Here is a 72,089-nt window from a genome sequence, read left to right as displayed (position 1 = left end):
AACTAAGATGGACTGAAATGGGTGAATTTAAATCAGATGACCATTATATCTACTACTGTGGGCAGGAATTCCTTAGAAGAAATGGAGTAGACATCATAGTCAACTAGAGTCTAAAATGCAGTACTTGGATGCAATCTCAAAAATGACAGTCTAATCTCTGTTTCCAAGGTGAACCATTCAATACCACGGTAATCCAAATCTAGGCCCTGAACAGTAAGGCTGAAGAAGCTGATGTTGAACAGTTCTATGAAGACCTACAAGACCTTCTAGAACTAACACCCAAAAAAGGTATCATTCTCATAGTAGGGGACTGGAATGCAAAAGTAAGAGTCAAGAAACACCAGGAGTAACACACAGAGTACAGAATGAAGCAGGGCAAAGGCATTCTGCCAAGAGAATGCACTGGTCATTGCAAACACCTTCTTCCAACAACACAAGAGAAAACTCTACACATGGACATCACCAGATGGTTGACACCAAAATCAGATTGATTATATTCTTTGCAGCCAAAGGTGAAGAAGCTCTATACAGTCAGCAAAAACAAGACTGGGAGCTGATGGTGGCTCAGATCATGAACTGCTTATGGGCAAATTCAGACTGAAATTGAAGAAAGTGGAGAAAAGCAGTAGACCATTCAGGTATGACCTAAATCAAATCCCTTAGGACTGTACAGTGGAAGTGAGAAATAGATTTAAAGGGCTAGATCTAATAGACAGAGTGCCTGATGAACGATGGATGGAGGTTCATGACATTGTAGAGGAGACAGGAATCAAGACCATCCCCAAGGAAATGAAATGCAAAAAAGCAAACTGGCTGTCTGAGGAGGCTTCACAGACAGTTGTGAAAACAAGGGAAGCAAAAAGCAAAAGAGAAAAGCAAAGATATATCCATTTGAATGCAGAGTTCTGAAGAATAGCAAGGAGAGATAAGAAAGTCTTCCTCAGTGATCAATGCAAAAAATAGAGGAAAACAATAGAATGGGAAAGACTAGCGATCACTTCAAGAAAAGTAGAGATACCAAGGGAATATGTCATGCAAAGATGAGCTCAATAAAGGACAGAAATTGTATGGACCTAACAAAAGCAGAAGATATTAAGATGAGGTGGCAAGAATACACAGAGGAACTGTACAAAAAGATCTCCACGACCCAGATAATCATGATGGTGTGATCACTCACCTAGAGCTAGACATCCTAGAATGTGAAGTCAATGGGCCTTAGGAACCATCACTAGGAACAAAGCTAGTGGAGGTGATGGAATTCCAGTTGAGCTTTTTCAAATCCTGAAAGATGATGCTGTGAAAATGCTGCACTCAATATGCCAGCAATTTGGAAAACTCAGTAGTGGCCACAGGACTGGACAAGGTCAGTTTTCATTGGAATCCTAAAGAAAGGCAGTGCCAAAGATTACTCTAACTGCCACACAATTGCAATCATCTCACACGCTAGTAAAGTAATGCTCAAAATTCTCCAAGCCAGGCTTCAGTAATACGTGAATCATGAACTTCCAGTTGATCAAGCTGGTTTTTATAAAAGGCAGAGGAACCAGAGATCACATTGCCACCATCTAATGGATTATCAAAAAAGCAAGAAATTCCAGGAAAACACCTACTTCTGCTCTACTGACTATGCCAAAGCTTTTGACTTTTTGGATCACAATAAAATCTGGAAAATTCTTAAAGAAATGGGAATACCAGACCACCTGAATGGCCTCTTGAGAAACCTGTATGCCGATCAGGAAGCAGAAGTTAGAACTGGACATGGAACAACAGACTGGTTCCACACAGGAAAGGACTACATCAAGGCTGTATATTGTTATGCTGCTTATTTAGCTTATATGCAGAGTACATCGTGAAAAGGCTGGGCTGGAGGAAGCACAGGCTGAAATTAAGATTGCCGGGAGAAATATCAATAGCCTCCGATATTCAGATGACACCACCCTATTGCATAAGGTGAAGAAGAATAAAGTACCTCTTGATGAAGGTGAAAGAGGAGAGTTAAAATTTGGCTTAAAGCTCAACATTTAGAAAAGTAAGATCATGGCATGTGGTCCCATCACTTCTTGGCCAACAGATGGGGAAACAGTGGAGACAGTGGTTGACTTGATTTTTCTGGGCTCCAAAATCACTGCAGATGTTGGTTGCAGCATATAATTAATTCATGTTTACACCTTGGAAGCAAAGTTGAGACTAATCTAGACAGCATATTGAAAAGCAGAGACGTTACTATGTCAACAAAGGTCCGTGTAGTCAAGGCTATGGTTTTTCCAGTAGTCATGTATGGATGTGAGATTTGGACTATAAAGAAAGCTGAGCCCTGAAGAATTGATGCTTTTGAACTGTGGTGTTGGGGAAGACTCTTGAGTGTCCCTTGGACTGCAAGGAGATGCAACCTGTCCATCCTAAATGAAATCAGTCCTGAATGTTCACTGGAAGGACTGATGCTGAAGCTGAAACACCAATACTTGGCCACCTGATGCAAAAAGCTTACTCATTTGAAAAGATTCTGATGTTGGTAAAGATTGAAGGCAGGAGGAGAAGGGGATGACAGAGAATGAGACGGTTGAATGGCATCACCAACTCAAGGGACATGAATATGTGTGGACTCTGGGAGTTGGTTGTGGACAAAGAGGCCTTGTGTGCTGCTGTTCATGGACTCATAAGAGTTGAACATGACTGAGGAACTGAATTGAATTGAAGTTGTTGCATATAGTGTCAGAATTCTTTCCTTTTTTTCTTTTCTTTTCTTTTTTTTTTTTTTTGGTTTTGTTTTGATGGGCATGATTTTTGTTTTTCCTTAGAAGATATTCCACTCTGAATGTAGAGTCATAAGTCTGAATTTTAAAGTCACTTAAGTAATGTATTGTTATACGTAGCTAGTCAACAACTTGATGCAATTAGATTTGTTAGTCTTTGTTCTCAATTTGTTCAGTTCAGTTCAGTCCTTCAGTTGTGTCTGTCTCTTTGCAACGCCATAGACTGCAACATGCCAGGTGTCCCTATGCATCACTCCCAGCGCTTTATCAAGCTCATGTCCATCGACTTGGTGATGCTATCCAACCATCTCATCCTCTGTCTTCCGCTTCTCCTCTTGCATTCAATCTTTCCTAATATCAGGGTCTTTTCCAATGATTCAGCATGTTTAGTATGCAGTCAGTCTCTTTTAACATCAACCAACATGTATTCAATTACTCTCTGTCCCCACTGCACTCCCAACTCTAGGCAGGAAACAAAAACTGCAGAGACTGAAGGCTGATTCCAGCACATCGCTGTGGAGATATTGTTCCCACTTATTTTCTGGAAAATAAAATTAGATGCTAACATTAAAATCAGTAGCTTGTACATAAATATCCAAACTTCTGATTCTCTTGAAACCATGGTCAACTGGCCTGCTTTCCAGCACAAGTGAAGTGGAGGAAAGGCTGCTCCCATAGGTAAGGCCTGTGCTGGCCAGATTCCAAAATGGCCACTTAGTCCTAGTATCATATCTCCTGCCTCCTGGGGCCATGAGTTTGTGAGAACTAGACTGCAAGCTCTCTTAAGATAAAGACTCCTTTTGTCTTGATCAACTTTGAATTTGAAGCCTTTAACCCAGAACCTAACACACAGTTTTTCCTTGTACAGTTGTTGGATGATATAAAACATCTTGTGGATGCATATGACATTACTTCCAATACTGAAACCATGTAGTGGAAATACTGGTCTACCCTAAATCTTTGATGCAGCCTGGCATCATAGGTGCCCCTATGTCTGCCATTAGACCCACTACCTAAAGCCAGTTGTATGTCCTTGGGCTGTCGCTGAAGTCTTCACTTTGCCTTTTGACAACTTATCATCATAGCAATCTCCTCTCCCAAGAAGACAGCAATGCATATCTTATGAAGTGGCTAGGAAGATGACATGAAACCACACATGTCGAGCATGGCCTCTATTATCCATTTTCATGATGTTCTTAGCAGTTTTTTCTCCAAGTAGGTAAGGTTCTCCATCTTCTTAGATGTCCATGCAGATCAGTTTGATTTTCCAGCTAAGATTCAAGGAAGAGATTACAGTTCAATTCTCTGTATTCTGAAAAGCTTCAAAGTCCTTTCATCAAGGACATGGATGAAGGTAGTTTTTATCAAGACCTTTGTAGTTTTTTCAGATCTTTTAGTGGCCTGAAGGGGAACACTAAGGTAGGTCAGAGCATATATAACTGGGGCTCCCGGTCACCACTACATGCTAAGAACTCAAACTTCCCTGAGTACTTGGAGGCAGGAGAGAAGCATGAAGTGGCTTGTGCTCTTTGGGCTGGTGGCCTTCTCAGAGTGCATAGTCAAGTAAGTATCGGGACTGTATGTCACATCATATTCCTTTATCAGATTTTTATTTTCATCTGATTATTCTTTCACCCATCAGGTTTAGAAGGGAATGGAATATTTCCCTAAGTGTCTTAAAGTTCAACTCTTACTTATTGATAAGTAACTTGCTATAGGAACTGTGGATCCCAAGGTCTTGGTGTAAATTTGGGTTGCACAACATTTGGGGTCCAGTCATGTCATGACTTGTTGAAAATGCAACTCCTTGCAACTGTTCACTGCACAGTTTATGCAGATGTTGATATGGTCCTGTGGAATAGCACTTTTCTAAATTTTGTTTAACATGTCCTCTTTTTCCCCTGTCAATTTCAGTGTGTATATGCCTATGTCTGCATCTCTGTATCACTGTCATTTGTCTCTCCATCACTTTGGAAGTCACTGGGAGTCTATTTCTCTTTGTTTTGTTTTCTTTTTAATTTTTCATTTGACTCTTACTTCCTTCTCAAGCCTCTGAATTTCCCTTCCTTGTTCCCTATATCTTGGATTCTTTCAAATATCTCTTCTTTTTCAACTTGGAGAAAGATACACTATCTTATATCTGACAAGCAGTGTGACCACAGCCAACTCAGAAACCTCTTGCATTTCAAATTGCTCCGTTGTAAAAGACAATAAGAGTCCCCTTCTATCTCCTTCCTTGAGATTCTTTCAGGAGGAATGAGTGGGATGACAACAGCAATGTTAATGGCTGTCATTGTTGAGACTTCCTTTTTACCAGGTACCTTATATCCATCACTTCACTTATCCCCAAGATATTCTATTTGGAGGGTTTGTATTGTTACATTCCACCATTTTGCTGAAGGGGACACTGAGACACCACATGGTCATATGTCTTACCCAAGATTGCAGAAAAGAACCTGTATTCAAATCTATGTCTTTGCCATGGTATATGCATAAAACTCTGATAATAATCTGCTGCATAAAAATGATTAGAAAACACACAGGGCCATTAAAATGACAGTTATACATTAACACTAACAGTTAATTGTAGCATCTTGTTTGTTTTCTTTGTCAAATGCTCAGTGAAAGAGTACCTCTAAGGAGAGTGAAGACCATGAGAAAAACCCTCAGTGGAAAAAACATGCTGAACGATGTCTTGAAGGAGTATCCTTACAGACTGCCCCAGATTTCTTTTCATGGTTCAAATGTAACTATTCACCCATTGAGAAACATGAGAGATGTGAGTATTTCGGGAGAATATTGCTCCACAGTGCCCGCTGGTTCTCTAGCTTAGCATGGGGCTCATCTGGAGTTGCTAGGAGGGATGTTGGGTTTGGGGTTCCTGCAGGAGGCAGAGACACTGGAAAACAGGGACCCCAGCCAGAGGAGAAGGCACTCTCATCCTCAACTGTTGGTCTTTGTGACTGGGCCTGTCAATTACCAGGTGGCAGGTAAATATCCATTTCTGTGTCAAAAATGTGTCATTAGTTTGAGGGCAATTGTTCCTTCTGAACGAACTGAGCCAGTCAGTTATTGATGAGAGTGAGCCATCACTGATCAAAAGGTAGAACCAACTGCAAAGCAATTGTTAATCCCCAGAGAGTAATTCAGTTTCCACAGATGCAAGAATGACAGCAGGAAAAAGTTACTGAACCTGTATTTTGTGTATGGTCATAAGGGTCTAACACAATGCTTATTGTTTTTAGATTAGAAAAGGGCTTATTTTGTCTTCAAGAATGCCCGTAACAGCCTGAGAGATAGGCAAAGAAAAAATACATGTCAATTGAAAGGGTCACCAGCGTGGTGTTGATTGGATGTGGTCTGAGTTTAGAAGGAGTGGTTGGAGTTGATCAAGAAGGACCTCCTGGAGAAGGGGATGTGAAACTTGGTTTGAAGAGACTACAGAGCTCCTCAAATGAAGGCACCAGGACTTCCCTGAGTGTCCAGCAGTCCTGGAGGCCCAGTGGTTATGCCTCTGGGCTTCCCATGAAGGAGGTACCACTTCAACATCTGGTCATAGAGTTCATATCTTGCATACAATGTAGCACAGGAAAAATATATCAAATACAAATACCTCTGTGACCAAAGTCTGTGAGCTACATGGTGGTTAGAAAGTATTCTCAAGATATATGATACCCAGAGGGAGACATCAGTTTGGGAATAGAGGATAGCCAGTTCTGCACTAACCCACTCCCTCCTTCTCCCTGTAGATATTCTACGTGGGTAACATCACCATTGGAACACCTCCTCAGGAATTCCAGGTTATCTTTGACACAGCTTCCTCTGACTTGTGGGTGCCCTCCATCTATTGCAACAGCTCAACCTGTTGTGAGTACAGACATCTCCTCCCCGGACCATCTTTCACTTACCCTGCGGCCCTGTTTCCACCCTTGGCACCTGATGACACCCATCTCTTGTGTCTGCAGCTACACGTGTTAGGTTCAGACATCGCCAGTCTTCCACCTTCCGGCGTGCCAATAAGACGTTCGGGATCGTGTATGGATCTGGGAAAGTGAAAGGAGTTGTTGTTCATGACACAGTTCGGGTAACAGTGTAACAAATGCTGAGTCAGGACTGGATATGAGGTGACCACTACTTACAAAACAGATTCAGGACCATCTGGCAAGACCCTTCCTAGTCTAACTCACATAAAATTTGGCCATCTTATCCACAGGGTCATGTCTCTGGAGTAGCAGTGCCCATGGTGACACACGAACAAACAAAATTAGCTAACCCAGAGAGTGGCTTGAGCTGTGGACTTGCAGCTCCTGTGCCATGAGCAGTTCAAGGTTCATTTGGCTCAGAGCAAGGAGGGATAAAAGCACCTACTTTTATATTAACAGACTGTTCCAGCAACTTTCAGGTGATAACTGGTTTAATTCTGCAACAACCTCACAAAGCAGTTACTCTGATTAGGTCATGAGACATATGAGGTAACTGAGGACCAGACAGCAAGGGCATTGCTGAGAGCACACAGCTGATAAAAGGTGGAGTTAGGCTGGCTTTTCAGGCCTGAAGTTGCTGTGGGGTGTTTGGGGACAGGATGAAACAGATCTGGGGACCCTGGAGGCAGTCAAGGACTTCATGTATAAGGAGTGGGAAACTGGAGGCCTGAGAAATCAAGGGGCTTTATAAATGAGTTCTCACTCTAGAGGACCCTTCAGAGTCTAATAAATCTATGGCTTGCTTCCCCCAAAATACTTGAGTAGTTCCCCCCATCTCTTTCTCTTTCATACACACTCACAGAAATATACACATATCCGCAAAAGTGAATTCCCCAGGCAGTAATTTCATAGAACCCTGCAAGCAAGATTGTGTTTTCGGCTACTGTCTTCCTGGACAGATGCAGAATGCACAGTACCTTACAGAAAATTCAGTCCATTCCTGTCATTAGGTCACAGTAATGCCAAAGAGAAGGCTATCTAGCTCGGAAATGTTTAGTCCATAAGGTGGCACCAATGGGACCTGTCCTGAATCTTGGTTGCCCCACCTGTACAGAAGCCATGAGGCCCATTTAACTCACTCAGGTAGTGTTTTTCAGAGGGGCAGATAATTTAGAATTCATACCCTCTCTCAAATGGAACCCAAATTCCCCTTCTATGTTTCTCTACCCCGTTTGTGGGCAACCAAAGACAGAGCCCAGCCTCAATTCTTCTCTGAGGATCTAATGGAAATACAGTCCAGCCCAGTCCTAGCCTCACTTCACGTATCTGTAAGTAGGAACACTCTTCTCTCCCACAGATTGGGGACCTTGTAAGTACTGACCAGCCATTCGGTCTAAGCGTGTTGGAATCTGGTTTTGAGCACAGAAAATTTGATGGTGTCTTGGGCTTGAACTACCCCAACCTATCCTTCTGCAAAACCATCCCCATCTTTGACAAGCTGAAGAATGAAGGTGCCATTTCTGAGCCTGTTTTTGCCTTCTACTTGAGCAAGTAAGTCTGAGATGGACAATTCCTTTCTCCAAATTAGCTGTAAGATGCTTTCAGTTGCATAAAAATTATTGAACACTTGATAAAGAAGTATCCTGAGAGAAAAATATCCAAGGATAACTATGGCCCCAGGGCCCTACCTGGCTTCATCACTTGCTTTTATAAATAAAAGTTTATTGGAACACGAACCTACTCCTGGGCTCAAGACCAGTAACTTGGTCTAGGGGGGTGAGATAGGAAGGAGGCAAAAGGAAGGCAACAGGAAACAATTTGGAGGAAAAAGCATTATGATTTGATTATGAATTTGTTAAGGAAGGAAGGAAAAGGATGGTGGATATCTTTCCTTCCTCATTAGCATTTAAAAGGGAGCCCAGGATCAGCTATCCAATTTGTGAAGCCAGTGAGAAATGAAAGTGTGGGACACAAAACTGTGGAACCCCTTTGTTCAAGAAATATTAGGCATTTATAAACAGGGAGTTCAGAGGTGGGGTCCCTTCTGAATGTGGAGTCCTTTGGACAGTGGAGGTCACAGGCCAGTGGAGCCAACTCTGGGTGACCTGAACCCACACCCTTAGAACCCCCAGGCCTTGATTGTCCTGAAAAATGACAAGGTGGACAAGGGGAAAGCCAAAACACTTCAGCACCCTCTCCTCTGAGAAGGTCTGAGCACTCAGGTCACTGAAGGTCCAAGGCGTCTTCAGAAGACATAGTGGGTGGAGCTCAGACAAGTGATTCAGCTTCTAACATCCTCTGTGCCGCTCATGAGACAGCAACAGACCTCAGTCTGGATCTCTATCTCTCCTAGATGTTATTTCTGCATCTGCACATGGGGACCTTATTAGGGCCTTAATGGGTGGACCATCACAGCTCTCACACAGTGCTGTTGTTACTGTCCTCCAAGGATACTCCCCTCACTTCTTTCTACAGAGATGAGCAGGAGGGCAGTGTGGTGATGTTTGGTGGTGTGGACCACAGCTACTACAAGGGAGAGCTCAACTGGATACCATTGATCCAAGCAGGCGACTGGAGTGTACACATGGACCGGTAAACCTCTCCCTCTGAGGGTCAGCCCGAGTGATGCTCCCACTACTGTACATGGACACAGGCAGACACACACAAATGCATTCTTAGACACACAGTCACACAGACATATACACCACCCATAACGACACAGATAGCCACACAGACACTTGGAAACATACAAGCAGACACATATAAACCAACACAGAGACACATAAAGACATGCATCGCTAGTCAGAGACACACAAGCACACACAGGGACACATACAAACACACATACAAACAAACACACAAGTACATAAATACACAAACAACCCGTGGGTTCATAATACCCAGGCCTTCTGAGCAAGGCTCTAACCAGGGTCCTAAAATGGTCCAGAGAAGTCTGTGCAGCTGGGAGAGGGCTGCACCCACTGCCCTTCCGGGGGCGGGGGGGAACATTTTTAGAGGACTCTACAGTACGGAAAACAGAGGATCAGGGAGAATTTGACTAGCCTGAACAGAGTTATGATAAGATGACCAACTGTCTAGGGCTACTTAGGACATAGGAAGTTCTCAGTACAGATAAATGTCATTTTAAAAACAGGGACAGTCCTGAGAAAATGGGGAAAACTGGTTTGCTTAGGGAGCAGCTACCCAGCAGTGGAAAGAGGTTGGCTTCAGTCTTAAGACGTGAAAGCAACTAATACAAAATGCACCACCATGTTCATGGGCACACAGTGAGGCAGGGGCTATAACAGAGAATCAGGAATGTGGGATCCAGGAGTGACCTGAGGACAAGAGGCATAATTGACAGGATTCTGTTTGATACCCTCAGACAAAAGCTGACCTCTACTTTGGAGTTTTTGTGGGCTAGTCATGTATTTCCTGGCCAGAGTCTCAGGGTCTGAGCTGGTTGTAGGAGCAGTGCTGGGAGACATTCTCTCCCAGAGGAGCCCCTTTCTCCCTCTACTATGAGAATCTGCTGCCCCTGTTAATCTCCATCTTCACTCTGTGTGTGACCCATTATTTGTTCCCCACCAGATAGAGCTCTCTGGAGATTTCTTATTGTTTTCTCAGTCTTCATTCAATCATTGAAAAGAAAAGTACTGGACATCTACTGTGTGCCAGGCACCTTAGGGAGGCAAGGAGAATAAAACTCGCCCTCACATTTAAGAAGGCAGATGTACATGAAGTGACTTGCCCACATAGTGAATTGTGATTTTGGTTCATGCTAGACTTGAGGAGGAGAAGGCAATGGCAACTCACTAAAGTACTTTGCCTGGAAAATCCCAGGGATGGCAGAGCCTGGTGGGCTGCTCTCTATAAGGTCACAAAGAGTCGGACGTGACTGAAGTGATTTAGCAGCAGCACCAGCAGCAACAGTCATGAGGAAGGGTCTACAGAGAGTGACCAAGACAGGAGACTGATAAATACTAGGGGAAAGACTTCCCAAAAACAATACAATTAAGGTGGAATCAGGAAGATGAGAAGAAATTTGCTAGTGAAAGGGAAATGGAGTCTTCTAGGAAGGAAGACTAGCTTGTGTCAAGGTACAAAAGATCTTGGTGTATTCAAGTACTACATTTGAGGATATCAGGAAAGGAGCTGTGTTGAGAGCAAAGTAAAAGAGAGCAAGAGACAAAGTGCTGTTTAGGAGACAGTCAGGAAGGGGACAATTCTGGTGAGACTCAGAGTGACCTTGATGCCTGCTTTCTTCCATTGTTTCTCAGCATCACCATGAAAAGAGAGGTTATTGCTTGTTTGGATGGCTGCATGGCCATTGTGGACACCGGGTCATCATATATCCAAGGCCCAGGAAGACTGGTCGATAACATACAGAAGCTGATAGGCACCATGCCACAGGGATCCATGGTGAAGGGTCACGCCCCTGGGTCACTCCCTGTTTCCACACAAAACAAAGATCTCCAGGGCCAACCTCTCACCATCTCTCTCTAACAGCACTACGTTTCATGTTCTGCAGTCAATACTCTGCCCTCTATTATCTTCACCATCAATGGCATCAACTACCCAGTGCCAGGTCGAGCCTACATACTCAAGGTGAGGGGACAATACTGAGGGTTGGTTCTCAAACTGGAGCTTGCAGGAACCCTTGGGCTGCTGCTGGGAGGAGGGCACCCTCTGGAGGCCATGTCACACCATTTCAGATGCTGCTGATCCCTGTGGCTGGGTCAGTGCCTCCCACAGTACCAATCACTTGTGAGTAAAGGGCTGTTTGGGACACTGTTTTTCCTGAAATAAATGTGGAGATACCACACCATATGGCATGGTGGGAGTCAGGGATAGGGGAACATTAAGGTCCTTAGTCCTAAAAGAGCTTGAATTCAATCTTAACCCTTAGGTGCATGAATGTGAAATTCAGCTCTAGTAGTCCCTGAAATAGGCCATGTTACAAGGAGAATGGCGGGGGACAGTCCAAGTGTGAAGTCCCAACATAAGTTAACAGTCTGCCTTACATCTCAAGATATTTCTGGTTTGAATGATAAATTACATGGTCAGCCTAGTCCTCGGCTGCATCTTCCCATTGCTCTGAACAGGTGCCTCCTTTGTCAGTTGGGGTACCCGAACATGACCCCTCAGTGGGGAGGTTGGATACTAAGGTGAATAAAGGGTGCACAGTGACTGCTCAGCCCCGGCACAGGGTGGAGGTTTCATGTCAGCTCCCTGAGAGAGTTCGTAGCAGGCTGATGGACTCAAAGAAGGCTTTGAAGAAGAGAGGGAATATCAGGAATTCTAAAATGACAAACTCTTTGAGCCATTTTGAGGGTTGCTTTGTTCTAGGCAAAAGTGCACTGGATTCTATGCAAATGACATCTCAAGGTACTCTGCACTAAGGCACTGGGGACTTACTAGGGGTGATGATGTCTACAGACTGACCAGTGGGGATGGGGAACCAGAGTACGTTACCCACCAAACCCTGGAGTGGTCAAACAGGGTGAGTGTGGGCCAAAGGAGGCTTCTCAGAGTTCCTGAGTTAAGGGTTTAAGACAGTGTTGTGGGCACTGCTCTATTTAAGATGGATAAGCAACTTCGAGTTATTTTGCAGCACAGGGAACTCCACTCAGTTATACGACAGCCTGAATGGGAGAGGTGTCTTTGGGACAAGGATACCCAGACACATACGGTTGAGTCCCTTTACTGTCCACCTGAAACTCAGAATATTGTTAATCAGCTATACTCCAATACAAAATAAAGTTGTTTTTTTTTTTTTTTTTAAAATAAAGTACAGATTGTGGGGATGTAGGAGGAGAACCAGCATTCTCTGCAAAGAAAATAAGGAGCAGGAGTCAGAAGGAAAGAATCAGGGAATGAGGAGAGCTATGGACACACTTGTTCTTTTTGAAATAAATTATATTGAAGTGTGTCTAATCTTCAGTGTTGCATTAAGATTTGCTGCACAAAAATGTGACTCAGTTATACTCATAAAAATATATTTTTTCTTATTAATTTTCATGTGGTATATCACTAAATATTGAATATAGTTCCTGACGCTCTACAATAGGACTTTGTTGTTTTTCATTCCTCTGTTTCCCCAACTCCCAGTCCTCCATCCACGACACCCTTCCTCATGACAACCTGATGTCTTGGCCCTCTTTGGTTTTGGATGAACTTTCATATCTCCTGCTGCTGAGAAAACCCCTTGATACTTACCAAAAGAGGGAAATAAAAAAAAGAATTTTGCTGGGTTTGGATATTGGGGGGAGTCACCGGTAAGGGCTCATGCTGACTGGTGTGTGTCTCTGACTTCCCCAGGATTCTAGAGGCTACTGCTATACCAACTTTAAAGAGAAAACTCTGAGGAGATCTACAGAGACCTGGGTCCTGGGTGAACCCTTCCTGAGGCTGTATTTCTCAGTTTTTGATCGAGGAAATGACAGGATTGGCCTGGCACAGGCAGTGTAAATGCTTGGAGAGGTTCAGGAATCAGTAAAGCCGTTCCTAACACACACACACTCACACTTTGAGCACTCCTGCCCAGGATGCTGGTGAACTGTATTTGGTGTTTTGTACACACTATTCTCAGTAAAGAAAAAAGGGTTTCACTCTTAATGGTGCTGAAAGAAATGTTGCTTCTGTTTGTGTCTGGGAGTGAAGGATCTAGAACTAAGTCTGAATCAAAATTGAGAGGATCCCTACTCCAACTGGCTTCAAGGAAAGGGTAGACTCATTGAAATGATTCTGGGAATCTAGGATACAAGACTCAGAGCAAATACAAAGATCTCAGTGACTGGAGTCAAAAATCAGAAGTCATCAAATCTCTCTCACCCTCGCTATTTCCCTTCAGTCTACTTTGATGGTCTTAGCCTGGCAACTTTTTTTAAGGCTTCTACACCTAGTGAGGGAGTTCAAGCTACCTGCCCTAGGGTTTTAAATCCTGAAGGCATCACCTAGTAAGGAAAAAAGATTGAGACATCAGAGTTAAAGGGTGTTCTCTGAATCACCCACCTCATTTCACACATACAGCCCTAGATCAGCCATCCTGGCAGGGACATAGGGTCTTATGACTGGCTTCACATGGTCTTTGGCCCTGACTCAGCAGCACACATGATTGTTCATTTCCTTCAGAATTACATTACTGAAGCTGGGGAGAGGCAGGCCCCAAAGATAGTGACTGGCTAATGGCCTAGGCCATGGAAGAGTTTGTGATGAACCACCAACCCCACCACCTCTTCATTCAGAGGAATTGTAAGGGGTAATGAAACAGACTCTCTTCATCCCACCTCAGATGAACTTATCACTGGGCTTCTCCTCCAGGGGATGTTGGGTGAGGTATTTCATGCAGAGCTGATTCCCTCTTTTTCCCACATCCCAGTCACCAGCTCTCTGTCACATATGCCTGCTCTGTCCTTTCCAGTCCTACATGGTAAGTGGTGGCCCCAGTGGATCCCTGAGCCATCCCCCTCCTCTAGGGCCCAGAATACCCCTTCCTTGGCCTCCAGTGCTGTTGGGGAGAATGCAACACATGTATCATGGAACCCAGGGTACACAGAGCCTTCAGACTTTGTGAGCTTCCTCCAGGAGTGGAGCTACAAACTGTTTGCTTGGAGCTGCCATGATTAGGCTCTTTTTCAGTGGAAGAATCCATTCTTTCCACCTGGAGGCCCTCAGTAGATGCCTCAGCTGAGTCAGCAGGGGTCACAGGTTGATTTTCTTTCAGATTTACTGGTTTGATCTCCTTGTTGTATACATCAAATGGCCAAGTATTGCAGTTTCAGCTTCAACATCAGTCCTTTCCAGTGAACATTCAGGACTGATTTCCTTTAGGATGAGCTGGTTCCATCTCGTTGCAGTGCAAGGGACACATAAGAGTCTTCTTCAACACCACCATTCAGAAGCATCAATTCTTCGGGGCTCAGCTTTCTTTATGGTCCAAATCTCACATCTCACATCTCACATCTCACATCTCCATACATGACCCCTGGAAAAACCTTAGCCTTGACTACACAGACCTTTGTTGAAATAGTAATGTCTCTGCTTTTCAATATGCTGTCTAGATTGGTCTCACCTTTCTTTCCAAGGTGTAAACGTCTTTTAATTTAATGGCTGCAATCACCATCTGCAGTGATTTTGGAGCCCAGAAAAATGAGGTCAACCACTGTGTCCACCGTTTCCCCATCTATTGGCCATGCAATGATGGGACCAGATGCCATGATCTTAGTTTTCTAAATTTGAGCTTTAAGCCAACTTTTAACTCTCCTGTTTCACCTTCATCAAGAGGTACTTTATTGTTCTTCACTTTCTGCAATAGTGTGGTGTCATGTGCGTATCTGAGGCTATTGATATTTCTCCCAGCAATCTTGATTCCAGCCTGTGCTTCCTCCAGCCCACACTTTCATGATGTGCTCTGCATATAATTTAAATAAGCAGGGTGATAATATACAGCCTTGACATACTCCTTTCCTTTTGGAACCAGTTTGTTGTTCCATGTCTAGTTCTAACTGTTGCTTCATGACAGGTTTCTCAAGAGGCAGGTCAGGTGGTCTGGTATTCCCATCTCTTTAAGAATGTTCCACATTTTATTCTGATCCACACAGTCAAAGGCTTTGGCATAGTTAGTAGAGCAGAAGTAGGTGTTTTCCTGCAATATCTTGCTTTTTTCATAATCCATCGGATGTCGGCAATATGATCTCTGGTTCCTCTGCCTTTTCTAAAACCAGCTTGATCATGTGGAAGTTCATGGTTCACGTATTGCTAAAGACTGGCTTGGAGAATTTTAAGCATTGCTTTACTAGCTTGTGAGGTGAGTGCAATTGTGCTGTAGTTTGAGAATTGTTTGGCACTGCCTTTCTTTTTGATTACAATGAAAACTGACCTTGTCCATCCTGTGGCCACTGCTGAGTTTTCCAATTATGCTGGCATTTTGAGTGCAGCACTTTCACAGCATCATCTTTCAGTATTTGAAATAGCTTAACTGGAATTCCATCAAGTCCACTAGCTTTGTTCGCAGTGATGCTTCCTAAGGCACATTTGACTTCACATTCCAGGATGTCTGGCTCTAGGTGAGTGATCACACCATTGAGATTATCTGGGTCATCAAGATCTTTTTTGTACTGTTCTTCTGTGTATTCTTGCCATCTCTTCTTAATATCTTCTGCTTCTGTTAGGCACATACCATTTCTGTCCTTTATTGAGCTCATCTTTCATGAAATATTCCCTTGGTATCTCTACTTTACTTGAAGAGATCTCTAGTCTTTCCCATTCTATTGATTTTCCTATATTTTTTTGCATTGATCGCTGAGGAAGGCTTTCTTATCTCTCTTTGCTATTCTTTCCAACTCTGCATTCAAATAGGTATATCTTTGTTTTTCTCCTTTGCTTTTTGCTTCCCTTCTTTTCACAGCTATCTCAGGCCTCAGACAGTCAGTTTGCTTTTTTGCATTTCTTTTTCTAGGGGAAGGTCTTGATTCCTGTCTCCTGTACAATGTCATGAACCTCTGTCCACCGTTCATCAGGCACTCTGTCTATTAGATCTAGTCCCATAAAACTATTTCTCACTTCCACTGTATAGTCCTAAGGGATTTGATTTAGGTCATACCTGAATGGTCTAGGGCTTTTCTCTACTTTCTTCAATTTCAGTCTGAATTTAGCAATAAGGAGTTCATGATTTGAGCCACCATCATCTCCCAGTCTTGTTTTTGCTGACTGTATAGAGCTTCTCCATCTTTGGCTGCAAAGAATATAATCAGCTTGATTTTGGTGCCAACCATCTGGTGATGTCCATGTGTAGAATCTTCTTTTGTGTTGTTGGAAGAAGGTGTTTGCTATGACCAATGTGTTCTCTTGGCAGAACGCCTTTGCACTGCTTCATTCTGTACTCCAAGGCTAAATTTGTGTGTTCCCCCTGGTGTTTATTGACTCCTACTTTTGCATTCCAGTCCCCTAAAATGAAAATTACGTCTTTTTTGGGTGTTAGTTCTAGAAGGTCTTGTAAGTCTTCACAGAACTGTTGAACTTCAGCTTCTTCAGCCTTACTGATCGGGGCATAGACTTGGATTACCGTTGTATTGAATAGTTTGCCTTGGAAATGAACAGAGATCATACTGCCGTTTTTGAGACTGCATCCAAGTACTGCATTTCAGACTCTTTCGTTGATCATGATGTCTACTCCACTTCTTCTAAGGGATTCCTTCCCACAGTAGTAGATATAATGATCATCTGAGTTAAATTCACCCATTCCAGTCCATCTTAGTTCGCTGATTCTTAGAATGTCTATGTTCACTCTTGTCATCTCCTGTTTGACCACTTCCAGTTTGCTTTGATTCATGGACCTAACAATCCAGGTTCCTATGCAATATTGCTCTCTATAGCATCAAATCTTGCTTCTATCACCAGTCCCACTCACAACTGTGTGTTGTTTTGCTTTGGCTCCATCCTTTCATTCTTTCTGGAGTTATTTCTCCACTGATCTCCAGTAGCATATTGGGCACCTATCGACCTGGGGAGTTCATTTTTCAGTGTCCTATCTTTTTGTTTATCATACTGTTAATGGGGTTCTCAAGGCAAGAATACTGAAATGGTTTGCCATTCCCTTCTCCAGTGGACCACATTCTGTCAGACCTCTCCACCATGACCCATCCATCTAGGGTGGCCCCAAATGGCATGGCTTAGTTTCATTGAGTTAGACAAGGTTGTGGTCCGTGTGACAGATTGGCTAGTTGTCTGTGAATGTGGTTTCAGTCTGTCTGCCCTCTGATCCCCTCTCTCAGCACCTACCACCTTACTTGGGTTTCTCTTACCTTGGACGTGGGTTATCTCTTCACTGCTTCTCCAGCAAAGCACAGCCACTGCTCCTTACCTTGGAAGTAGGGTAGCTCCTCTCGACTGCCACCCCTGATTTTTTCTAGGGTTAATGCCTCTCCACCACGCTTCTGGGCTGCTGTTGGAGCTGCCTTACATCTGCACTGCCATTGCAGCTGAGGGAAGCAATAATTCAACAGCTTATTGTTCTTCATATTGTTTATGTTATTGTGACAGAATAGTATGGATGTTAACAGGTAAAAGCAAGACAAGAATTAAAACTATTGTTTTAAAGTAAGCCTTTCAGTGGCTATAAAAATAGGTTCACACATAGCATATACAAGTTTAAACCCTGCTGTCTTAAATATTGAACTGAAAGCATAAGTTTGTAACAACTAATTATATTCCCTTTTATTTTAACTTTAAGGAAAAAGTGTACTTCCTCCTCTGAACACTGTAAAGCCTAGAAGCAGTGACAACTTGATGACAGTGACTATTCTGAGGTTTAACATGTAGCTTCTAAATACATTTCCTATCAGACAATCTTAAGGAGATGGCTGATTTCAGGACTGGGTAGAGAAATGGATAAAATAGTCTCGGGAATCACGAAGGACCAGAAAACTGAGGGACTTCAAAGACCAGAGGGGACTGGGCAGAATGTTTAGGAATCCAAATGAAAAGGCCAAACATCTACCAGTTTGTTGGGCAGAATGATGTTTCTGCTTCTCAACACACTGTTTATCTTTCTCATAGCTTTCCTGCCAAGAAGCTAATGTCTTCTTATTTCATGGCTGTAGGCACCATCCACAGCGGTTTTAGAGGCTAAGATGAAAAAATATGTCAGTGCTTCCACATTTTATCCTTCTATTTGCCATGAAGGATGGGGCTGGATCCCATGATCTTAGTTTTTCAATATTGAAATTTAAACTGGCCGAATGTGTCCAAATGTTAACAGGAAACATGTAATTTGTCACTGTGATAGACTGCTAGGACACCAACTCACCATTCTGAGCACTGAGAAAGGAAGATAATCATCAATATTTAAGCTATTTTTGTTTCTATTAAACATAGGTTATGTAACTACAAACAGTTCCAGGAAAACAAGCTAGACTTTCCCTTCTGGGAATGATGAGAGAGTGATGGGGAGCAGCTGTAATATAGATGAAGCTTCTCTCACTGGACTGCAGCTCACCTCCATCTGTGGAGGTCTGGTTCCTAACAGACCAAGGCCTGGTACTGGTCCTGACCCACTCTGCTGGTATTGTGGACTTTTACTTTAAAACAAATGGTGGGACATTCTGTAAGACAAACCGCCTTGCTTCCTCCCTGTTTCTGAACAAACAAATGACATCAAAATTGGGAGAGGAAAAGTTATTTTGTCTTAAAGGAGAACAACTAAGTGCAACATATGACTACATTCTTTCAAAAAACTGAAAAGACATCTGCTTTTTGAAAATCAGGGAAATTTGCACATGGACTGGATATAAAATGTTCATTTTATGGGGCACAAAAGAGCATTTTTTTTCATATCCTATCATTCTACCACAAATACTCATTGTGTACATTTGGTGAAATGTTCAACTTGTACCTAAAATACTTCAGGTAAAATGAGTAAACCTTCAAAGAGAGAATGAAATGATAGTCTGTGTTGATGTAAAAACAGATAGGTGCTATGCTATGCATAGCTGCTATGGATTGAATTGTGTCCACCCTTGACTCCCAATGTGATGGTGATAAGAAGTATGGACTTAAAGATGTACCCAGGTTGACATGGGATTTTTATGGTGATCCCTCATGATGGGATTAGCCTCTCCTTCGTTTTCTCTCTTATTCTCCCTTCCCTTCTGCCACCATATGTGAGAACATAGCAAGAAGAGAAAGACTGATGCAAGTCAACAATGTCTTCGCTGGGAACTCAATTGGCCACCACCTTGATGTTGCATAGTCTCCAGTCTATGACAACCTGTGGGACTAAGAAGTTAGTTTTGTAGTTATTGTTGATGAATGATGAAATATATGATTCATGATACTCTTCTTTCTTATATTTGTTATGTTTGAAATTATTTTGCAGTAAGAAGTTTATGGAAAGTCCATTTTGAAGTTTCTCTCTTAGTGATACCCTGAGGAGCCCAAGATAATAGATTCAGGCAGGTCCTAAATGAATGAGTGGTTGGAGGACCACATGATCCTTACTCCAACTCATCTCTTGTCATCTGAAAACTGTCCCCCACACCTAACACCCTTACCACCCTCATCCCCAATCTGCATCTCCGTTCCTCTCCTAAGCTGAGTCATCTAGCTGGCGATGTTGATGACTCAGGACAGGGTCTGGAAGCAGAAGGAATGCGGACATTTTTAGAAAGAATAAACTGGGAAGACCAGTCTCGGTTTTCCCTTCTTTAGTGCCATCTTCAGGTGAGGGATTGGGCCTGGGTAGGGAGGGAACCACAGGTTTGACTGCCTAGTTATCTACAAGAGAAGGGCAAAGGAATTCAGAACCCAGTAACCAGGAGGTGGACAGCTTGCACAGGACCCAGGAGAGAAGGAAAAAAACCATTGGGAAAAAGAATAGTGCCTACGTGAGGGCAAGACTTTCTTGAGACTTCCGTTTAAACTTGGAGGTCACGTCCTTCCTGCTGGAATTCCTGCTCCAGATGTGGAGGGGAGAGAGCTGTACTCACTGCTAATGAGTCACAGGGAGAGCGACAGTGTCCCCCAGAGGCCCTTTGATTCCACTCTAACCGTGGGTATCATCCTAAGCGAGAGAGCAAATGGCAGGTCATCCAAAAGATTACCTACTTTAAATAGTATTTATAATACTACAAAATTTGTCTAAGAGTCCTGGCATATCTAGTTCCCAGAGTTTTTTGGAGAGATGATTCATCAGCCTAATTTGGGTTTCTGCTGAGGAATCTACAAGAATCCCCATTGCTAACTTCTGACTTATAATTACCTGATCTCATCCCACAGAATCCAAATGATGGTAAGTTCCAGTGCACAAGGCCTCTAAGGTACTCGATGGCACAGCAGCTGTGTGCCAAGTGGTCTACCACTCAGTCCTGAGACCAGGACCCATGAACATCACCAGACAGTTACATCTCCCTGCCCACCAGAGGCAACCTCATCATCCTCAGCAACAGCCACCTCTGAGCCACTTGTCCACTGATTGGCATTGAACCTCATTCTGGAACAAATGTTCTGGTGCATGTCAAGTTTCCCTCACCCAAAAATTGGGAAACTGAACCCTGAGCTGTATGACTCATCTTAGCTGCAGGTAATTTAGTGAAGACATGGGACCCAGGAACTCTGGTTCCCAGGCTAGGAGACTTCCAGGAAGGGAAAGATGAGAGAAAACTCCATTGCATTCACTGCTGGGTAGCTCTCAGATGTCTGAAAGCACCAGAGTGGAAGTATCTTTCACGTTGCCCCTCAAATCTGGCTCCGATTTTATCAGCAGACCTGCCTCCATGTAGCAGCAGGAATGGAATATTCAGGGTTGTTTCTTCTGAGTTTCAGGAACAGTGAGAGAACCCAAGCTGTAGTGACCCTAGGAGGTCATCTTGCAGGTGGTGACTGACTCACTCCCAACTCAGATCCCCAGATCTCCCTCTCCTCCTTCACACAGGACAGACCCTTGGCTGACTGGGCAACATTAACCTGCATTCACGCTAGAAGCTTTATCTTCTCAACTTTCTGTCAACTTAGATATGTGTCTTATGTTTCCTCGGGGAACCACTGGCTGAGCGAGGTCAGGGTCTGAGACTAGCCTGGATGCAGGGGATGTGTTCCCACTTTGATGCTCCAAATACACCTTGGAGATTCAAAGGCCTTGAAAGAATTGCAATCACCCTTATATTTTGTAGTTACTTTGCTTTATGAATCTGGTTGGAGAAAAAGGACAGAAACACAGGACAAAGCTGGACATCTCTGGGTCTCAGCTGACTGTGAGTTGAGTTCCAGCCACCAGGCTTCACAGTCAGGTGCTGATGTTATTCACAAGCCATCTTTGAAGAAGCAAAAGAGGAAAGAGTTTTGGGCAGAGAGCAGTGTGGTCAAAGGGCTGTGGGAATCACACAGGGCAAGATGAAACAAAAGTCATTACTTGTTTCTTTGCCGTATCAGTTCCCTGGCATTTCTACTTCTGAGAACAAGTATATGGAGATAGTCAGAGGCATCGGTGGTGCCCCTGGCACCTGACTCTCCTGGTGATAACCACTTTGTGGACAAGTCCAGAGCATGTTCAGCATCGCGATAACCCCAGGTTCTCCCTTCTTGGAAAGGCTGACATGGCTCATTGCTGCTAACTCACAAGTGAAGCATGGGATGAGGTCATGGTGGTTGACCTGTAGGCCAGGTTCCAAGCATGGAAGGAAGATTGGCAGTGGGAGGGTAGCCATTCATTAAATTTGGTTACATTGGTCTTTTGCAGAGGCTACTTCCCACATCTACAATGTTTTTCTCCCAGCTTTTTGCATGGCCAGGTCCTTCTCAACATTTACCATCATCTCAAATGAGTCTCTCTCAGGCTTGCTTTCCCTGGCCACTCCACTCTCACAAGCACAGACCCTGATCCAAAAAGTGCCTATAGACACTTCCCTCCATCAAAACAATAGTTATAGTTGCCAGTGTGGAAAGGTGGGAGAGGGACAAATTAAGAATTTGAGATTAATTTATGTATACTACTTTATTTAATAGATAATCAACAAAGACCTACTGTATTGCACAGGAATTCTGCTCAATAGTCTGTAATATCCTGTATGGGAAAAGAATCTAAGAAACAATTGATTTATGTGTATGTATAAGGAAATTAATTTTCCATACAACTAATATTAATACAGTGCTGTAAATCAACTACACTCTTCTATAAATTAAAAGCCAAATTTAAAAAAAAAAAATGCTTACATGTAGAGACCCATGGAGTTCTTTAGACTTGCAGGATTTCAGATATGATGCTGGAGAATGCAGACTGGGTGCAGAAATCTAGACATTATCTGAGGTTGCATTTTCCTGAGCTTTGGTGCCTTTTGCTTCCAGTGTCACCTTTGATTTGTCTTTGGAGGATCTAATAGAAGGGATGGAGACACCAGCTGGGTGTTAATTGAAGGATGAGAGGAAGGCACTAGTGGGAAAGTGAAATCCCAGCTCCGTAGCCATGAGTTGGGACATGTTTGAGGCACAACTTATATCCCATGTTCACTCTGAAAACAAGCTGTAGCTTTCCTCTCCATGACTTCCATGATATCAAACCCAGACTGATTTAATCCTTTTTCAAGTCCTGCTTCCCCTGAGACCTCATTGATTTCTCTGGGAGAATCTTTTATTTTTTAATTTTTTTTATTTTTTTTAATTTTGCCAACACTAGGCGTTCATTGCGGAGAAGGCAATGACACCCCCTTCCAGTACTCTTGCCTGGAAAATTCCATGAATGGAGGAGCCTGGAAGGCTGCAGTGTATGGGATCACTGAGGATCAGACACAACTGAGCGACTTCACTTTCACTTTTCACTTACATGCATTGGAGAATGAAATAGCTATCCTTTCCACTGTTCTTGCCTGGAGAAACCCAGGGACGGGGGAGCCTGGTAGGCTGCCATCTATGGTGACACACAGAGTTGGACACGACTGAAGTGACTTAGCAGCAGAAACAGGCCTTCATTGCTGCTCAGGACTTCTATATTTTCAGCAAGCAAGGGCTACTCTGTAATTGCAGTTCATTGGCTTTTAAATCCTGTGCTTCTCTTGATGTAGATCACAGGCCCTAAGTCACTCATGCTCAAGAGATATGGATTACCGGCTTAGTTGCCCTGGGGCATTTGCAATCTTCCCAAACACTCAAATGCACATCTTAAGCACTGGATCAAAAGGGAAAGCTCTCTGGAAGGAATTTGAAATAAATCACTTTTACATGAAACTTGGCACCATGGCCCATTTATGAGGAGACTGATAGAGGATTGTCCCTGCTTCAGGCAACCTCCTGAGACTAGGACTGATTTAGGTTCCCATCCCAGGTATCCTTAACAGCATCTTGAAACTGTCCTGCCATGTTGCTTTGTTCTTGTTTGAGTTTCTGAAACCCACACTAGACCATAGCTTCCAGAAGTCAGGGCTGTCACCTAACACACTTGTAAGTATACATCAGTAGATCTTGTCTTGTTATACCAGACTCTAATGTCAAGACAAGGCTAAAACAAAGATCACTTATTCTGTTGAGTGTTAGCTTACAGGTTCAACTACTGTAATCAAACCTTAAATAGCATTGTCTTAAATGCAATACAATTTTAATTCTCTTTCTTATACTATTAGTGCAGGTCTCTCCACAGAAATGAGATCCACTTCTTTCTTGTTACATTTTCCACCTGTGCTACTTACCTCTGGTCTAATATGGATGTTCCAGCCCCTGTCGTTACATGTGCATTCCAGCTAGTGGGACAGAAAATAATACTTCCATTTGGAAGTGACATATCACCTCTACTCAAATTCCACGGGCTGAAGTATGTTCCATGGTCATAGCAAACCTGGGAGTGGTGGGCACACAGAAGGGAAAGGGAATGTGATCCTACTACAGAACATTCATGATGAGTAACAAGGACCAACACCCTTCATTTATGTGCCTGTAATTCATTCTTCTTTGGTTCTCCCCACACAGCTTTCAGCCTGTTTTGGACTGTAGATATGGATGGATGAGGTTATAAGAGAGAAAATGGCCCAAGCTGTACAAATATGAAGAAAACAAGAAAGGAAAGAAGACAAGAAAGCATAAAAATGCACAGTTTATAGGAAAGCAAGTTTATAATCATAATTTTGCAGTTATAAAATTTAGGTATACCTGTGGTTGGTGAATCAATTTATTAAATAAAAATGAGAGAAATGTAAAATATAAATATATTCACTAAACCCAACAAAATAATAAGGCTAGATCACATTAAACACATAGTAGTATCAGGATTAGTTTGGATGCACATTGCAAAATACTAAAACAACCATAACTTAAGCAAGATAAACTTGATTTTTCTCTCCCACTGAAACAAAGCTGGAGGTGGCCCAGTGAGAGCTTGGGTGGTATCCATCTTCATCGTTACATGATTGGCCAATACAACTGCAGGTGTTCCAGCCATCACAACTAAAACCCAGGGAGCAATTAGGAAGAAGGTAGGGAATGGAAGAGACTCATCTCTCAGCTAAATCAGTTCCTCGAAAGCAGTCTTCCAAAAAATCCCTCTTACAGGTCTACTTGCATCTCTGTCACAAGTCTGTACCAAGAGCATTGGTGGGCAGGAAATGCAGTCCTGTAGCTACTGGGCTCATGGCTATATAACAAACTAGTTTCAGTTTTGAAAAAGAAGCAGAGAATAGATCATTTTGTAGGCAACCAGCAGTTTCTGCCTTAAAGAACAAACCTTTTATGAATGTATTAGGCTGAACAGCTGGGCACAGTGCGGGAGCCAGGAGGAAGCAGCAGCAATGAGAGACAGCTGGATGGATCTGAACTGTGTTCCAGGGAAAAAAAAAAAAAAAAGACAGACTGGTTAGTAGAGATCTTCTAAGTACTTAAGTGAGGATTATACATACCACATGACCCAATTTGTTTTGAAAACTGCTTTTCCAACTCAGGTCCCAAATCTCTCTCAATTCTTCAGCTTCTAAATACCTTGTCTTTGTTACCTCACATTGTGACCTTCCTGTCTCACCTTCCTTATTTCTGTTCACATCACTTTACCATCCAGTCACCAGCATTACAAGATGCAGTACTGAGGAGTTAGCAACACTTTCTAGAAGTGTGTAGAAACACAATGACTACTTTAATATTAGTTTCTCATGATCAAGGTCTATTGAAGGACTGATATGCCTAGAATTATGGAAATCTCATGTTTCCTCTAAAATCCCAACCAAGAATGTGACTTCTTGGACTTGGAGGGAATTCACTTACTTTTGGACTTACAAGTCTTAGCAGGACAGTAAGTCCCCTGTGTATGAACAAGTTATATTTCAAAAGGGTGTTCAAAAATCCCAATTTCTTCATAAGTCCAGGGAAGTTACTTAGACATCCAACTAAGACAAATGGCTATGTTACTGCAGTTTAATAGCTTTATGATAGTTTTCACACAAATAATACATAAAAAACAAACACAAACAATAAAAGAAACATTTTTAATCTTGCAGCACCTGGATAGGGCATAGCAAACCACTCCAGTATTCTTGTCTGGAGAATCCCCATGGCAAGAGGAGCCTGGCTGACTACAGTCCATATGTTGCCAAAGTTGAACAAGCTGAGCAACTAAGCACACTTTTAAAAATAGAATAGTAGTACCATCTACATTACTACTGCATTTATGCTTCCTTTCAGACATCGGCTGCAGCCAAGCACTAAACACAGGCGGCTGTGGCTGGCGCACTAAGCGTGGCCGAGAGGAGCTACCCCACGTTCGAGGTCAGGGGCAGCGGCCTAGAGTGCCAAGCTGAGATGGCGCAGTAACAGCCAAGAGGAGCTACCCCGTGTCTGAGGCCAGGGGCGGCAGCCAGGAGGAGCTACCCCACATCCAAGGAGCGGTGGCTGCGTGAGCACAGGAGGGCCTAGAGGAGCCATCCCACCTTGAAGGTCAGGAAGCGCAATGTTGAGGAGATACCCCTCATCTAAGGTAAGGAGCAGCCGTGAAGAGATACCTCACGCCCAAGGTAAGAAAAACCCAAGTAAGATGATAGGTGTTGCAAGAGGGCATCAGAGGGCAGACACACTGAAACCATACTCACAGAAAACTAGTCAATCTAATAATACTAGGACCACAGGCTTTTCTAACTCAATGAAACTAAGCCATTCCTGTGGGGCAACCCAGGATGGGCGGGTCATGGTGGAGAGGTCTGACAGAATGTGGTCCACTGGAGAAGGGAATGGCAAACCACTTAAGTATTCTTGCTTTGAGAACCGCATGAACAGTATGAAAAGGCAAAATGATAGGATACTGAAAGAGGAACTCCCCAGGTCAGTAGGTGCCCAATATGCTACTGGAGGTCAGTGGAGAAATAACTCTAGAAAAAATGAAGGGATGGAGCCAAAGCAAAAACAATACCCAGCTGTGGATGCGACTGGTGATAGAAGCAAGGTCTGATGCTGTAAAGAGCAATATTGCACAGGAATCTGGAATGTCAGGTCCATGAATCAAGGCAAATCTGAAGTGGTTAAACAAGAGATGGCAAGCGTGAACGTCGACATTCTAGGAATCAGCGAACTAAAATGGACTGGAATGGGTGAATTTAATTCAGATGACCATTGCCAGGAGAAATATCAATAACCTCAAATATGCAGATGACACCACCCTTATGGCAGAAAGTGAAGAGGAACTAAAAAGCCCCTTGATGAAAGTGAAAGAGGAGAGTGAAAAAGTTGGTTTAAAGCTCAACATTCAGAAAACGAAGATCATGATATCCGGTCCCATCACTTCATGGGAAATAGATGGGGAAACAGTGGAAACAGTGACAGACTTTATTTTTGGGGGCTCCAAAATCACTGCAGATGGTGATTGCAGCCATGAAATTAAAAGACACTTACTCCTTGGAAGAAAAGTTATGACCAATCTATATAGTATATTCAAAACCAGAGACATTACTTTGCCGACTAAGGTCCGTCTAGTCAAGGCTATGGTTTTTCCTGTGGTCATGTATGGATGTGAGATTTGGACTGTGAAGAAGGCTGAGCCCCGAAGAATTGATGCTTTTGAACTGTGGCGTTGGAAAAGACTCTTGAGAGTCCCTTGGACTGCAAGGACATCCAACCAGTCCATTCTGAAGGAGATCAGCCCTGGGATTTCTTTGGAAGGAATGATGCTAAAGCTGAAGCTCTGGTACTTTGGCCACCTCATGTGAAGAGTTGACTCACTGGAAAAGAGTCTGATGCTGGGAGGGATTGGGGGCAGGAGGAAAAGGGGACGACACAGGATGAGATGGCTGGATGTCATCACTGACTTGATGGACATGAGTCTGAGTGAACTCCGGGAGTTGGTGATGGTCAGGGAGGCCGGGCGTGCTGCGATTCATGGGGTCGCAAAGAGTTGGACACGACTGAGTGACTGAACTATAATGAACTCAGACATCATAGGCTTGAAATAAAAATACTGCAATATTGTACTCCGTCGGGTTCCCTTGTAGCTCATTCGGTAAAGAAACTCCCTGCAATGCAGGAGACCAGTGTTCAATCCTTTGGTTGCAAAGATCCCCTGGAGAAAGAAATGACAATGCACTCCAGTGTCCTTGCTGGAAAAATCTAATAGACAGTGGAGCCTGGTGGGCTGCAGTCCATGGAGTGGCAAAGAGTCAGGCCTGACTGAGCGACTAACGCTTATTATGCTCCATACAGTTCTGTACAGTAAAGTGCACAAAAGCACACCCACTAGTGTGGGATGTGCCCACGATCATGTGTCAGATCTGTGAACTAACTGATGTGATTGCACATTAAAATACACTTTTACATGTTTGAAAGTTTTCAACTTGAAGGTTTGTTTGTAACAGACTTGCTACACAGGTGTTCAGTGATTGTATATAGTGAATGAACAAGAGAGGAGAGCAAGGAGCAGCTGGTTGTTTTCATTTTTGCATGTGTTATGGCCACTCTGATTAGGAATTCCACTGACCGTAATTGAGGCCCGGTGTATGGGAACACCACTGCAAGTGACAGAGGACCAGGATTCCAGGAGGTGGCAAAAGAGCCATGGTTGGTTGAAAAGAGCCAAGAGTGAGAATTAGGAGGAAACAAGTTTTCACTGGTTTATGTGAAAGACTTGGCAAATATCATCTGAATTTGTTCGTAGTGATTGAGCATTGGTTTAGAGGAGTAGTCTCAGTGTGAGCAAAGAGAGGAAAATGAACCATGAAAATCGATCATGTGTCCCAGGTTAAGTATATCTAGTATTGAAGAGATGTAAGTCCTGTCAATTTACCTGCTCCTTACTGGAAAGAATTAGAGTAGTAAAGGAGGGAAGGTCCAGATTATGCTAGCAACTTTTTCTTCTTCTGTCCAGTGAACATTGATTTCTAATGTCATTTCTTTATAAACAGAGGATGTACTTCATATGATTGAAGGCTTCTAATTTACTGTTACATATAAACTTTTGGTGCTTCTCTGTGCCCAGGCACATGGGGCCCTGGAGCCTGGCAGGCTCTGTTTCAGCTACAGGTGCAGTGCATGGGCATCTGCTGTTGTCTGGGGCCTGGGGTATATCTTCAGTCTGGGTTCACACCTGAGGGGTTAACTCTAGTTGGGTTTAATTCGATCATCTTGCTCTTTATCTTTCGTTTGTCCCATGTTCTTTCTTCCCATGTCTCTTTTTATCCCTTCTTTGTGAGTGAGTAGTTTTTATGATTCTCTTTTATAGACTTTGTCACTTAATTAACTGTTACTTTTTTAAAATAGTTTTAAGATCCATGTTATGCATTTTAACTTTCCAGTCTATCATTAATTATGATAATCATTAAGAGTTATTAAATTATATATTTATTTATCATTTATTTGGCTGTGTTGGGTCTTTGTGTGGCATGCAGGATCTTCCTTGTGGTAGGGACTCTCTATTTGAGGAGGGCAAGCTCAGTACTTGCAGCGTGTAAACTCTATTTGAGACATGGAGGCCTGGTTACTCAGTGGCATGTGGGATTTGAGTTCTCTGGCAAAGAAACAAACCAGCATCCCCTGCATTGGAAAGCAGATCCTGAACCACTGGACCACTGGGAAAGTCATTATATTTACCTTTTAATATGTACTACCTGTTGATCATTTGGGCTACTGTTCTTTCCCCCTGTATATTGAGATTTCTGCTTCCTTTTAAATTCTTTCTGTCTTGAGACCTTTTATAAAACATTTATTACATTGGTCTGTTGGTGGTGATGCTGTCTTGTAGTTGTTGTATGTCTGAGAAAGTATTTTATCTTGTTTTTGATATGTATTTTTCGTGGGTATAGAATTCTTAGTCAATTCTATTTCTCTCAGCACTCTAAGATATGGTGCCAGTGTCCTCTGGCTAACATTGTCTCACATGCCTGATCTGCTGTCATTCCCATTTTTTGTTCTGCTGTGTCTGTTTTTCCTTCTGGTTACATTTGTTTGGTTGATTGTTTTAAGCAAGGAATTGTCATGTTCCTTTATGTAGTTGTCATACTTATTGTACATAAGTTAGTTGAGCTTCTGTGTTAATGGGTTTAATGCTTTCATCATGTCTGGAAAAGTTTCAGCCAGTAATTATGAAGTTCTTTTCTCTATTCTCCTTTAACATCCTGTTGGATTCCATCTACATATATTTTAGTATTCTTAAAGTTGTTTCAAAGTTCTGTGATGGACGATTACTTTTTGCCCACATTCTTTCCATTATTATTTTCTGTGTCTCTATTTAACATACTCAATAATCTTCAGCTTCATGAATATAAGGATTATTGTCATAACAAGCATTTTAATGTATTTCCCTTCTAATTATGGCAATGCATATTTTTAACTGTGTTTTTACTAATTGATTTTTCCATCATTATGGATATTTACTTTTCTTTGCACATCTGGATTTTTTTTTAATTTATATATCTTAATTAAAGGATAATTACTTTACAACATTGTTAAGGAACTAGGACAAATAATTTCACAATTTATATGGAAATTTTAAATTGGATGTTGAATGTGGTCATTTTTACCCTTTGGATGCTGGATGTTTTAAAATTATTATAAATTATTCTTGGCACTGTTTGCAAACAATGCTAATTTCTTGGAAACTGTTGTACTTTTTGAAAGCTTGCCATTCAGCTTTTTAAGCTGAGATGAGACCAGCCATTAGACCAGGTTTATTATTCCCCATAGCAAGGCAATATTGTCTTCAAGGCCCTACATATGTCATGGGAATTATAAATAATTTCCATTCTGGTGGGTGAGGACACAGTTAGACTTGGCTCAGTTTGAGACTCAAGGGTTGTTCCCTACAATTCTTACCATTACTATCATCTCTCCACTGAAAACTGGAGGGTATCATCTGTACCTTCCCACATTTCTATCTGTGTAGCTTTCTCCTGTGAACTCTTAACTATCTAGAGTCTCAAATCTCTATCCTTGGGGAGACGGTTTATCTCTGCCTAGATACTCCCTCCATGTATGTGTTGTAAACTATTTCTAGAGTTGAGGCAATTGTAGAGTTCACCTTGCTTGCTACCACCCCCCCCACCCCCAGGAATCCATTCTCTGCTGCCAGATGTTTGATGTAAAAAACTACTCTTTAATTTATCTTGTCTATTTTGGAGTTGTTTGAGAAAGGAGGATAAATGTGTCCTTTGCTCCTCTGTGTCTACCAAAATGGAGGTCTCCTTGCAATCAGAACTCACTGAATGCCTTGTGAATGCTAGGTACTGACTCTGTGCATGGGTGCAGACTTGATTGGGGATAAGTGTTGGACCTTAAGGAGCCCCAGTCTTGCTGGAGAAACATGCCAGTTGCAAATAGTATTTGCTATGGGGTATGCTGAATTCAGTTCGGTCACTCAGTTTTGTCTGACACTTTGCAATGCATGCACTGCAGCACTCCAGGCTTCCCTGCCCTTCAGCAACTCCAGAAGCTTGCTCAAACTCATGTCCATCAAGTCAGTGATGCCATCCAACCGTATCATCCTCTGTCATCCTCTCCTCCTCCTGCCTTCAATCTTTCCCAGCAACTGGGTCTTTCCTAATGAGTCTGTTCTTTACAACAATTGGCCAAAGTATTGGAGCTTCAGGTTCAGATTCAATTCTTCCAATGAATATTCAGAATTAATTTCCTTTAGCATTGACTGTTTGGATCTCCTTGCAGTCCAAGGGACTCTCAAGCGTCTGGTCCAACACCACAGTTCAAGAGCATCAATTCTTCATCGCTCACCACTCATTATGGTGCAGCTGTCACATCCATACATGCCAACTGGGAAAATTATAGCTTTGATTACACTGAACTCTTTTAGCAAAGTAATGTCTCTGCTTTTAAAAATGCTAGGTTTGTTATAGCTTTTCTTCAAACAAGAAAGCATCTTTTAATTTCATAGCTACAGTCATCATCTGCAGTGATTTTGGACCCACTAAAAATAAAGTCTCTCACTGTTTCTATTGTTTCCTATTCTGTTTGTCATGAAGTGATGTGATGAAATGCCATGATATTCTTTTTCTGAATGGGGATTTTAAGCCACATGTTTCACTCTCCTCTTTCACTTTCATCAAGAGGCTCTTTAGTTCCTCTTCACTTTCTGCCATGAGGGTGCTGTCATCTGCATATTTGAGATTATTGTTATTTCTCCCGGAAATCTTGATTCCAGTTTGTGCTTCATCCAGTTGGACATTTCTCATGATGTACTCTGCATATAAGTTAAGTAATCAGGGTGACAATATACAGCCTTGACATACTCCTTTCTTGATTTGGAACCAGTCTTTTGTTCCATGTTCGGTTCTTGCTGTTGCTACTCAACCTACATACACATTTCTCAGAAGGCAGATAAGATGGTCTGGTATTCCAGTCTCTGTAAGTTGTCCACAGTTTGTTGTGATCCACACAGTCAAAGCCTTTTTCACAGTCGATGAAGCAGAGGTAGGTGTTTTTCTGCAATTCTTTTGCTTTTTCTATGAACCAGTGGATGTTGACAGTTTGATCTCTGGTTCCTCTGCCTTTTCTTAATCCAGCTTGAACATAGGGAATTTCACAGTACATTTACTGTTGAAGACTTGCTTGGAGAAATTACTTTGGTAACATGTGAGATGAGTGTAACTGTGGGAGATGAACATTCTTTGAAATAGCCTTTTTTTTTGGATTGGAATGAATACAATCTTTCCTGTCCTGTGGCCACTGCTGAGTTTTCCAAATTTGCTAGCATACTGAGTGAAGAAGTTTAACAGCATCATATTTTAGGATTTGAAATAGATCAACTGCAGTTGCATCATCTCCACTAGCTTTGCTCCTAGTTATACTTCTTAAGGTCCACTTGATGTGCATTTCAGGATGTCTAGCTCAAGGTGAGTGATCAAACCATTGTGATTATCTGGGTCACTAATTTCTTTTTTGTACTGTTCAATATATTCTTTCAACGTCTTCTTAATATCTTCTGATTCTGTTCCGTCCATAACATTTCTGTCCTTTATTGTGCCCACCTTTGCGTATAATGTCCCCTCCCTATCTTAATTTTCTTGATGAGATATCTGATCTTTCCCATTCTGTTGTTTTCCTCTATTTCTTTGCACTGATAACTTTGGAAGGCTTTAAAAAAAAAAAATCTCTCCTTGCTATTCTTTGGAACTCTGCCTTCAGATGGGTATGTCTTTCTTCTCTCCTTTCCCTCCTGCTTCTCTTCTTTCCTAAGTTATTTGTAATGCCTTCTCAGACAAACTTTTTGCACTTTTTCTTAGGGATGGTCTTGATATGATATGTGTACAGATAAAAAAACGAAGATTATGACATCCCATTCCATTACTTCATGGCAAATACATGGAGAAACAATGAAAACAGTTACAGGCTTTATTTTCCTGGGCTCTAAAATCACTGGAGATAGTGACTGCAGCTGTGAAAAAAGAGAGGCTGATCCTTGGAAGATAAAGCTATGAAAAACATAGATAGCATGCTAAAAAGCAGTGGCATTGCTTTACCAGCAAAGGTCTGTATAGCCAAAGCTATGGTTTTGCCAGAAGTTGTGATGGATGTGAGAGTTGGACCATAAAGAAAGCTGAGCACCAAAGAATTGATGCTTTTAAACTCTCGTGTTAGACAAGACTCTTGAGAGCCCCTTGGACTACAAGGAGACCCATCCAGTCCACCCTAAAGGAAATAAGTCCTGAATACTCATTGGAAGGGCTGATGCTGAAGCTCAACCTCCAATACTATAGCCACATGATGGGAAGTACTGACTTATCAGAAAAATCCCCAATGCTGGGAGAGATTAAAACAGGAGGCAAATGGGAAGACAGAAGATGAAATTGTTGGGTGGCATCACCAACTTGATGAACATGAGTTTGAGCAAGCTCCAGAAGTTGGTGATGGACAGGGGAGCCTGGTGTACTGCACGCCATGATATAGCAAGAAGTTAGCATGATATAGCAAGTGCTCTGATCTGATGTACAGAGGACAATCAGGGAGCAGGCAGAAGTCTTTGGGAAAGGAGGAAGGAATAGTTCCTGGATAGCTGACAATGATAAGTTGGTAGACCTTTTCAAGCAAGAGAAGCTATAGGGAATCAATTCAATACCAGGTGGAGAGAATGGTAAGAGAAAGGCAGGGCAGCAGTGCTGGGATTTCCCAGGAGTCAACATCCCTGTTCTATTAAACTTTATCAATGCTCAACACTGTTAGGTGATTGGAAACATGAGGTTTGTTTTGGAAGTGGTAAAGCAATATTTAATGCAAAGACTGATGCTGAAGATGAAGCTCCAACATTTAGGCCAGCTTATATGAAGAGCCAGCTCATTGGAAGAGACGCTGATGCTGGGAAAGATTGTTGGCAGAAGGAGGGTGTCAAAAGGATGAGATGATGAGATGGCATCACCGACTCAATGGACATGGGCTTGAGGAAACTCCGCAAAATAGTGAAAGACAAGGAAGCCTGCTTTGCTGCCGTACATGTAATCACAATGTGTCAGACATGACTTAGCAAGTGAACAATACCAGTGAGGACACAGGGTCCAGTGAAGCCTCTGGTCTTGTGGGAGCAGAGAAAAATTTAGGTGGAAGGGGAAGCTTCCCATCCTCTGGTACAAGTCCCTGAATCCAAGGCAAGTAGCACAAAATTTTGAATGTGTTACCAAACATTGCCTTCTGGGGAAAAAAAAAAAAAAAAAAAGCTGTTTTCTGCAGAAGTGAGAGCTTTGACTGAGTTTGTTCTCTAGATTTTACTGAGGGATGTGGAAGGGATCTGGAGTGGGCTAAGTCTGCAAAAAACAGGTGGCTAGATGTGGGAGGGCCAGGCTCATGGGAAGCATTCTGCACTAGGTGGAAAACGAATGGAGAGGAAAAGTGTCCCATCTAGAGTGTACATGACAATGTATCAGATTGTTGTAGCAGATCACTTGAATATTGTTTTGTATTACGTGAGAAATGCACGATGGGTGATTTGCTTTTGTCAATTCCTGTGGGTAGTTAGATGACTAAATGTCTGGTTTATTCAATGCATCTTTGGAATCATGCTTGGGAGAGCAAACTAGATCTAGTCCAACATATTTCCTCATTAAACAGCAGGCATAGGAAAGTTTCTAAGACCACTGTGGGTGGGGACAGTTTAAGAGGCTGAGACTGGACTGTGCAGGTTGCCATAGTTGTTGCCATGACAAGTACCCATAACAGCTACTTGTTGCTATGCTGGAGATAAGGGAAATCAAAAAGAGACCAAAAGCCTTAGAATTCTCCTTTCAGTGTGATTTCAGTCTAGAAATCATTGGCAAGGGAGGGCTGACTGGTAAGGCTGAGGAAGGGAGTAATCTGAGACAGTAATGATTAGCTCTTCTGGGACCCCAGAAAACAGAAGCATCGACTCAGTCAGAGTTCTGTGTCATGGTTCAGAAATAGATGTCATTTGGCTTGAATCAATATTTAGCCTTAGGGATGGCAGCCATAACCTCTACACAGATTTCTTTCTCCCCAGGTGGCAGAATAATTCATATTTGTTCCAGACTCAGGAAACCAGAAAGCCCTCTCAGGGCCACCTGCTCTTTGCAGGCACATATGCAGTCTAAAAGGTTGAAGTATCATCGTGGTGCCCATTTTCCAGGTGAGAAAACTGAAGTTAAGGGACTTGATCAAGGTCATACAGCTAAGTATGTGAAATGTCAGAACAAACCTAGGGTCAGTTCAATTCAGTCACTCAGTCGTGTCTGACTATATGTGAACCTATGAATCACAACATGCCAGGCCTCCATGTCCCTCACCAACTTCCGGAGTTCATTCAATCTCATGTCCATCAGGTAGGTGATGCCATCCAGCCATTTCATACTCTGCCATCGCCTTCTCCTCCTGCCCCCAATCCCTCCCAGCATCAGAGTCTTTTCCAATGAATCAACTCTTCGCATGAGGTGGCCAAAGTATTGGAGTTTCAGCTTTTGCATCAGTCCTTCCAATGAACATTCAGGACTGATCTCCTTTAGGATGAACTGGTTGGACCTCCTTGAAGTCCAAGGGACTCTCAAGAGTCTTCTCCAACACCACAGTTCAAAAGCATCAATTATTTGGCTCTCAGCTTTCTTCACAGTCCAATTCTCACATCCATGCATGACCACTGGAAAAACCATAGCCTTGACTAGATGGACCTTTGTTGGCAAAGTAATATCTCTGCTTTTCAATATGCTATCTAGGTTGGTCATAACTTTTCTTCCATGGAGTAAGTGTCTTTAAATTTTATGGGTGCAACCACCATCTGCAGTGATATTGGAGCCCACAGAGGTAAAGTCTGACACTGTTTCCACTGTTTCCTCATGTATTTCCCATAAAGTGATTGGACCATATGCCATGATCTTAGTTTTCTGAATGTTGAGCTTTAAGCCAACTTTTTCATTCTCCTCTTTCACTTTCATCAAGAGGCTTTTTAGCTCCTCTTCACTTTCTGCCATAAGAGTGATGTCATCTGCATATCTGAGGTTATTGATATTTCTCCCAGAAAACTTGATTCCAGCTTGTGCTTCTTCCAGCCAGCGTTTCTCATGATGTACTCTGCATATAAGTTAAATAAGCAGGGGGACAATACACAGCCTTGACATACTCCTTTTCCTATTTGGAACTAGTCTGTTAATCCTTGTCCAGTTCTAACTTTTGCTTCCTGACCTGCATACAGGTTTCTCGAGAGGCAGGTCAGGTGGTCTGTTATTCCCATCTCTTTTAGAATTTTCCACATTTTATTGTGATCCACACAGTCAAAGCCTTTGGCATAGTCAATAAAGCAGAAATATATGATTTTCTGGAACTTTGTTGCTTTTCTGATGATCCAGCAGATGTTGGCAATTTGATCTCTGGTTCCTCTGCCTTTTCTAAAACCAGCTTGAGCATCTGGAAGTTCACGGTTCACATACTGCTGAAGCCTGGCTTGGAGAATTTTGAGCATTACTTTACTAGCATGTGAGATGAGTGAAACTGTGCGGTAGTTTGAGCATTCTTTGGCATTACCTTTCTTTGGGATTGGAATGAAAACTGACCTTTTCCAGTCTGTGGACACTTTTGAGTTTTCCAAATTTGCTGGCATATTGAGTTCAGCATTTTCACAGCATCATCTTTCAGGATTTGAAATAGCTCAACTGGAATTCCGTCACCTCCACTAGCTTTGTTCATAGTGATTCTTTCTATGGCACACTTGACTTCACATTCCAGGATGTCTGGCTCTAGGTGAGGGATCCCAGCATCATGTTTGTCTAGATAGTGAAGCTCTTTTTTGTACAATTCTTCTTTGTATTCTTGCCACCTCTTCTTAATATCTTCTGCTTCTGTTAGGTCTATACCATTTCTGTCCTTTATCGAGCCCTTCTTTGCATGACATGTTCCCTTGGTATCTCTAATTTTCTTGAAGTGATCTCTAGTCTTTCCCATTCTGTTGTTCTCCTCTATTATTTGCATCAATTGCTGAGGAAGACTTTCTTATCTCTCAGTGCTATTCTTTGGAACTATGCATTCAGCTGCTTATATCTTTCCTTTTCTCCTTTGCTTTTCGCTTCTCTTCTTTTCACAGGTATATGTAAGGTCTCCTCTGACAGCCATTTTGCTTTTTGCATTTGTTTTCCGTGGGTATAGTTTTGATCCCTATCTCCTGTACAATGTCACAAACTTCCATCCATAGTTCATCAGGCACTCTGTCTATCAGATCTAGTCTCTTAAATCTATTTCTCACTTCCACTGTATAGTCCTCAAATTGTGTTTTTTGCTCCATACCCACTGGGAGTGGTGGGTGGTAATCTGGCACTTTGCTTAGGCAGAAGCAAGCAATATTTATTTAATCTTCAATTGAAGAAAGTAAGGAAAACCACTAGAGCATTAAGCTATAACCTAAATCAAGTCCCTTATGGTTATATAGTGGAGGTGAAAAATAGATTCAAGGGATTAGGTTTGGTAGCCTGAAAAACTATGGATGGAGGTTTGTAACATTGTATGGGAAGTGGTGACCAAAACCATCCCCAGCAAAAACAAATGTGAGAAGGCAAAGTGGTTGCCTGAGGAGGCCTTCAAAAGAGCAGAGAAAATAAGAGAAGTGAACAGCAAACAAGAAAGGGAAAGATATATCCAATGACATGCAGACTTCCGGAGAATAGCATGAAGACATAAGAAAATCTTCATAAGTGAAAAGTAGAAGAATTAGAGGAAAATAATGAATCGTAAAGAGTATAGATCTCTTCAGGAAAATTGGAGATACCATAGGAATACTTCATGAAAAGATGGGCACAATAAAGGACAGAAAATTCAAAGACCTAACAGAAGAAGATGAGATTAAGAAGAGGTGGCAAGAATGCACAGAAGAACTGTGCAAAAATGGTCATATTGACCCAGATAGATATGATGTTGGGGTCAGTTGTGTAAAGCCAGATATACTAGAGCATGAAGTCAAGTGGCCCTTAGGAAGCATCACTACAAGCAAAGCTAGTGGAGATGATGGAATTTCACGTGAGCTGTTTAAAATATCCTAAAGAATGAGGCTGTAAAAGTGCTGCATTCAATATGTCAGCAAATTTCGAAAACTGCGCAGTGGCCACAGTGCTGAAAAAGGTCAGTTTTCATTCCAATTCCAAAGAATGTTCAACCTACCATGCAATTGTGCTCATCTCACTTGCTAGCAAGGTAATGCTCAAAATCCTTCAAGCTAAGCTTCACAGCACATGAACTGAGAATTTCCAGATGTACTAACTGGTTTGAGGAACCTGAGATCAAATTGCCAACATCCACTGGACCATAGAAAAAGCAACGGAATTCCAGATAAACATCTGCATCTGCTTCACTGACTATGTTAAAGCCTTTCACTGTGTGGACTACAACAAACTGTGGAAAATTCTTAAGGAAATGGGAGTACCAGATCACCTTACCTGTCTCCTGAAAGTCTGTATGTAGGTCAAAAAATGGCAGTTAGAATCAGACACGGAACAACTAAAAGATTTAAAATTGGGAAAGGAGCTTGACAAGGTATACATTGTAACTCTGCTTATTGAACTTGTAAGTAGGAAAGATCATTCGATATGCTGGACTGCATAAATCCCAAGATGGAATCAAGATTGCTCGGAGAAATATCAACAACCACAGATATAAAGATGAAATCACCCTAATAGCAGAAAGCAAAGAACTAAACACAAATTGATAGAGAGGAAATGAAAAAAGCTGGCTTAAAACTCAACATTCAAAAAATATTCACAAAAAATACTCAACATTCATGGCATCCAGTACCACCACTTCATGGCATATAGATGAGGGCGAAGTGGAAACAGTGGCATATTTTATTTCCTTGACCTCCAAAATCATTATGGACCTTGACTGCAGCCACAAAATTAAAAGACACTTGCTCCTTGGAAGGAAGAAAGGGTATGAAAAATCTGGGCAGTGTATTAAAAACAAGAGACTCACTTTGCTGCAGAGGTCTGTAGTGCCAAAGCTATGGTTTTTCCAGTAATCGTGTGCAGGTGTGAGATCTGGACCATACGACAGTGTAAATGCCAAAGATGGACAGTGTATTAAAAACCAGAGACTCACTTTGCTGCAGAGTTCTGTAGTGACAAAGCTATGGTTTTTCCAGTAATCATGTACAGATGTGAGATCTGGACCATACGAAAGTGTGAATGCCAAAAAATTAAGCTTTTAAACTGTGGTGCTGGAGAAGATTCTTGAGAGCCCTTTTTAAGACAAGGAGATCAAACCAGTCAATCTGAAAGGAAATCAACTTATGACCCCTTCTGTCTTAGCTGAGGGATCTACTGACGGTCTCCAGGTGGAAAGAACAGATGCTTCCATTGCAAAAGTGCCTAACCATGGCAGCTCCAAGCAAAGTCTGTAGCTCCACCTCTGGAGGAAGCTCAGAAAGGCTGAAGTCTCTGTGTACCCTGGGTCCCCCAATACATGTGTTGCATTCTCCCCAGCAGCATTGGAGGCCAAGGAAAGGGCATTCTGGGCCCTGGAGGTGGAGGATGGCTCAGGGATCCACTGGCGACACCACTTACCAAGTAGGACTGGAAAGGACAGAGCAGGCATATGTGGCAGAGAGCTGGTGACTGGGCTGTGGGAACAAAAGGGAACCAGCTCTGCATGGTGCTCTGCACCACCTCACCCAAAATCCGCTGGAGAAGAAGCCCAGCGATAAGATCATCTGAGATGTGATGAGGAGGGTCTATTTCATTACCCCTTATCATTCCTCTGAATGAGGAGGTGGTGGAGTTGGTGGGTCATCACGAACTCTTCCATGGCCTAGATCATCCCCCCCTTGGTATCCTTGGGGCTGCCTCTCCCCAGCTTCAGTCATGTAGTTCTGGAGGAAATTACCAATCATATGTGCTGCTGGGTCAGGGCCAATGACCAATAAAGCCAATCATAGGACCCATTGCCCTGCCAGGCTGCCTGATCTAGGGCTGTACATGTGAACTGAGGTGCGTCATTCAGAGAACACCCTTGAGCTCTAATGGCTCAGAGCTTCTTTCTTTACTAGGAGATGCCTTCAGGATATAAAACCCTAGGGCAGGTAGCTTGGACTCCCTCACTAGGTGTAGAAGACTTAAGGAAGAAAGTTATCAAGCTGAGACCATCAAAGAAGACAGAAGGGAAATAGCGAGGGTGAGAAAGTGCTAACTGATGACTTCTGATTTCTTGGGTCCAGTCACTGAGATCTTTGTATTTGCTGTGATTCTTGTGTCCTGGACTCCCAGAATCATTTCAATGAGTTTCCCCTTTCCTTGAAGCCAGTTGAAGTTGGGCTCCTCTCATCTGTGACTCAGACTGTGTTCTAGATCCTTCCCAATCATTGTACACCTCCCAGACTCAAACAGAGACACCCGTTTGTTTCACCACCATTACGAGTGAAACCTTTTATTCTTTAATGAGAATAGGGTTTGCAGCCCACCGAATACAGTTCACCAGCATCCTGCACGAGAGTGCCCTATGTGTGAGTGAGTGTTTGCTCAGAGCAGTCTTACTGATTTCTGAGCCACACTAACCATTTACACTGCCTGTGCCAGGCCAATCCTGTCATTTCCTTGATCATAAACCGAGAAGTACTGCCTCAGGAAGACGTTGCCCAGGATCCAGGTCTCTGTAGATATACTCACTGTGTCCTATTTTAAGGTGGTAGAGCAGTGGCCTCTAGAATCCTGGGGAATCAGAAACATACATCAGTCACCCTGAGCTCTTACCTGCGACTCCCGCCAATATTCAGACCCAGCACAATTCTTGGTTTTATTTCCCTCTTTTGGCAACTATCAAGGGGTTTTATGAGCAGCAGGGGATGTAAGAGTTCATCCAAAACCAAAACGGGACAAGACACGTGGTTGCCATGAGGAACGGTGCCAGGTAGGGGAGGACTAGGACTTGGGGATACAACAAAATGATAGAAAACAAAGTCCTACTGTAGAGCGTAAGAAACTATATTCAATATTTAGTGATAAACCACAGGAAAAAGAATACACATTCTTAAACGAATGTATAATTTTCCTGTGTGTAACTGAGTCACATTGCTGTGCAGAAGAACTCAAAGCAACACTGAAGATCAGCCTTACTTCAATAAATTTTTTAGAAAAGAACAAAATTGTCCATAGTTCTTCTCACTCCCTGTTTCTTTCTTTCTGACTCCTGCTCCTTGTTTATTCTGCAGAGAATGCCGGTTCTTCTCCTGCATCCCCACAATCCATACTTTATTTAAAAAAAAAAAAAAAAAAAGGAAAAACTTTATTTTGTATTGGAGTATAGCTGATTAACAATATTCTGAGTTTCAGGTGGACAGTAAAGGGACTTAACCATATGTATCTGTGTATCCTGGTCCCAAAGATACCCCTTCTACCCAGGTTGTCATATAACTAAGCAGAGTTCCCTGTGCTACACAGTAGCTCATTGTTGGTTATCCATCTTAAATAGAGTAGCGCCCACAACAAGTTCTTGAAGAGTTAACTCAGGAACTCTGGGAAGCTTCCTTCGGCCCACACTCAGCCTCTTTGGCCACTCCAGGCTTGGTTGGGTAACTTACTCTTGTTCCCCATCCCCACCAGCCAGTCCGTAGCCCTCATCACCCCTAGTAAGTCCCCAGTGCCCCAGTGCAGAGCACCTTGGGATGCCATTTGCATGGAATCCAGTACAGTTTTGCCCAGAACCAAGCAACCCTCCACATGGCTCCATGAGTTTACAGTTTTAGAATTCCTGAAATTCCCTCCCTTCCTCTAAGCCTTCTTTGAGCCCATCAGCCAGCTCTGAACTCCCACAGGGAGGTGACATGAAGCCTTCACCCTGTGCCGGGGCTTAGCAGTCACTGTGAACCCTTTATTCACATTAGCAACCGGCCTCCCCACAGAGGGGTCGGGTAGCCTGACTCACAAAAGGAGCACCCGGGCTTAGCAAGGGGAAGATGCATCTGAGAACTAGGGTGACCATGTAATTTATCATCCATTCCATGAAAACTGCGAGAAGGGAAGGGAGACTGTTAATCCCTATGGTAGGAGAGCACACTGGAATGTCCCCAGTCATCCTCCTGAGAGTGTAACAGGCAGGAAGTCCAGGGGTCTCCAAACGGAGGAAATAGCCTGCAAGTGTCAGACAATTTTATCTCTCTTAAGTGGCAGAAGGAAACAAACTAGTGATATTTTTTCCTTCTCTATACAAATTTAAAAGTAGGTCTCTTAAAATATTCTGTTGCCATAATGACACCTGATTTCACCTGAAGTTAACTATTCTCAAACCTAGAGATAACAAATACATTTCTTTTATGGAAATGTTTATCTTAAGCTATGCTAAATGTATTATGCATTTACCTTAAACTCTGTCTTCAAGTTGGTTGCACCTCTTGGCTCAGAACCTACTTGACAAACCAGTATGGTATATTCAGATATTGTTCCTCTAATCTATGTAAATTAAACAATTTGTATGGTGATCTACCTTTCTTCAAGATTCAAGTTAATCATTTTATGGCCCAGGATGCACCATTTGGTTCCAAGATTATCCCAAAATGCATCTTATGGGTGAGGGGCCTGGTGCCATTCTGAGTTTTAAGACATTCCTTTCTTTCATTAACAGACTGCTGCTGCTGCTGCTAAGTCGCTTCAGTCATGACTGACTCTGTGCAACCCCATAGACGACCTCCTACCAGGCTCCACTGTCCCTGGGATTCTCCAGGCAAGAATACTGGAGTGGGTTGCCATTTCCTTCTCCAATGCATGAAAGTGAAAAGTGAAAGTGAAGTCATTCAGTCATGTGCAACTCTTAGCGCCCCCATGGACTGCAGCCCACCAGGCTCCTCTGTCCATGGGATTTTCCAGGCAAGAGTACTGGAGTGGGGTGCCATTGCCTTCTCCTTAACAGACTGCAGGTGACCATATAATATTCACCTGAAGACTAGCAAGTGGGTACTCTTTCTCCCCACTTCTGATGCCTATGTCAGAAGCTTTGTCTATCTCCTTTATACTTTAATAAAACTTTATTACACAAAAGCTCTGCACGACCAAGCCTCGTCTCTGGCCCCAGATTGAATTCTTCTGCTCTGGGGGCCAAGAATCCCGGGGTCTTTGTGTGATTCAACAACAACCTTTCACTCCTTTTCACATGGCTTGTTTCAGGGACCGCTAGAGCTGACTTTTGTGTCCATGCATCTGAGGTTTCAGACTGAACTGAAGCTCTTTGAGGACTGAGGACCATAGTGTTCCCCTCTCCTTGTGACTCCCAATATGCCAGCACGTTGTGCCGTCTCCACATTTATTTCAGGATGATCAGTGTCCCAGATGGCGCTTTACTCTCAAGGGGTTGGTTTTGTGGCAGGCTCTGGCCCAGCAACAGGGCTCAGCAGCATCTGCAATAGTGCGAGATGGCCTGCCGAGGGCGCCCTCCTTCCAGCCGCAGCCCAAGGGTTCCTGCAAGTTCCTATTTGAGAACCACCCCTTTGTGTATATGTACCACAGCTTTCTTATCCACACATCTGCTGATGGACATCTAGGTTGTTTCCATGTCCTGGCTATTATAAAGAGTGCTGCAATGAACACTGGGGTACATGTGTCTGTTTCATTTCTGGTTTCCTCGGTGTGTATACCCAGCAGTGGGATTTCTGGGTCATATGGCTGTTCTATTATATATATTACTCAGCCATTAAGAAGAAAATATTTGAATCAGTTCTAAGGAGGTGGATGAAACTGGAGCCAATTATACAGAGTGAAGTAAGCCAGAAAGAAAAACACCAATACAGTATACTAACACATATTTTTGGAATTTAGAAAGATGGTAATGATAACCCTGTATGCGAGACAGCAAAAGAGACACAGATGTATACAATGGAATTTTGGACTCTGAGGGAGAGGGAGAGGGTGGGATGATTTGGGAGAATGGCATTGAAACATGTACACTATCATGTAAGAAACGAATCACCAGTCTATGTTAGATACAGGATACAGGATGCTTGGGGCTGGTGCACGGGGATGATCCAGAGAGATGATATGGGGTGGGAGGTGGGAGGGGGGTTCAGGATTGGGAACTCATGTACACCCGTGGCGAATTCATGTCAATGTATGGCAAAACCAAAATCAATACAGTATTGTAAAGTAAAATAAAGTAAAAATAAAAATTAAAAAAAAAATAAGAACCACCCCTCAGGGTTCTCCCCTCACCTTGAGGATGTAGGCTAGAACTAGCCCTGGGTATTTGATTCCATTGATAGTGAAGATAATAGAGGGTAGGGTATTGACCACAAAATATGAAACGTAGTGCTGTTAGAGAGAGAGGGAGAGAGGTTGGCCCTGGAGATCCTTCTTGTGTGTGGAGACTGGGAGTGACCCTGGGGCATGATCCTTCACCTCGGAACCCCATGGCATGGTGCCAATGAGCTTCTGGATGTTATTGACCAGTCTTCTTGGGCCAAGGATCAGTGATGTCCTAATGTCCACAAGGGCCTTGCAGCCACCAGAACAAGCAATAACCTTTCTTTTCGTGGAGATGCTGAGAGACAGTGTGACAAAGCGGGCATCAAAGCTGCTCTTAGTCTCCCCAGAGCTGCCCCCTTCCCGACTGTCTCCCAAATAGCCCTCCATCTTTTGTGCTGATTCTTTTCCCTTGCTGTCAACACAGCACCTTCCTTGACATCCTTGAATGCAGTACTTGAATACACCAGGATATTCTGTATCTTGAGACAAGCTGGTCTTCCTTCCTAGAAGAGTCCTTTCCCCTTTGACTAGCAAGTTTCTTCTCATCTTCCAGATTCCAGCTTAATTGTTATTGATTCAGGGAAGTCTTTCCCTCGGTGTTTATCAGTCTCCTGTCTTGGCCACTTTCTGTAGACCCTTCTCATGTCTGTCCCTGCTAAGTTGCTTCAGTCGTGTCTGACTCTGTGTGATCCCATAGATGGCAGCCCATCAGGCTCCCCCATCCCTGGGATTCTCCAAGCAAGAACACTGGAGTGGGTTGCCATTTCCTTCTCCATGCATGAAAGTAAAAAGTGAAACTGAAGTCACTCAGTTGTGTCCAACTCTTTGTGACCCCATGGACTGAAGCCTACCAGGCTCCTCCATCCATGGGATTTTTCCAGACAAGAGTTCTGGAGTGGGGTGCCATTGCCTTCTCTGGTTCTCATGTCTAGCATGTTCCAAAGTCATAATTCACTATGTCGCCCTCACATCTAAGAAGGCAGATGCACAAGAAATGACACACACACATAGTGAATTGTGACTTTGGTACATGCTCATGAGACACACACATAGTGAATTGTGACACACTATGTGTGCATGTCATTTCTTCTGCATTTGCCTTCTTAGATGTGAGGGCAAATTTTATTCTCATAGCCTCCCTAAAGTGCCTGGCACACAGTGGATGCCCAATGCTTGTCTGTTTGGTGAGTGAATGAAGACTGTGAAAATAATGAATGAGAAACATCCAGAGAGCTGTGTCTGGTGGGGAACAAATAATGGGTCAACCACAGAGTGAAGATGGAGATTCATGGGGATAGCAGATTCTCATAATGGTGGGAGAGAGGGGCTCGTCTGCAAGAGGATGTCTCCCAGCACTGCTCCTACAAGCAGCTCAGACCCTGAGACCCTGGCCAGGAAATACATGACTAGCCCACAGAAATTCCAAAGGAGAGGTCAGTTTTCATCTGAGGGTATCACACAGAATCCTATCAATTATGCCTCTTGTTCTCAGGTCACTCCTGGATTCCACCTTCCTGATTCTCTGTTATAGCCCCTGCCCCACTCTGTGCCCTAGAACTTGGGGTGACTTTTTATTAGTTGCTTTCAAGTCTTAAGACTGCAGCCAACCTCTCTCCACTGCTGGGTAGCTGCTCCCTAAGGAGACCAGTTTCCCCCATTTTCTCAGGACTTTTCCTGCTTTTAAACTGACATTGATCTTTACTGAGAATTTCCTTGGTCTCAGGTAGCCCTGGACAGTTGGTCATCTTATAACTCTGTTCAGGCTGATGTAATCCTTCTTGATCCTTTGTTCACCACACTGTAGAGTCCTCTAACCATGCTCCACGCCTCACAGGGCAGTGGGTGCAGCCCTCTCCCAGCTGCACAGACCTCTCTGGACTCTTTAATGACCCTGGTCAGAGCCCTGGTTAGAAGGCCTGAGGATTATGAACCCGTGGGTTGTTTGTGCATCTATGTGTTTATGTGTTTGTTTGTATATGTGTTTGTATGTGACTCTAATTGTGCTTTTGTATCTCTGACTAGCTATGTATGTTTATATGTGTCTCTGTTTATATGAGTCTGCTTGTGTGCTTCCATGTGTCTGTGTGTCTGTCTGTGTCATTGTGGGTGGTGTATATATCTGTGTCACTATGTGTCTGATAATCCATGTGTGTGTGTCTGCCTGTGTCCGTGTACAGATGTGGAGCATCACTTGGGCTGACCCTCAGAGGGAGAGGCTTACCGGTCCATGTGTACACGCAACTCTCCCACTTGGATCAATGGTACCCAGTTGAGCACTCCCTGGTAGTAGGCTTTGTCCACCCCACCAAACATCACCACACTGACCTTCCTCTGCATCTGTAGAGAGAAAAGAGGGGGAGATCTTTGGAGGACAGTAACAACAGCACTGTTTGAGAGCTCGTGTTTGTGCTTGTCTACCCATCAAGGCCGTAATAAATTCTCCATTTACCGATGCAAAAATCGAGGCTAGGAGAGATTGAAAAGCAGACTGAGGTCAGTTACTGGCTAATGAGTAGCACAGAGGAGGTTAGAAGCTGAGTCGCATGGCTGGGCTCCACCCACTATGTCTTCTGAAGAGGCCCAAGACCTCCTGCTACCTGTGTGCTCAGAAATCCTCAGATGACAGGGTGCTGAAGAGTTTTTGCTTTCCCCTTGTCTAGCTTGTCATTTTTCAGGAAAATCAAAGCCTGGGAGTGCTAAGTATGTGGGTTCAGGTCACCCAGAGTTGACTCTACTGGCCTGTGACCTCTACTGTCCAAAGCCCCCCACACTCAGAAGAGACCCCACCTCTTCTCTCCCTGTCTTAAAATGACTAATATTTCTTGAACAAGGAGTCCCACATGTTTGTTCTGTGTCCCACACTTCCATTTTTCACTGGCCCCTACAAATTGGGTAGCTGGTCGTGGGCTCCCAGTGGAATTCTTTAGGAAGGAAAGATATCTACCATCCTTCTCCTTCCTTCCTTATCAAATTCATAAGCAAATCATATTGCTTTTGCCTCCAACTTGTTTCCTGTTGTCTTCCATTAGTCTTCCTCCTCACTCACCCCCCTAGACCAAGTTACTGCTCTTGAGCCCAGGAGCAGGAATGTGTTTCAATAAAACATTATTTATAAAAACCAGTGGTGATGCCAGGTAGGGCCCAGGGGCCATAGTTATCCTGGGTTAGATTATCTCTCAGGATACTTTTTTTATCAAGTATTCTATAATTTTCATGCAACTAGAAGCATCTTACAGCTAATTTGGAGAAAGGGATTGTCCATCTCAGACTTACTTGCTCAAGTAGAAGGCAAAAACAGGCTCAGAAATGGCACCTTGATTCTTCAGCTTGTCAAAGATGGGGATGGCTCCAATGAAGGATATGTTGGGGTAGTTCAAGCCCAAGACACCTTCAAAAGGTATACCCTGAGAGCTGTATTCCTCCATGCTTAGACCGAACTGCTGGTCAGTACTTACAAGGTCCCCAATCTGTGGGAGAGAAGAGTGTTCCCATTTACAGATATATGAAGTGGGGCTAGGAGTGGGCTGGGGTGCATTGCTGTTAGATCCTTAAGGAAGAATTGAGGTTGGGCTGTGTTTTTGGTGGACCTCAGATTTTTAGACCAAGCTGGGAGGGGAATTTGGGTTCCATTTGAGAGAAGCTGTGAATTTTAAAACGTCTGCCTCTCTGAAAAACACCACCTCAGTGAGTCAAATTGGCCTTGTGGCTTCTGTCCAGGTGGGGCAACCGAGTCAGGCCAGGACCCATTGGTGCCACCCTGTGGACAAAATGATCAAGAGCAAGATAGCCTTCTCTTTGGCATGACCCAGTGACAGGAATGAACTGCATTCTCTGTAAGGCACTGTGGATTCTGCAACTGTCCAGGAAGACAGAAACTGAAAACACAATCTTGCTTGCAGGGTTCTATGAAATTACTGCCTGGGAAATTCACTTTTGGGGATATGTTTGTATTTCTGTGAGCATGTATGAAAGAGAAAGGGGGGGGGGGGGACTACTCAAGTACTTTTGGGAGGCAGGCCGTAGGTTTTATTAGACTCTCAAAGGTCCCCTAGAGTGAGAACTCATTTATCAGGCCCCCTGACATCTCTGGCTTCCAGTTTTCCACTCTGAATACTTGAAGCCCTTGAATGCCCCCAGGGTCCCCGGATAAGTTTTATCCTGTCCCAAACACCCCACAGCAACTGCAGTCCTGAAAAGTAAGCCCAGCTCCACCACTTACCACATGTGTGACCTCAGCAAGGCCCTTGTTATCTGTACCTCAGTTTCCTCATATGTCTCATGAGCTAATCAGACCACCTGCTTGTGGGGTTGTTGCAGGATTAAACCAGTTATTACCTGAAAGTGCCTGGAACAGTTTGTGAATATATGTGGGTGCTTTTATCCCCTCTTCTCCCTCCCAGCAAAGTGAACCTTGAACTGCTCATGGCAGAGGAGCTGCAAGTCCACACCTCAAGTCACTCTCTGGGTTAGCTAATCTGTTTGCTCGTGTGTCACCATGGGCACTGCCTCCCCAGAGACATGATCCTGTGGGTAAGATGACCAATATCTGTGGGAGGCAGGGTAGGAAGGATCCTGCCAGATGGTCCTGAGTCTGTTTTGCAAGCAGGTATCACTCCATAGCCACTCCTGACTCAGCTTCTCTTACACATTACCCGAATGCTGTCATAAGCAAGAAACCCCTTCATGCTTTCAGATCCATAGGCAATGCTGAAAGTCTTTTGGGTAGGCCGGAAGGTGGAAGACTTGTAATGTCTGAACCTAACTTGTGTAGCTGCAGACACAAGAGATGAGTGTCATCAGGTGCCAAGAGTGGATACAGGGCAGCATGGCAAGTGAACGATGGTCCATGTAGGAGGTGTCTGTATTCACAACAGGCTGGACTGAGGCAAAAGAGGGAGGACACCCACAAGTCATATGAGCCTGTGTCAAAGATAACCTGGAATTTCTGAGGGGGTATTTCAATGGTGATGTTACCCACAGAGAATATCTACAGGGAGAAGGAGAGAGTGGGTTAGTACAGAACTGGCTACCCTCTATTCCCACACTGCTGCCTCCCTCTGGGTGTTACATATCCCTTGAGATCAATTTCTAACCACTGTGCAGCTCACAGCCTTTGATCACAGAGGTACTTGCATTTGACATTTTTTCCTGTGCTACATTTTATGCAGGATATCAGTTCTATGACCAGGCATTGAAGTGGTACCTCCTGCATGAGAAGCCCAGAGGCATAATGACTGGGCCTCCAGCACCACTAGACACTCAGGGAAGTCCTGGTGTCTTCATTTGAAAAGCTCTGTAATCTCTTCAAACCCAGCCTTAGCATCCCCTTCTCCAGGAGGTCCTTCTTGATCAACCCCAGCCACTCCCTCTATACTCAGACCACATCCAATCAACACCACACAGGTGACTCCTTCATTTGACATATATTTATTCTTTCCCTATCTCTCACGCTGGCATGGGCATTCTTGAAGACAAAATAAGCCCTTTTCTAATCTAAAAACTGTAAGCACTGTATTAGATTCTTATGGCCTTACACGGAAGACGGGTTCAGTAACTTTCTATTGCTGTGGTTCTTGCATCTGTGGAAACAGAATTCCTCCGCCTGGGGATTCACAATTGCTTTGCAGTTGGTTCTATCTTTTGATCAGTGATCGTTCACTTTTCACCTGCAACTGAGGTGCTCACTTAGTTCAGGAGGATCTGCTGCTGCTGCTGCTGCTGCTGCTGCTAAGTCGCTTCAGTCATGTCTGATTCTGTGCAAGCCCATAGATAGGAGCCCACCATGCTCCCCCATCCCTGGGATTCTTCATGCAAGAACACTGGAGTGACTTGCCATTTACTTCTCCAATTCAGGAAATTGAAAATGAAAGTGTAGTCGTTCAGTTGTGTCCAAATCATAGCGACCACATGGACTGCAGCCTACCAGGCCTCTCCATCCTTGGGTTTTTCCAGGCAAGAGTACTGAAGTGGGTCGTCATTGCCTTTTCCTCGGAAGGAACAATCTCCTTCAAACTAATGACACATTTTTGACACAGAAATGGATGTTTACCTGCCACTTGGTAATTTCTGGGCCCAGTCACAAAGACAAAGACTTGAGGATGATAGTGCCTTCTCCTGGGTGGGGCCTGTGTTGCCCAGGGATTCTGCCTCCTGAAGGAGCCCCAGCCCCAACATCCCACCTGGCATCTTCAGATGAGCCCCAGTACTAAGCTAGAGCACCAGGAGGCGCTGTGACACACCATCCTTCCAAAACACTCACATCTGTGCTGTTCCTCAGGGCGTTCAGTTCAGTGCAGTTCAGTTCAGTCGCTCAGTTGTGTCCAACTCTTTGCGACCCAATGAATCGCAGAAAGCCAGGCCTCCCTGTCATCACCATCTCCCGGAGTTTACTCAGACACACATCCATCGAGTCAGGGATGCCATCCAGCCATCTCATCCTCGGTCATCCCCTTCTCCTGCCCCCAATCCCTCCCAGCATCAGAGTCTTTTCCAATGAGTCAACCCTTCACATGAGGTGGTCAAAGTATTGGAGCTTCAGCTTTAGCATCATTCCTTCCAAAGAAATCCCAGGGTTGATCTCCTTCAGAATGGACAGGTTGGATCTCCTTGCAGTCCAAGGGACTCTCAAGAGACTTCTCCAACACCACAGTTCAATAGCATCAATTCTTCGGTGCTCAGCCTTCTTCACAGTCCAAATCTCACATCCATACATGAGGACAGGAAAAACCATAGCCTTGACTAGACGGAGCTTAGTCGGCAAAATAATGTCTCTGCTTTTGAATATACTACCTAGGTTGCTCATAACTTTTCTTCCAAGGAGTAAGTGTCTTTTAATTTCATGGCTGCAATCACCATCTGCAGGGATTTTGGAGCCCTAAAAAATAAAGTCTGACACTGTTTTCACTTTTTCCCCATCTATTTCCCATGAAGTAATGGGACCAGATGCCATGTTCTTCGTTTTCTGAATGTTGAGTGTTAAGCCAACATTTTCGCTCTCCTCTTTCACTTTCACCAAGAGGCTTTTTAGCTCCTCTTCACTTTCTGCCTTAAGGGTGGTTTCATCTGCATATCTAAGGTTATTGATATTTCTCCCGGCAATTTTGATTCCAGCTTGTGTTTCTTCCAGTCCAGTGTTTCTCATGATGTACCCTGCATAGAAGTTAAATAAGCAGAGTGACAATACACAGCCTTGACTTACTCCTTTTCCTATTTGGAACCAGTCTGGTGGTCCTTGTCCAGTTCTAACTGTTGCTTCCTGACCTGCATACAGATTTCTCAAGAGGCAGGTCAGGTGGTCTGGTATTCCCATCTCTCTCAGAATTTTGCACAGCTTATTGTGATCCACACAGTCAAAGCCTTTGGCATAGTCAATAAAGCAGAAATAGATGTTTTTCTGAAACTCTCTTGCTTTTTCCATGATCCAGCGGATGTTGGCAACTTGATATCTGGTTCCTCTGCCTTTTCTAAAACCAGCTTGAATATCAGGGAGTTCACGGTTCATGTATTGCTGAAGCCTTGCTTGGAGAATTTTGAGCATTACTTTACTAGCATGTGAGATGAGTGCAATTGTGCGGTAGTTTGAGCATTCTTTGGCATTGCCTTTCTTTGGAATTGGAATGAAAACTGACCTTTCCCAGTCCTGTGGCCACTGCTGAGTTTTCCAAATTTGCTGGCATATTGAGTGCAGCACTTTCACAGCATCATCTTTCAGGATTTGAAAGAGCTCCACTGGAATTCCATCACCTCCACTAGCTTTGTTCATAGTGATGCTTTCTAAGGTCCACTTGACTTCACATTCCAAGATGCCTGGCTCTAGATTAGTGATCACATCATCATGATTATCTGGGTCGTGAAGATCTTTTTTGTACAGTTCTTCCGTGTATTCTTGCCACCTCTTCTAAATATCTTCTGCTTCTGTTAGGTCCATATCATTTATGTCCTTTATCGAGCCCATCTTTGCATGACATATTCCCTTGGTATCTCTAATTTTCTTGAAGAGATCGCTAGTCTTTCCCATTCTCTTCTTTTCCTCTATTTCTTTGCATTGATCACTGAAGAATGCTTTCTTATCTCTTCTTACTATTCTTTGGAACTCTGCATTCAGATGCTTATATCTTCCCTTTTCTCCTTTGCTTTTCACCTCTCTTCTTTTCATAGCTATTTGTAAGGCCTCCCCAGACAGCCATTTTGCTTTTTTTTGCATTTCTTTTCCATGGGGATGGTCTTGATCCCTGTCTCCTGTACAATGTTACAAACCTCATTCCATAGTTCATCAAGCACTCTATCTATCAGATCTAGGCCCTTAAATCTATTTCTCACTTCCACTGTATAATCATAAGGGATTTTATTTAGGTCATACCTGAATGGTCTAGCAGTTTTCCCTACTTTTTTCAATTTGAGTCTGAATTTGGTAATAAGGAGTTCATGATCTGAGCCACAGTCAGCTCCTGGTCTTGTTTTTGTTGACTGTATAGAGCTTCCCCATCTTTGGCTATGCCCCAACCAGTAATACTGAAGAAACTGAAGTTGAACGGTATTATGAAGACCTACAACACCTTTTAGAACTAACACCCCAAACAGATGTCCTTTTCACTATAGGGGACTGAAATGCAAAATTAGAAAGTCAAGAAACACCTGGAGTAACAGGCAAATTTGGCCTTGGCATGCGGAATGAAGCAGGGCAAAGACTAAGAGTTTTGCCAAGAAAATGCACTGGTCATAGCAAACACCCTCTTCCAACAACACAAGAGAAGGCTCTACGCATGAATATCACCAGATGGTCAACACTGAAATCAGATTGATTATATTCTTTGCAGCCAAAGATGGAGAAGCTCTATACAGTCAGCATAAACAAGACCAGGAACTGACTGTGGCTATATTTCTGATATAGTTTCCTCCTAGAGTCTATGCTGTGAAACATTTTGTCTGCCAAACCAAACATACAAAAAATATAATTGTGAAATGTCTTCCCAATTAAAGAAGACAAAACAACTGTGGCAGCCAAGTAAAGACAATCATGTTTAATGACTCATCCAGGACTCCTTGGGCCTATTCCTGCTTGAGATCTATCAATGGCTGTCCATTGAATACAACAGGAGCCCCTCCTAGTCACCAGATGTGTGTAGATGGGACACTGTGTCTTAACACTCATTTTTGAGCATTGTTTACATTCCTTTCTGGTGGTTAAATTCCAAAAGGGGGAATATGATGTCACTGACAAATGATACACATATATTCCCTTTGAACTACGTTGTTGGAGAAGACTCTTGAGAGTCCCTTGGACTGCAAGGAGATCAAACCAGTCCATCCTAAAAAAAAAATCTCTCCTGAATATTCACTGGAAAAACTGATGCTGCAGTTGAGCTCCAATTATTTGCCCACCTGATAGGAACAACTGACTGATTGGAAAAGACCCTGATATTAGGAAAGTTTGAAAGCAGGAAGAGTAGGGGAAGACAGGATGAGATTGTTGGATGGCATCACCAAGTCGATGGACATGAGCTTGAGTAAGCTCCAGGAGCTGGTGATGGATAGGGAAGCCTGGCATGCTGCAGTACATGGCATTGCAAAGACACGGACACGACTGAAAGGACCGAACTGAACTGAATAAATTGAGAACAAAGGCTGATAAATCTAACTGCATCAAGTTGGTGACTAGCTGCCCATAACAACACATTACCGAAGTGGGTTTAAAATTCAGAATTATGACTACATTCAAAGTGGAATATCTTTTAAGGAAAAACAAAAATACTACCCATCCAAAACAAAACCAAAGAAAATCCAAAGAAAAACAGGAAAGAAATCTGAAACTATATTCAACAACTTATTGGTCCTCATATTGCTTCTGTTACAGTGACAGAATCATATATATGTTAACGGGTAAAAGCAACACAATAATTAAAACTCATGTTCTGAAGTAAGCCTTTCAGTGGCTAGAAAAAACGGTTCACTCATAACAGAAATAACTGTAATTAAAACCCTGCTGTCTTAAATCTTGAACTGAAATCATAGGTTTGTACCAACTAATTATATTCCTTTTAATTTTATTTTTTAAGGAAAATGCGTCCTTCATACTCTGACCCATGTAAGCCTACAAGCCAATGACAACTTGATAACAGTGACTATTCTGAGGTCTAACATGTAGCTTCTAAATACATTTCCCATCAGACAATGCATGGATTCTTAAAGAGATGGCTGATTTCAGGACTGGGTAAAGAAATGTATAAAATAATCTTGGGAATCGTGAAGGACCAGAAAGCTAAGGCACTTTGAAGCCCAATGGGGACAGGACAAAAAGTTTAGGAATCCAAATGAAAAGGCCAAACATCTGCCAGTTTGTTGGGCAGAATGATGTTTCTGCTTCTCAACACACTCTTTATATTTCTCATAGCTTACCTGCCAAGAAGCAAACGTCCTCTGATTTCATGCTGCAGTCACCATCCACAGTGGTGTTTCTTCCACATTTTCTCCTTCTATTTGCCATGAAGGATGGGGTTGGATCCCATTTTCTTAGTTTTTTAATATTTAAATTTAAGCTGGCTTAATGTGTCCCAATGTTAACAGACAACATCTTATTTGTCACTGTGATAGGTTGCTAGGGCACCAACTCACAATTCTGAGCACTGAGAAAGGAAAATAATCATCAATATTTAATCTATTTTTGTTTCTATTAAGGATAGGTTACATAACTACAAACAGTTCCAGGAAAACAAGCTAGATTTTCTCTTCTGGGGGTGATGAGAGAGTGTGGGGGAGCCCGTATAATACAGATGAAGCCTCACTCACTGACCTGCAGCTCAGCTACTGCTGTTGAAGTCTGGTTCTAGTAGACCAAGGACTGGTACTGGTCCTGACCCACTGTGCTGGTTTTGTGGACTCTGCTCTAAAACCAATAGTAGGACATTCTGTAAGACAAACCACCCTGCTTCCGCCCAGTTTTCAAACAAATAAATGACATTAAAATTGGGAGAGGAACAGTTATTTTGTCTTAAAGGAGAACAACCAAGTGCAACATATGAATAGATTCTTTTTATAAACTGTGAAAACACATCTACTTTTTGAGAATCAGGGAAATTTGCACATGGGCTGTATATTAAATGTTAGTTTTATTGGGAACAAAGAGCATTTTTTAACATCCCATTATTTTACACCAAATACTCATGTACATTTTGGGAACTGTTCATATAGTCCCTAAAATACTTTAGGAAAAGTGAATAAGAAGTAAAAGAGAGAATGAAATGAGTGTCTGTCTTTATTTAAAAACAGATCTGCATAGCTGGTATGGATTGAATTGTGTCCACCCTTGACTCGCAATGTGATGGTATTAGGAAATAGGGCCTTTGAGAGGTACCCAGGTTGACATGGGATTTTCATGGTGGTCCCTCATGATGGGATTAGCCTCTTCCTATTTTTTCTCTTATTCTCCCTATTCCTCCTTCTCTTCAACCACCGCATGTGAGAAGATAGCAAGAAGAGAAAGACTGATGCAAGTCAACAATGTCTTCACAGGTAACTAAACTGGCCATAAACTTGATGTTGCATAGTCTCCAGTCTGTGACAAATTGTGGGACTAAGAGGTTAGTTTTGTAGTTATTGATGCCAAATGATAAAATATAGGATTTATGACACTCTTCTTTATTATATTTGTTATGTTTGAAATCGTTTTGTACTAAGAAGTTTATAGAAAGTCCATTTTGGAGTTTCTGTCATAGAGATACACTAGAGGCCCAAGACGGCAGATTCAGGCAGGTCCCCAATGAATGAGTGGTTGGAGGACAACATGCTCCTTACTCCAACTCATCTCTTGTCATCTGAAAACCGTCCCCCACACCTGACAACCTTAATGCTCCCCACCCTGCCACCGCACTATCTGCATCTCCATTACCCTGCTAAGCTGAGTCATCTAGCTGGAGATGTTAATGATTCAGGACAGGGTCTGGAAGCAGAAGGAATGTGGACATTTTTAGAAAGAATGAACTGGGGAAACTCGTCCTTGGTTTTCCCTTCTTTAGTGCCATCTGTATGTGAGGGATTGAGTCTCGGTAGAGAAGAAGCCACAAGTGGGACTGCATGGATATTTGCAAGAGAATAGGGGAGGAATTCAGAACCCAGGAACCAGGAGGTGGGCAGCTTGCACAGGACACAGGTGGGAAGGAAGAAGCACTGGGAAAAGAATAGTGCCTACCTGAGGGCCAGACCTACCTGAGTCTTCTGGATAAACTTGGAGATCACGTCCTTCCTGCTGGAATTCCTGCTCCAGAAGTGGAGGGGAGAGAGCTGTACTCACTCCTACTGAGTCACAGGGAGAGGAACAGCCTCCCCCAGAGCCCTTTGATTCCACTCTACCTATGGGTATCCTTCCAAGGCAGAGAGCAAATGGCAGGTCATCCAAAAGATGACCTACTTTAAATAGTATTTAAAATACTACAAAATTTGTCAAAGTGTCCTGGCATATCAAGTTTCTTGAGTTTTTTTTAGCAGAGATGATTCATCAGCCTAATTTGGGTTTCTGCTGAGGAATCTACAAACATCCCCATGGATAACATCTGACTTGTAAGTACCTGATATCATCCCACAGACCCAAATGATGGTAAGTTCCAGTGGGCAAGGCCTCTAAGGTCCTTAGTGTCACAGCAGCTGTGTGCCAAGGTGTCTACCACTCACAGTTCTGATCACAAGACCCATGAATATCACCAGCAAGTTACAGGCCCCTGCCCACCAGAGGCAGCCTCAGCATCCTCAGCAACATGCACCTCTGAGCCCCTTTTCTACTGAATGGCACTGAGCCTCAGTCTGGAACAAGTGTTCTGGAACAGGTCCAGTCTCCATCATCCAAGAGGTGGGAACCTGAACCCTGGGTTATATGATTCACTCTAAAGTTGTAGGGAAGTTAGTGAAGACTTGGGACCCCGGAACTCTGATTCTCAGACCAGGAGACTTCCAGGAATGGAAAGATGAGAGAAAACTCCATTGCATCCACTGCTGGGCAGCTCTCAGATATCTGCAGGCACCAGAGTGGAAATTCCTTTCCCGTTGCCCTTCAAGTCTGGTTCTGATTTTATCAGCAGACCTGCCTTCTTGTGGGAGCAGGAAAGCAGTACTTCAGGCTGTTTCTTCTGCGTTCCAGACACAGTGGGGGAGCCCCAGCTCTAGTGACCCCAGGAGGCAGTCCTGCAGGTGGTGACTGACTCACTCCCAACTCAGAACACCCAGAGCTCCCACTCCTCATTAAGACAACAAAGACCTTTGGGTGACTGGATAACATGAAACTGCATTCACAGTGAGAAGCATTCTCTTCTCAGCCTTCTGGCAACTTAGATAAGGGTCTTATGTTTCCTCAGGGAACCCCTGGCTGAGGGAGGCTGAGGTCTGAGACTAGCCTGGATGCAGGGGAATGTGTTCCCTCTTTGATGCTCCAAATAGTCCTTGGAGATTCAAAAGCCTTGATAGAATTACAATCACCCTTATGATTTTTAGGGACTTTGCTTAATGAATCTGGTGGGAGAAAAAGGACAGAAACTCAGGGCAAGGCTGGATATCTCTGGGTCCCAGCTGACTGTGAGTTGAGTTCCAGCCACCAGGCTTCACAGTCAGGTGCTGATATTATTCAAAAGCCACCTTTGAGGAAGCAAAAGAGGAAAGAGTTTTTAGGCACAAAGTAATGTGGTAAAAGGGCCGTGGGAATCACACAAGGAAAGATGAAACAAGAGTCATTACTTGTTTTTTTGCTCTCTCAGTTCCTTGGCATTTCTACTCCTGAGAACAAGTATATGGAGATAGTCAGAGGCATTGGTGGTGCCCCTGGCACCTGATGCTCCTGGTGATAACCAGTTTATGGATACGTCCCTGAGTCCAGAGCATATTCAGCATCGTGATAGCCCCAGGTTCCCCCTTCTTGGGAAGGCTGACATGCCTCTTGCTGCTAACTCACAAGTGAAACATGGCATGAGGTCATGGTGGTTGACCTGTAGTCCAAGTTCCAAGCAAGGAAGGAAGACTGACAGTGGAAGAGTAGCCATTCATTAAACTTGGTTACCTTGGTCCTTAGCAGGGGCTACTTCCCACATCTACAGTGTTTTTCTCCCAGGTTTTTGCATGGCCAGGTCATTCTCACCATTTAGCATCATCACAAATGAGTCTCTCTCAGGCTTGCTTTCCCTGGCTACTCCACTACCACAAGCACAGACCCTCATCCAAACAGTGCCTAGACCTTTCCCTCCATCAAAACAATAATTATAGTTACCAATGTGGAAAGGTGGGAGAGGGATAAATTGAGAGTTTGAGATTAACATATGTATACTACTTTATTTAATAGAGAATCAACAAAGGCCTACTGTACAGCACAGGAATTCTGCTTTATAGTCTGTAATATCCTGTATGGCAAAATAATCTAGAAAAGAATAGATATATATCTATGTATAAGGGAATTAATTTCTCATACAACTCAGGAAGCAACAGTTAGAACTGGACATGGAACAACACACTGGTTCCAAATAGAAAAGGAGTACGTCAAGGCTGTATATTGTCACCCTGCTTATTTAACTTGTATGCAGAGTACATCATGAGAAATGCTGGGCTGGAAAAAGCACAAGCTGGAATTAAGATTGCAGAGAGAAGTATCAGTAACCTCAGATATGCAGTTGACACCACTCTTATGGCAGAAAGTGAAGAGGAACTAAAAAGCCTCTTGATGAAAGTGAAAGAAGAGAGTGAAACAATTGGCTTAAAGCTCAACATTCAGAAAACAAAGATCTTGGCATCTGGTCCCATCACTTCAGGGGAAATAGATGGGGAAACATTGGAAACAGTGTCAGACTTTATATTTTTGAGCTCCAAAATCACTGCAGATGGTGACTGCAGCCATGAAATTAAAAGACGCTTACTCCTTGGAAGAAAAGTTATGACCAACATAGATAGCATATTCAAAAGCAGAGACATTACTTTGCCAACAAAGTTCTGTCTAGTCAAGGCTATTGTTTTTCCATTGGTAACGTATGGATGTGAGAGTTGGACTGTGAAGAAAGCTGAGCGCCAAAGAATTGATGCTTTTGAACTGTGGTGTTGGAGAAGACTCTTGAGAGTCCCTTGGACTACAAAGAGATCCAACCTGTCGATTCTGAAGGAGATCAGCCCTGGCTTTTCTTTGGAAGGAATGATGCTAAAGCTGAAACTCCAGTACTTTGGCCACCTCATGCGAAGAATTGACTCATTGGAAAAGACTCTGATGCTGGGAAGGGTTGGGGGCTGGAGGAGAAAGGGATGACCGAGGATTAGATGGCTGGATGGCATCCCTGACTCGATGGACATGAGTTTGAGTCAACTCCAGGAGATGGTGATGGACAGGGAGGCCTGGCATGCTGTGATTCATGAGGTCGCAGAGTCGGACACGACTGAGTGACTGAACTGAACTGAACTGAACAACTAATATTAATATTAATACAATGCTGCACATCAACTATACTTCTATATAAATTAAAAGCTGATTTGTTTTTAATGCTTACATGTAGAGACCCTTAGAGTTCTTTAGACTCGTAGGATTTCAGATATGATGCTGGATATGGCAGAACAGGTGCAGAAATCTAGACATTTTCTGAGGTTATATTTTCCTGAGCTTTGGTGTCTTTTGCTTCTAGTGGCACCTTTGTTTTGTCCTTGGAGGATCAAATACAAGGGATTGGAGACACCAGCTGGGTGTTAGTTGAAGGATGAGAGGGAGGCACTAGTAGGAGAGTGAAATCCCAGCTCCCTAGTCTTGGGTTGGGGCACGTTTGAGGCACAATTTACTTCCCAAGTTTCCTGTGAAAACAGGCTGTAGCTTCCCTCTCCATGACTTGCATGAAATCAGACCCAGAATGGTTTCATCATTTTTCATGTCCTGCTTCCTCTGAGACCTCACTAGTTTCTCTGAGAGAACTTAAAAAAATAAAAAAAATAAAAATGGCTGCACTTGGTCTTCATTGCTGCTCAGAAGTTCTCTATTTGCATCCAGCTGGGACAACTCTGTAATGGTAGTGCACTGGCTTTTCAGTCCTGTGCTTCTCTTGATATAGGTCACAGGCTCTAGGTCACTCAGGCTCAGTAGTTGTGTCCCACCGGCTTAGTTGCCCTGGGACATTTGCAATCTTAACCAGGACTCAAACGCATATCTTAAGGATTGGATTAAAAGGGAAAACACTCTGGAAGGAATTTGATATAAATCACTCTTATATGAAATTTGGCACCATGGCCTATTTATCAGGAAACTGATAGAGGATTGTCTTTGGTTCAAGTAACCTCCTGAGATCAGGACTGATTGAGGTCCCCTCCCAAGGGTTCCTACAGGATCTTGAATCTCTTCTGCCATGTCGCTTGGTTACTGCTTCAGTTTCTGAATCCCACACTAGAGCACAGCTTCCAGAAGCAGGGCTGTCACTTGACTCACTTGTAAGTATATATAAGTAGATATTGTCTCATTCAGACCCTAATGTCAAGACAAGGCTAACACAAAGATCAGTAATTCTATTATGAGTGTTAGATTACAGGTTCAACGACCGTAATCAAACCCTAAAAAACATTGTTTTAAATACAACACAATTTCAATTCTCTTTCATATAACGTTAGTGCAGGTCTCTCCACAGAGATGAGGGCCCACTTTTTTCTTGTCACATCTTACACCTGTGCTACTTACCTCTGCTCTAACATGGCTGCTCCAGCTCCTGTCATTACATCTGCATTCCAGCTAGTGGGACAGAAAATAATACTTCCATTTGGAAGTGACATATCACCTCTACTCAAATTCCACTGGCTGAAGTAACTTCCATGGTCATGGCAAACCTGGGATGGTGGGCACACAGAGTGGCAGGGGAATGTGACCCTACTGAAGAACATTCATGATGAGTAACAAGGGCCATCACCCTTCATTCATGTCTCTGTAATTCATTCTTTTTTAGTACTCCCCACACAGCTCTCAGTCTTATAACATCCCAGTGATAAAATCATCTGAGATGGAATGAAGAGAGTCTATTTCATTACCCCTTACAATTCCTCTGAATGAGGAGGTGGTGGAGTTTGTGTGTCATCACAAACTCTTTCATGGCCTAGACCATCTCCCAGTCTCTTTCCTTGGGGCTGCCTCTCCCCAGCTTCCGTCATGCAGTTCTGGAGGAAATTGACAATCATGTGTGCTGCTGGGTCAGGGCCAAAGACCATGTAAAACCAGTCATAAGACCCCATGTCCCTGCCAGGATGGCTGATCTAGGACTGTACATGTGATCTGACTAGGGTCATTCAGAGAACACCCTTGAACTCTGATGTTGGCAATCTTCTTTCCTTACTAGGTGATGCCTTTGGGATTTAAAACCCTAGGGCAGGTAGCCTGGACTTCCTCACTAGGTGTAGAAGGCTTAAGGAAGAAAGTTGTCAGGCTAAGACCGTCAAAGAAGTGGGAAGGGAAAGACTGAGGGTGAGAAAGAGAGAACTGATGACTTCTGATTTCTTGGGTCCAGTTACTGAGATCTTTGTATTTGCTCTGATTCTTGTGTCCTGGATTCCCAGAATCATTGCAATGAGTCTCCGTTTTCTTTGAAGCTAGTTAGAGTAGGGCTCCTCTCAATTTTGATTCAGACTTGGTTCTAGATGCTTCACTCCCAAACACAAACAGAGGCAACCATTTGTTTCAGCACCATTAAGAGCAAACCCCTTTATTCTTTACTGAGAATAGGGTGTGCAGACCACCAAATACAGTTCACAAGCATGCTGGGCAGCAGTGCCCAAAGTGTGAGTGAGTGTGTGTTAGGAGTGGCCTTACTGATTCCTGAACCACTCCAAGCATTTACACTGCCTGTGCCAGGCCAATCCTGTCATTTCCTCGATCAAAGACTAAAAAATATACCCTCAGGAAGACGTCACCCAGCATCCAGGTCTCTCTAGATATCCTCACTATGTTAACTTCAAAGGTGGTATAGCAGTGGCCTCTATAATCCTGGGGGAGTCAGAGACACACACCAGTCAGCATGAGCCCTTACAGGCGAGTCCCCCCAATATACAGACCCAGCACTATTCTTTGTTTTATTTCCCACTTTTGGTACGTATCAAGGGATTTTCTCAGTAGCAGGGGATAAGAGAGTTCATCCACAACCGCAAAGGGCCAAGACATGAGATTGCCATGAGGAAGGGTGTTGGGGAAGGGAGGACTGGGATTTGGGGAAACAGAGGAATGAAAAACAGCAAAGTCCTACTGTAGAGCATAAGGAAATATATTAAATATCCAATCATAAGCCACATGAAAAAGAATAAGAAAAAATATGTATTTTCAATGTATATAACTGAGTCACATTGCTGTGCAGCAGAATTTAATGCACAACTGAAGATTAGCCCCAGTTCAATATAATTTTTTTAGAAAAGAACAAGTTGTCTATAGTTCTCACTCCCTGTTTCTTTCCTTCTGGCTCCTACTCCTTGTTTTATCTGCAGAGAATGCTGATTCTCGTCATGCATCCCCATAATCCATACTTTATTAAAAAAAAAAAACTTTATTTTGTATAGGAGTATAGCTTATTAACAATATTCTGAGTTTTAGGTGGACAGTGCAGGGACTTAACAGTATGCATCTGTGTACCCTGGATGTCCTGTGACATCCCGGCTGTCTTATAACTGAGTGGATTTCCCTGTGCTAAGCAGCAACTCGTTGTCGGTTATTCATCATAAATAGAGCAGTGACCACAACACGTTCCTGAAGACTTAACTCAGGAACTCTGAGAAGCCTCCTTCAGCCCACACTTACCCTCTTTGGCCACTCCAGGCTTGGCTTGGTAACTTACTCTGGTTCCCCATCCCCACCGGTCAGTCTGTAGCCCTCATCACCCCGAGTAAGTCCCCAGTGCCTCAGTGCAGAGCACTTTGGGATGCCATTTGCATGGAATCCAGTGCAGTTTTGCCTAGAATCAAGCAACCTTCCATATGGCTCAATGAGTTTCTGGTTTTAGAATTCCTGAAATTCTCTCTTCCTCAACGCCTTCTTTGAGCCCATCAGCCAACTCTGAACTCCCACAGAGAGCAGACATGAAGCCTCCACCCTGTGCCGGGGCTGAGCAGTCACTGTGCACCCTTTATTCACATTAGCATTCAACTCCCCACAGAGGGACCAGGTACCCCAACTCACAAAGGAAGTAACCTGGCCGGAGCAAGGGGAAGATGCAGCCCAGACCTAGGCTGACAATGTAATTTATTATCCAAACCAGGAAAACTTTGAGGAGGGAAGGGAGACTGTTAACTTATGCTGGGATATCACATTGGGACTGTCCCCAGCCATTCTCCTTGTAACATGGCCTATTTCTGGGACTGCTAGAGCTGAATTTCATGGTCATGCACCTAAGGGTTCAGATTAAATTAAAGCACTTTGAGGACTGAGGACCTTAGTGTTCCCCTCTCCTTGACTCCCACCATGGCATATGGTGTGGCCTCTCCACATATTTCAGGAAGATCAGTGTCCCACACAGCCCTTTACTCTCAAGTGACTGGTTTTGTGGGAGGCACTGGCCCAGCAACTGGGCTCAGAAGCATTTGCAATGGTGTGACATGGCCTCCAGAGGACGCCCTCCTCCCAGGAGCAGCCCAAGTGTTCCTGCAAGCTCCAGTTTGAGAACCAACCCTCAGTGTTGTTCCCTCACCTTGAGGATGTAGGCTTGAGCTGGCACTGGGTAGTTGATGCCATTGATGGTGAAGACAATAGAGGGTAGGTTATTGACCACAGAACATGAAACGTAGTGCTGTTAGAGGGAGAGGGTGAGAGGTTGGCCCTGGTGATCCTTGTTGTGTGTGGAGAATGGGAGTGACCCTGGGGCATGACCGTTCACCTTGGAACCCTGTGGCTTGGCGCCGATGAGCTTCTGTATGTTATCGACCAGTGTTCTTGGCCCTTGGATCAGTGATATCCTGGTGTCAACAATGGCCTCGCAGCTGTCAGAACAAGCAATAACCTCTCTTCTCATGGAGATGCTGAGAGACAATGGAAGAAAGCCCGCATCAAGGTCACTCTGAATCTCCCCAGAGTTGTCCCCTTCCCGACTGTCTCCTAAACAGCCCTTCATCTCTCGCCCTCTTTTCCTTTGCTCTCGACACAGCACCTTTCTCGACATCCTCGAATGCAGTACTTGAATACACAAGGTTATTGGTATCTTGAAACAAGCTGGTCTTCCTTCCTAGAGAACTCCACTCCCTTTTGACTAGTAAATTTCTTCTCATATTCCAGATTCCAGCTTAATTGTATTGTTTTCAGGAAGTCTTTCCCTTGGTGATTATCAGTCTCCTGTCTTAGTCACTCTCTGTAGACCCTTCCTCATGTCTGCTGCTGCTACTGCTGCTAACTCACTTTAGTCCTGTCTGACTCTGTTCGACCTCATAGAGGGCAGCCCACCAGGCTCCACAGTCCCTGTGATTGTCCAGGCAAAGTACTGGAGTGGGTTGCCATTGCCTTCTCCTCCTCATGTCTAGCATATACCAAAGTTACAATTCACTATGTGGGAGAGTCACTTCAATACATCTTCCTTCTTAGATGTGAGGGCGAGTTTTTTCTCCTTGCCTCCCTAAAGTGCCTGGCACACAGTGGATGCCCAATGCTTGTCTGTTCAATGAGTGAATGAAGACTGAGAAAACAATAAGAAACATCCAGAGAGCTGTATCTTGTGGGGAACAAATAATGGTTCACACACAGAGTGAAGATGGAGATTCGCAGAGGCAGCAAATTCTCATAGTAGCGGGAGAGAGGAGCTCCTCGGGAAGAGGGTGTCTCAGCACTGCTCCTACAACCAGCTCAGACCCTGAGACCCTGGCCATGAAATACATGACTAGCCCACAGAAATGCCAAAGGACAGGTGAGCTTTTCTCTGAGGGTATCACGCAGAATCCTATCCTCAGGTCACTCTTGGATCCACCTTCCTGATTCTCTGTTATAGCCCCTGTATTTTTTATTAGTTGCTTTCATGTCTTAAGACTACAGCAAACCTCTCTTCACTGCTGGTAGCTGCTCCCTAAAAAGACCAGTTTTCCCCATTTTCTCAAGACTGTCCCTGTTTTTAAAATGACATTTTTCTGTATTGAGAACTTCCTATGTCCTAGGTAGCTCTGGACAGTTGGTCATGTTATCATAGCTCTGTTCAGGCTGGAGAAATTCTCCCTGATCCTCTGTTCACCACATTGTAGAGTCCTCTAACCATGCTCCCCACCTCTTAGGGCAGTGGGTACAGCCCTCTCCTAGATGCCCAGACCTCTCTGGACCCTTTTAGGACCCTGGTCAGAGCCTTGCTCAGAAGGCCTGCGGATTATGAACACATGGGTTGTTTGTGCATCTATGTGCTTGTGTGTTTGTTTGTATGTGTGTTTGTGTCTGTGTGTGCTTGTGTCTGACTAGCTATGCATTTTTTTTATGTGTCTATTGCATGTTTATATGTGTCTGCTGTGGGTTTCCATGTGTCTGTGGGTCTCTCTGTCATTGCAGGTGGTGTGTATGTTTGTGTGACTGTGTGTCTGAGAATGCATTTGTGTGTGTCTGCCTGTGTCCATGTGTAGTAGTGGGAGCATCACTTGGGCTGACCCTCAGATGGAGAGGCTTACCAGTCCTTGTGTACAATCCAGTCGCCTGCTTGGATCAATGGTACCCAGTTGAGCTCTCCCTTCTAGTAGCGATTGTCCACCCCACCAAACATCACCACACTGCCCTCCTGCTTGTCTCTGTAGAGAGAAGTGATGAGGGGATCCTTGGAGAACAGTAAAAACAGCACTGTCTGAGAGCTGTGCTTGTCCACCCATCAAGGCCCTAATACAGTCTCCATGTACAGATGCAGAAATTGAGTCTAGGAGTGATTGAGATCCAGACTGAGCCCTGTTACTGGCTAAAGAGTGGCACAATGGAGGTTAGAAGGTGAATCAATTGGCTTGGCTCCACCCACTATGTCTTCTGGACACCCTGGACCTTCAGCGACCTGAGTGCTCAGACACCTCAGAGGACAGGGTTCTGAAGTGTTTTGGCTTTCCCCTTGTCCACCTGTCATTTTTCAAGAAAACCAGTGCCTGGGAGTTCTAAGGGTGTGGGTTCAGTTCAGTTCGGTTCAGTTCAGTCGCTCAGTCATGTCTGACTCTTTGCAGGTTCAGGTCACCCAAAGTTGGCTCTTCTGGCCTGTGACCTCTACTGTCCAAAGGGCCCCACACTCAGAATGGACCCCACCTCTGCTCTTCCAGTATTGAAATGCCTAATATTTCTTGAACAAGGGGTCCCACACTTTTGTGTCCCACACTTTCGTTTCTCACTTGCTCCTACAAATTGGATAGCTGGACATGGGCTACCAGTGATATGCTAACAAGGAAGGGAAGATATCTGCCATCCTTTTCCTTCCTTCCTTATCAAATTCATAAGCAAGTCCTAATGCCTTTCCTTCAACTTGTTTCCTGTTGCCTTCCATTCACCTTCCTCCTCACTCACCCCCCTAGACCAAGTTACTGGTATTGAGCCCAGGAGTAGGGTTGTGTTCCAATAAACTTTTATTTATAAAAGCCAGGGGTGAAACCAGGTAGGGCCCTGAGTCCGTAGTTATCCTTGGCTAGATTATCTCTCAGGATACTTCTTTATCAAGTGTTCTATAATTTTCGTGCAACTGAAAGCATTCTACAGCTAATTTGGAGATAGGGCTTGTCCATCTCAGACTTACTTGCTCAAATAGAAGGCAAAAACAGGCTCAGAAATGGCACCTTGATTCGTCAGCTTGTCAAAGATGGGGATGGCTCCAATGAGGGATATGTTGGGGTAGTTCAAGCCCAAGACGCCTTCAAAAGGTATATCCTCAAACCCATATTCCTCCATGCTTAGACCAAACTGCTGGTCAGTACGTACAAGGTCCCCAATCTGTGGGAGAGAAGAGTATTCCCACTAACAGATATATGAAGTGGGACTAGGACTGGGCTGGGGTGCATTGCCATTACAACCTAAAAGAAGAATTGAGGCTGGGCTGTGTCTTTGGTGGACCTCAGACGGTTAGACCAAGCTGGGAGAGGAATTTGCGTTCCATTTGAGAGACGCTGTGAATTTTAAAACATCTGCCCCTCTGAAAAACACCACCTGAGTGAGTCAAATTGGCCTCGTGGCTTCTGTCCAGGTGGGGCAACCAAGAGTCAGGCCAGGACCCTTTGGTGCCACCTTGTGGACAAAACGATCGAGAGCAAGATAGCCTTCTCTGGCATGACCCAGTGACAGGAATGGATTGCATTCTCTGTAAGGCACTGTGGATTCTGCAGGAATCCAGGAAGACAGAAACTGAAAACACAATCTTGCTTGCAGGGTTCTATGAAATTACTGCCTGGGAAATTCACTTTTGGGGATATGTGTGTATTTCTGTGAGTATGTATGAGAGAGAATGAGAGAGAGGGGACATACTCAAGAATTTTGGGGGAGACAGGCCATAGGTTTGTTAGACTCTGAAGGGTCCTCTAGGGTGAGAACTCATTTATCATGTCCCTTGACTTCTCAGGCCCCCTAGTTTTCCACTCTGGAAACCTGAAACCCTTGACTGCCCCCAGGGTCCCCCGAACAGTTTTATCCTGTCCCCAAACACTTGCTTTTCAACAACTTCAGTCCTGAAAAGCCAGCCTAACTCCACCTTTTATCCCATGTGTGCCCTCAGCAAGGCCCTTGCTGTCTGCACCTCAGTTTTCTCATATGTCTCATGAGCTAACCAGTGCAACTGCTGTGTGGGGTTGTTGCAGGATTAAAACAGTTATCACCTTAAAGTTCCTTGAATGGTTTGTGAATATAAAAGTGGGTGCTTTTATCCTTTCCTCTCGCTCCCAGCAAAATGAACCTTGAACTGCTCATAGGCAGAGGAGCTGCAAGTCTACACCTCAAGCCACTCTCTGGGTTAGCTAATTTGTTTCCTCATGTGCCACCATGGACACTGCCTCACCAGAGACATGACCCTGTGGATAAGATGGCCAATATCTACGGGAGTTAGGCTAGGAAGGGTCCTGCCAGATGGTCCTGCGTCTGTTTTGCAAGTAGTGGTCACTCCATAGCCAGTCCTGCCTCAGCACTTGTTACACTGTTACCCAAACTGTGTCATGAACAACAACTCCTTTCATTCTCCCAGATCCATAGGTGATGCTGAAGGTCTTATTGGTAGACCGGAAGGTGGAAGACTGAAGATGTCTGAACCTAACCTGTGTAGCTGCAGAAACAAGAGATGAGTGTCATCAGGTTCCAAGGGTGGAAACAGGGTGGCAGGGAAAGTGAAGGATGGTCCAGGTATGGGGTGTCTGTACTCACAACAGGCTGAACTGGTGCAAAAGATGGAAGGCACACACTAGTCAGATGAACCTGTGTCAAAGATAACCTGGAATTCCTGAGAGGGTGTTTCTATGGTGATGTTACCCACATAGAGCATCTACAAGGAAAAAGAGGGAGTGGGTTGTGCAGAACTGGCTACCCTCTATTCCCACACAGATGCCTCCCTCTGGGTGTCACGTATCTCTTGAGATCACTTTCTAACCACTGTGCAGCTCACAGACTTTGCTCACAGAGGTATCTGCATTTGATATATTTTTCCTGTGCTACATTGTATGCTGGATACTGACTCTATGACCAGGCATTGAAGTGGTACCGCCTGCATGGGAAGCCCAGAGGCATAACCACTGGGCATCCCGGACTGCTGGACACCCAGGGAAGTCCTGGTGCCTTCATTTGACAAGCTCTGTAATCTCTTCAAACCCAGCTTTAGCACCGGCTTCTCCAGGAGGTCCTTCTTGTTCAACCCCAGCCATTCCCTCTAAATTCAGGCCACATTGAATCAACACCACATAGGTGAACCTTTCATTTGACATGTATTTACTCTTTGCCTATTTCTCAGGCTGGCATGGGCATTCTTGAAGACAAAATAATCTGTTTTTCTAATCTAAAAACAGTAACCACAGTGATTCTTATGACCATACATGGAATACAGGTTCAGTAACTTTTTACTGCTGTTGTTCTTGCATCTGTGGAAACTGAATTCCTCTGCCTGGGAATTCACAATTGCTTTGCAGTTGGTTCTACCTTTTAATCACTGATGGTTCACTCTTTATCTGTAATTGAGTGGCTCACATCATTTAGAATGAATAATCGCCCTCAAACAAATGACACGTTTGACACAGAAATGGATATTTACCTGCCACCTGGTAATTGCCAGGCCCAGTCCCAAAGACCAACAGTTGAGGATGTGAGTGCCTTCTCCTCTGGGTGGGGTCACTGTTTTCCAGTGTTTCTGCCTCCTGCAGGAACCCCAACCCCGACATCCCACCTGGCACCTCCAGGTGAGCCCCAGTGCTAGGCTAGAGCACCAGGGGGCTTTGTGGAGTGCCATCCTCCCAAAATACTCACATCCATGATGTTTCTCAGTGGGCGAATAGTCAGATTTGAGCCACGAAAAGAAATCTGGGACAGTCTGTAAGCATGCTTCTTCAGGAAATTGTTCATCATCTTTTTTTTTTTTTTTTCCACTGAGGGTGTTTCTCACGGTCTTCAATCTCCTTAGAGGTATTCTTTCACCGAGCATTTGACAAAGAAAACAAAGAAGATACTACAACAAGGTGTCAGTGTTAAGGTATAAATGTCATGGTAATGGCCTTGTTTATTTTCTAATCATTTTTGTGAGGCACATTATCATCCGAATTTTATGCATATATCATGGTAAAGGCATAGATTTGAATACAGGTTCTGTTCTGCAATCTTGGGTAAGCCATATGACCATGTAGTGTGTCAGTCTCCTCTTCAGTGAAATGGTGGAATGTAACAATACAAACCCTCCAAATAGAATATCTTGGGGATAAGTGAAATGATCGATATAAGGTACCTGATAAATAGGAAGTGTCAACAATGACAGCCATTAGCATTGCTGTTGCCATCCCACTCATTCCTTCTCAGAGAATCTCAAGGAAGGAGATAGAAGGGGGACTCTTATCCTCTTTTACCAAGGAAGCAATTTGAAATGCAAGAGGTTTCTGATTTGGCTGTGGTCATACTGCTTGTCAGATATAAAACAGTGTTTATAAAACAGTGTATCTTTCTCCAAGTTGAAAGAGAAGAAAGAGTTGAAAGAAGAAGCCAAGATATAGAGAAGAAGTAAAGGAAATTCAGAAGCTTGAGAAAGAAGGATGAGTCAAATGAAAAATCAAAAGAAACCAACACAAGTAGAAATACACTTCCAGTGACTTCCAAAGTGATGGAGAGATAAATGACAGTGATACAGAGATGCAGACATAGGCATACACACACTGAAGTAGACAGGGGGAAAAGAGGACATGTTGAATAAAATGTAAAAAATGCTTTTCCACAGGACCACATTGACATCTGTATAGACTGTGCACTGAAAAATTGCAAAGAGTTGCATTTTCAACAGGTCATGACATGACTGGACCCCAAGAATTGTGCAACCCAAATCTACACCAAGACCTTGGGATCCACAGTTCCTATAGCAAACTACTTATCAATAAGTAAGAGTTGAACTTTAAGACTCTTAGGGAAATATTACATTCCCTTAGTAACCTGATGAGTGGAAGAATAATCATATGAAAAGAAAAATCTGAGAAAGGAATATGATGAGACTTACAGTCCCCTACTTCCTTGACTATGCACTCTGAGAAGACCACCAGCCCGAGGAGCACAAGCCACTTCATGCCTCCTTCGTGGATCAAGGTACTCAGGGAAGTTTGAGTTCTTAGCATGTAGTGGTGACCAGGAGCCCCTAGTTATATATGCTCTGACCTACTCTAGTTTTCCCCTTTAGGCCACTAAAAGATTTGAAAAAATACACAAAACTTTTGATAAAATCCTTACCTTCATCAGTGTCCTTGGCAAGTGGCCTTTGATGCTTCTCAGAATACAGAGAATTGAACTGTAATCTCTTCTTTGTAGCTTGGCTGGAAAATCAAACTGATCTGCATGGACATCTAAGAAGATGGAGAACCTTGTCTACTTGGAGAAAAAACTGCTAAGCACCTCATGAAAATGGATACTAGGGGCCCTGTTGGACACTCGTGATTTCATGTCATCTTCCTAGCCACTTGATGATATGCATTGCTGTCTTCGTGGGAGAGGAGATTGTTAGGAGGATAAATTGTCAAATGGCAAAGTGAAGACTTCAGGGACAGCCCAGGGACATACAACTGGCTTTAGGTAGTGGGTCTAATGGCAGACATAGGGGCACCTATGATGCCAGGCTGCAGCAAAGATCTAGGGTAGATCAGTATTTCCATTACATGGTTTCAGTATTGGGAGAAATGTCATATGCATCCACAAGATATTTTATAGCATCCAACAACTGTACAAGGAAGAACTGTGTGCTAGGTTCTGGGTTAAAGGCTTCAAAGTCAAAGTTGATCAAGACAAAAGTAGTCTTTATTTTAAGAGAGCTAGAAGTCTACCTCCCACAAACTCATGGCCCCAGGAAGCAGGAGATATGATACTAAGGACTAGGTGGCATTGTTGGAATCTGGGCAGCACAGGCCTTACCTCTGGGAGTGGCCTTTCCTCCACTTCACTCATGCTGGAAAGCGGGCCAGTTGGCCATGTTTTCAAGAGAATCAGAAGTTTGGATATTTATGTACAATCTACTGATTTTAATGTTAACAACTTTTATTTATTTATTTATTTGCAGAAAAAAAAGAGGGAACGAAATCTCCACAGCGATGTGCTGGAAACAGCCTTCAGTTTCTGCAGTATTTTTGTCTCTGGCCTAGAGTTGGTAGTGCAGTGGGGACAGAGAGGAATTTAATTCATGTTGGCTGATTTAAAAAGAGTCTGAATGCATACTAAATATGCTGAATCATTG

The 72,089-nt window shown here is 43.5% G+C and overlaps 1 protein-coding gene and 2 pseudogenes across 1 annotated transcript; 1 reads left to right on the top strand and 2 right to left on the bottom strand.

Moving 5' to 3' along the window:
* Positions 1 to 4,215: 4,215 nt before the first annotated feature.
* LOC128068944 (pregnancy-associated glycoprotein 4-like) lies at positions 4,216 to 13,147 on the top strand. Its single transcript, XM_052662219.1, has 9 exons — positions 4,216 to 4,316; positions 5,382 to 5,532; positions 6,503 to 6,620; positions 6,719 to 6,837; positions 8,034 to 8,227; positions 9,152 to 9,268; positions 10,957 to 11,098; positions 11,186 to 11,284; positions 12,998 to 13,147. Exons 1-9 carry the CDS (start codon positions 4,216 to 4,218, stop codon positions 13,145 to 13,147), a joined length of 1,191 nt encoding a protein of 396 aa, XP_052518179.1.
* Positions 13,148 to 40,596: 27,449 nt separating this feature from the next.
* Positions 40,597 to 61,476, bottom strand: LOC128068557 (pregnancy-associated glycoprotein 1-like; annotated as a pseudogene).
* Positions 61,477 to 62,074: 598 nt separating this feature from the next.
* On the bottom strand, positions 62,075 to 70,935 carry LOC128069161 (pregnancy-associated glycoprotein 1-like; annotated as a pseudogene).
* Positions 70,936 to 72,089: the final 1,154 nt, after the last annotated feature.

The sequence above is a fragment of the Budorcas taxicolor genome, chromosome 25, assembly GCF_023091745.1.
Source record: "Budorcas taxicolor isolate Tak-1 chromosome 25, Takin1.1, whole genome shotgun sequence".
In the NCBI taxonomy this organism is placed as follows: Eukaryota; Metazoa; Chordata; class Mammalia; order Artiodactyla; family Bovidae; genus Budorcas; species Budorcas taxicolor.
Note: the sequence above shows the minus strand (reverse complement) of the source record. Positions and strands in the feature narration are given on the sequence as shown.

Coding starts and splice junctions, on each gene's coding strand:
- LOC128068944 (XM_052662219.1), top strand. CDS start 4,216: ATGCTAAGAACTCAAACTTCCCTGAGTACTTGGAGGCAGGAGAGAAGC. Junction 4,317..5,381: donor TTCTCAGAGTGCATAGTCAA/GTAAGTATCGGG, acceptor GCTCAGTGAAAG/AGTACCTCTAAGGAGAGTGA. Junction 9,269..10,956: donor TGGAGTGTACACATGGACCG/GTAAACCTCTCC, acceptor ATTGTTTCTCAG/CATCACCATGAAAAGAGAGG.